The sequence below is a fragment of the Hyperoodon ampullatus genome (assembly GCF_949752795.1).
Source record: "Hyperoodon ampullatus genome assembly, chromosome: 1".
In the NCBI taxonomy this organism is placed as follows: domain Eukaryota; kingdom Metazoa; phylum Chordata; class Mammalia; order Artiodactyla; family Ziphiidae; genus Hyperoodon; species Hyperoodon ampullatus.
This window is the reverse complement of record NC_136914.1, coordinates 60698703-60770028: the sequence shown is the minus strand read 5'-3', so window position 1 is coordinate 60770028 and position 71326 is coordinate 60698703. Positions and strand designations below refer to the sequence as shown.

The 71326-nt window shown below is 52.2% G+C and overlaps 1 protein-coding gene across 1 annotated transcript; it reads right to left on the bottom strand.

Moving 5' to 3' along the window:
• Positions 1-29557: 29557 nt before the first annotated feature.
• On the bottom strand, positions 29558-70693 carry SLC29A3 (solute carrier family 29 member 3; the record flags this gene model as incomplete). The annotated part of the gene is given in 8 exon segments (XM_079702094.1): positions 29558-30209; positions 34184-34367; positions 38521-38747; positions 45828-45910; positions 67556-67854; positions 70549-70606; positions 70608-70654; positions 70657-70693. Coding segments are annotated over 8 exon segments (1587 nt in total).
• Between the last annotated feature and the right edge of the window lie 633 nt (positions 70694-71326).

The following is a 71326-nucleotide window of genomic DNA, read 5'->3' as shown; positions in this document are numbered from 1 at the left end:
TCAGACTCCACCCAACACGCAACACACACGCACACACACACACAGACACACACAGAGTTCTCCTGTGCGTCTCCAGCTTATTTCAAAATCCACATTGGGGTGGGGGTACTTGCTAAGTGGCTGAAAGGTAAGGGTCAACGCCTGCACTTGTCTGAGAGGGCAGAGTATGAAAAAGCAGGCGCTGCTTTCCGAATTACTGGGGAGAGTGAGGCGTGCTATACCCAGGAAAGGCTAATTTGCCCCCAGTAGGCCGCTGACGGCGCAACGGCCCTGGGCTGGAGTCGCAGTAGGGCGGTGGCCGGCGGCTAGGGCACAGGATCTCCGCCCGAGGCACGGAGGCAGACGCTCTGGGTGTCCGCTCCGGGAAAGCAAGGCACTGAGTGAGGGCCCGCCGGCTGGTGCCGCCACCACCTTGGAACGCACGGGCTCTGCACGCGTCCCGGGCTGACCTGCAGGGAAGACACGGGCTGCGCCCCTGAGCGCAAGTCCCTGGGGACAACCAGCACCGCCCGTGGCGGGCCTGCACAGGGATTGGGGAGGTAAAGGGCGAGCCGCACAAGACTGCCTGCTCCGCGAAGAGCGCGTCTTCCCATAGCCGGACCGGAGTGGGGAGGTTGCAGGAGTCCTCTGAGGTCTCTCGAGGGCACTGAGAGGCGACGAGGGGAGGGGAGAGCTACGTGACTTTAGGTCTCTCCAGTGCCGATGTCTAGCCCGCGGTGGGGGTGTGCCCCACCCCGTCTCCACTGTCCAAAAGGGGATCCAGGGCGCAGAAGGAGAGGGGATCGGATCCCAACGCCCTCTTTGCCCCCGAAATTCTCCCCACCCTAGACCCAGACCCTCTCTGAGGGGCGGAAAGCAAAGCGCTCGAATATTCGCGGGTCTAGGACCCGGGGTGGGGAGTGGAGTGCCTTTCCTCCCAAGGCCAACGCGGAGGAAATTCGAGTTCCCAGGAATCAAAGTTGCCGCGCGTCCGACCGCGGGCTAGGAGCGGGACGCAGAATGCTGGCTAGGGGCCCGGGATGGAAGGAGGTCCCGGGCGCCCGCCACGGGCGATGGCCGCGCCAAGAACAAGTGGTTCAGCGGCTGCGGTCGCAACCCCACGGCTCCAACTTTCCCACCGTGTGGCGGGTGAACGGCGTGGAGAAGGAGAGGGAAGCGGGGAGGGAAGGGGCGATGCGCGGCTCTTGGTACCGTGTGCGTGTGCGGAGCGACGCCGCGCCGCGCCTTGGGCTCTGCTCTCCGCTGGATCGGCCCCCGCAGGCCGCCCGCTCGGGTGCTGACCACCGCCGCGTCTCGCTGCCGGCGCGAAGGCTCATCCGCGGCGTGCTGGCCGCTCCGGGGTCCCCTTGGACCGTCTGCTCGCTGTTGGCCGCTTGCGGGCCGCAACTTCAGGCGCGCAGCGGGCTCAGGCGACGCGCGCCCCAATCGTCCCGAGGCTCGGACCCCTGCGATCCATGCCCAGGGCCGGGCCGCGCCGCCCCGCCCCGCCCCGCCCGGCTCAGCGCCCGGTAGCCGTCGGACGCGTCTTCTCACCAAGCATCGCTCCCTCAGCCCGCGTCCCTCTCTCCCGAGCCGTCTCCGCAGCTCAAGTCCGCGATCAACTTTCCCTCGCTTCCTCCGCCCTGCTCGGCCCCCGCCACTCAGACCCCGCCTCCTGACGCTCCCTCTCTCACCTCCCGCCTAGCCCAGCCCCCGCCCGCCGGCCGCGCCCCGTCGCCCACCCTCCTTCACCATGGGCGCCAGGATCCCTGAACCCGCCACCCTTGGACCCGCTCGGACCCCCGGAAGCGTTGCGAAGCCCGGCCAGGCGCTCAGGGCGTGTATATTTCAGTGCTGGCGAAGCTGCCCTCTGCCGATGTCATGGCACCGGCTGCTGTGCCAACTCGACGAATCCCCCAAACGGGCAAGGAGGAAGCAGGAGGAAGCGGCCCCAGGTGCGTGCTGGAGCCGTGCTCCGCAGGGCTTCCCTGTCCCGAAGAGGGGTAGGGGCCTGGCCCGCCTCCCGCCGGCCCCGCGTCTCCGGCGGAACGGGGAAACGCTCCAGGGAAACTAGAACGAGCGAGCGGGCGCCTGGCCTAGGTGAGCCTGCGCCATCTGTTGGCTTTAAGCGCCCCCTCTCTGCTCCCAGAGCTGCACTGAGCGGCCTGTCCCTCTAGCCCTTGGGGCCACTTACCTGCGCTTGGCTCAACTAGCTGCCTTCGCCCGCCCCACTCATGCTCTCCAATCTGCGCCCTCTCCCATCAGTCGAGCTCAAAATGTCCCCAGTTGCTTACAAATGAGGACCCCGGATTGGAAGAGACCCTTGATGTCACCTGAGCACCCTCATCCGTGCAGGAGACCCTTCTGCTGCGTACCTGCATAAGGGTCTCCCAGCTTCTTTTTGCACCTATGTAGGGATGGAGATTTCTTGACTTTTCCAGACAGCTGGAGTCAGGAAGAGTCCATATTCGCATAGCTGAAGAGGGTCATTCCCTGGCCTTAGTCTTTACTTCCCAGGGCTAAACATTCTGAATTCTTTTAACTATTTCTCATGTGATAGGATGTCTGGATCTGTCACTGTTGCCATATTGTCAGCATATTGACAATAGCTGCCTAGAGCCAGGATCTGGGCTGAGACTTCCCGCCTCAGTTCATTCTGTCCTCAACATAGCCTTTCTGGTAGGTCCTGTCATTAGCCTGGCTTTACAACAATAAAATGGGCTTTAGGGAGGTGAGTGAGTTTACCCATGTGGTGGAGTCAGGTACCAAACCTAGAATCTGCCTGATTCCAAAGCTCCTGTTCTTTACCATTCATTCATTACTGCTACTATGTGCTAGCTAATGGAAATAGGTTCTGGGGATGTGATGGAGAAAAAAAAAATAGGCTTGGTCGTTGTACCTTGCAGAGCTCCTCTAATGGGGAAAACAGACAGTCAATGAAACACATAAACAGGTAAAATTAGAGTCAGAATCAATGCTAGGAAAAGGAGTGTTTTAATGGCACCTGGTCTAGGGGATCAGGGAAGATTTTCTGGAGGAGGTAACACTGAGCTGAGATCTGAAGGATAAGCAATGGAGAGAGAGTTGATTTTAGGTGGAAGAAACAGCATGTGTAAATGCCCTGTGGTAGGAAGGAACTGGCATACATAAGGAAGTGAAGGAAGGCCAGAGAGGCTGGAGCACTGGAAGGGTGAGGAGGACGGTGAGTGCAAAGCCACAGTGGGAGAAAGGGCCAGACTGTGCAGGGCGTGTTGGCCTTAATCAGGATTTGATCTCTATCCTAAGAGTGGAGGCTTTGAAGCAGATGGTTGGGATGGAGGTGGAGGGGTGGAACTGTCATGATCTGATTTGTAGTTGGAAAAATGGGGAATTGATTGGGAGGTAATAGATGATAAGAGCATAGTTCTTCAATTAGAAATATTTACTTATCTACTGTGTGGCAGGAACTTCTCAACCAGGAACAGCAAACTGCAGCTTTCAGGCCAAATCCATCTTGCCCCCCATTTTTGTACAGAAAGTTTTAGTGGAACACAGACATGCCCACCAGGCTATGGCTCCTGTCACAGTACAACTGCAGAGTTAGGAGTTGCAGCAGAGACTCCACAGCCCGCAAAACCTAAAATATTTACTATCTGGCCCTTTACAAAAAATTTGCTAACCCCTGTGAATCTTGACACGTGGGACACATCAGTGAACAAAACACACACACAAGTGTGTGTGCACATATCCCCACCTTCTTGGAGCTCACATTTCTGTAGGCTACTCAGCTGTCCAGGTATCGGAGTCCTGGCCTGGAGTGGTAGTGCTGAAGTGGAAAGAAGGGATATTCAGGAGGTAAAAATCTACAGGACTAGGAGAGGAAGTGATTATAGGGTGAGGCAGAGGGTGGTGTCAAGGAGACCCCAGGTTTCTGGCTTGTGGAAGTAGATGGACAGGGTGCTGTTTCCTGAGATGGGGAGCAAGGGAAGAGGACCACCACGGGGAAAGGAGCAAGAGCCCCCCTGCCCCGGGATGTGTCGAGTGTGAGATGACTGAATGCAGATGTCAGGTAGGCCATTAGACACATGAGTCTGGGGCTTGAAGACAAAGGGCAGAGCCGGAGATGTGGTCTGACAGGTCTCAGGGGGTCACAGTTTAAGACAGGGTGATGGGGCCAGGAGTTGGGAGATCTGGGTTCTGAATATCAGACTGTTCTCTATCTGGTTTTGGGTAGACATGACCTCTCTTTGCCTCCTGTTCCTCATCCACAAAATGAAAGCACTAGAGGAGGTCTCTTCAAAGTTTCTCCAATCCCCAAACCTTCTTTCTTTCTGGTTTGCCACCTTCTGTCTTAAACTGTGACTCCTCAGCCTGTCTGTAGTCATTTTACACATGAACAAAACAGCACTGAATTCAGGGAGACCATCACCTCCTCCAATGTGGGCATCATACTTCTGTTCACAGAACCTCTTTGGCCGCCACTTTTATTCCACAAGCATTTGTCAAGTGCCCACTCTGTGTCAAGCACCGTGCTAGGAACCTGGGTGTCTATCCGAGTGCAGCCAGCCCACAGAACTGCTCTGAGTGTGTAACGGGATTCAAAGCAAATTTGGTTGCACAGTGATGGAAGAGCTGAGAAATCAAACAGGGGATGGTGAGGTAACCCAGAGTTCAGCAACAGCAGAAAGTTGCTAGCCCCCAAGGCTGGATGGATGAAGGGAGGAAGCAGAGTCACCAGGATCAGGGTCATGCCGTGGAAGATGGAACCACAGTGGACCTGGCTGGTGGGAGCCGTAGACACAGCTACTGCCAGAGACACTGCTTAAGGTCAAGTGTGAAGAAGAGATACCCTGACTTCTCCCTTCCCCCAGCCCTCTGGCCTCCCCCGCAATGCCTCCCTTTGGCCAACCCCAGCCAGAAGCTGCAGACTCAGGTGGGATTTGGGGTCAGCCCTGCTATGATTCGAAGCACAGCAGAGGAGAGCAGGGAATGGATCTGAGGGGAACAAGCCAGTACCGCACACTGGGGACACAACTGTGAATAACAGGCAGCCCTGTCTTTGCGGCAGTCCCAGTCCAAGAGGGAGACAGACATGTAAATCAAGTATAGACTGGCAGGCTAAGTGTTGCAAAGTGGAGAGGTAGCCCAAGGAGAGTGGGGTGATGGATTCTCAAGAAAGCTGAATCCAGAAAAGCTGTCTGGACAAGGAGACTTCAGAGCTGAGTTTTGCTGTGATGATCAGGAGTTCCACAGGCAGCAAAACCAAAGGGGCATCTCAGGTGGAGGGAAGAGCATGAGCAAAGGTCTAGGGGGGGCTTCCCTGGTAGCGCAGTGGTTGAGAGTCCTCCTGCCGATGCAGGGGATGCGGGTTCGTGCCCCGGTCCGGGAAGATCCCACATGCCGCGGAGCGGCTGGGCCCGTGAGCCATGGCCGCTGATCCTGCGCGTCCGGAGCCTGTGCTCCGCAACGGGAGAGGCCACGACAGTGAGAGGCCCGCGTACCGCACAAAAAAAAAAGGTCCGGGGGCATGCATATGGACTCTCCCCGCAGGAGCTGTGACCCTAGAAGTGAATAGCAGTCCTGCTGTTCTGCACATGAAGCAGACAAATGCAGGATGGCAGCATTTGCAAGAGACTCAGAGCTGGTAAAAAGAACTCAGCCTCTATCCTCTGAACCAGCGCCTTCTAATCTCCAGGGGATTAATCCCCGGAATTCTGGCCTTTCTTCCTGGCTGGGGTTTCCATCTCTCAAACTACGTCAGGGTTGTCCACCAACAGCTCAGAGTTCTCCCCACCTGCCTTTCCTTAGGAAACCTTGCCTCTCCCCCAAACCTTTGGGGCACCTCTTACCACTTTATGTGGCTTTGGACAAGTCTCTCAGCCTCTCTGAGCTCTGGTTTCCATTTCTGTAATTGAGGTCATGGCACCTGCCCAGGCTTCCTCCTGGGGCAGTGTGAGAGCACCTTGACAACCGTAAAGAACCATAGAGATGCTACCTGCCCAGGGCCCAGCATCATGCAAACCCCTGTCCTACTGAGGGGAACTCCCCGCTGAGGAAGGACCAGGCCCTGCTTTAACTGTAACAACTAAAAGGGAAGGTCCTCCATCATCTCACCTCCTGGCCTCAGGGCAGAGCACAAGGCCCCGGCCAGCCAATCAGAAGCTTCCCTCTCAACTTTGAAGAGAATCACAAAGTTTAGAAATAGTTTAGAATAGTTTAGAAGTTATGGGAAGTACCAAACCCTGACCGACAGCACTTGAGGCCTGACCTGGGCTTCATTCTCAGCTGTATTCTTAGCCACCTGCCTCCTTTGGTTCCTATCTGTTTTCTGGGCCTGTCCTGCAGCCTCTGTTTGATTCTGCAAGCACTCTGCCTTATCTAACTAGTAAATTCATTTTCTGAATCAATTAGCCACCGCTTATTTCTGTTGCTGGCAACCATGAGAACCCTGCCTGGTATGGACCATATGAGGATTCTCCTGTCAGTTGTAGGGGATTACGGTACAACATGGGGTCAGCATTGCCAGAGTACCTCCATCCCCCCTTTCCCAAGATTTAAGAAGGAAGGAAGAAAGGAAGGAAGGAAGGAAGGAAGGGAGGGAGGGAGGGAGGAAGGGTAAGAAAGAGAGAGGGAAGGGAAGAAGGAAAAGAAAGAATTGATATACTGGCTCCTTCCATATCGGAATGACCCTGTCCAGGTATTTCCAGAAGTGGCCACATCTCTGTAATGGGTTCAAGTTCATCTTTAGCTCAGAGACACATTTGATTTTAGGATCCTCAAAGACAGGGACCATGTCTTTGTTCATTCATCTAGCAAGGTTTCCTGGAGGGTCCATAGTGTTCTAGGCTCTGGACTGGGTGCTAAGAACACAAAGAAGCATATGACATTATTCTGGTCCTCAGAGAAACTACAGTCCAGTTGGAATGACAGATATAGGCATGAGACGATGCCATTCTTGAGGCCAGGACCAGGTTCAGCAGTGACACAGGGACCCCCAAGAAGGGTACAGTCCACCCTAACCAAGGAGACTGGGGAAGACTTCCAAGAGGAGGGACCACGTAAGCAGAGCCTTGAAAGATGAGTGCTCCTGGCCAGATAAGGCCAGCAAGGGCATCTGTGGTAGAAGGGGCTGTGTGTGTACAAAGTCACAGTTTAGAGGCTTCAGGTAGTGGGGCAGTAGGGCTGGACCAAGGTGTGCTGGGAGAGGTGAGAGAGGAGTCTCAGGAGAGGGGTAAGGGCTGGACCATGAAGGGCCTGGTATGCCACACCTGGGCCTGGGGATCACTGAGCAAATGAAGCTGGTGGTGGAGGGGGATGGGCTTGGAGGCAAAGATGTCCAGTATGATGCATGATAATACTGAAAAGCATGATGAGCTAAAGGATGGAGAGGAAGAGACTGCACTGTCCCACAACGGCCCTGGGCTGGCATCTTGGAGGAATGGGCATCTCCCCTTCACTGTCTCTGTACCCCTAAAATACCAAATAATCTGCTGACCCACTGGCACTCTCGATGAGAAAGGACAGGAGGAAAGGAGGGGGAGGGAATCCAGATCTGCTCTTTTAAATCTGTCCATCCTATTAAACCACCTGGGACTGGATTGGCTTCCCCCTCAGCCCCTCGGCACCCCGGCCCCGCTGGGGAGCTTTCCACCCCTCCTTTCTTCTCCAGGAATGGAGGCGAGGCACGGGGGTGTAATGCAAGGCTCAGGAGATAGAATGCAGTGGACCTGGGTCTTAGCCAACTTGTCTGAGCCTCAGTTTCCTCAGCAGTCAATGGGCACATAGCCCCCAGCCTCCCTGAATACCTCCCAAGGTTGCCGTTCAGGTCAAAAGAGAAAAACACACACTCAAGTGCTTTATAAACTGTGAAAACAAAACAACACTCACAAACAAGTCTCTCCTCCCCGTGAGCGTCGATTATTATTTTTAGCGCACGTAAACGCCTCTCCTCTGGGCACCCTCCGTAACAGCATCCCTTTCCCACTTCGCGTCTCCTACTCCCCCTCTATTCCCAGCCCTGAGCTGGTGCGGAGCCCTTTGTTGCTTCCTGTCTGCGTCTGCCGGCTCCCCTCTCCTGGGGCAGCGCCTGCCACCGTAAACCAAGCATGTGTGCTCCTGAGTTTAGTTTGTGGGCCCTCAGAGCTTGGCACAGCTGTGGCGGCTCGATGCAGCTTGTGAATGAGCGAGGCTGGAAGGCGAACAGGGTGGGCTGGGGCCACCCATCTGCAGAGTCGAGGGCCCCTGGGGAACCCCCGAGGGCATGGCTTCCCTAGCCCCCTCTACAGAAAGTTTCCCTCTCCCCCATGAGGCCTAAGGAGCCAGGCTCCTCCCCTCACGCTCCTGCCCCGCCCCCTGCTCCCCCTCCCATCATTTATTTATAAGGTATTCACAGCAAAATGAATGACAAAAAGTTAGGAGCTAATTAAAGCTGGCACAGATTGGCACATGGGCGCATGAATTATGCATTGGTGTGAATGGCACTCGGTGGCAAGGACCGGCACCATGTGCTCTGGGCACTGGTAGGAAGTGGGCACAGGGCCCCCTGCTCTGCCAGGGTCCCCTGCCCTGCCTCTCAGAGGGGCCCTCCACCCAGGGCCCTCTGTCTTTCTCTGGGGACAGCTGGAGCCCTGTCCGCCACTCCCCACCATGGGCGATTTCTCTCCGCACGGCCCAGCATAGCCCGTCCTGGCTGTGAGTAGCACCAACACCATAATCAGAGCCTGGACTCAGCCCACAGAAGCAGGTCCCTGGTTCTCCAGGCATGTGCTTGCTGCAGCCTCTGCACAAAATGGGTAGGGCTGGGCTTCTCAAAGAGTGGCAAAGCCTCGATATCCAGCCAGCTAACACTGACATGAGCACCCTGGAGCTAGAGGATGCCTTTCAAGACCAGACAGTTCACACCTCAAGGTGCCTTCACAGACGGAGAGCCTGAGGGGAGACGGGAAGGCTCTCTACAAAGCTACACAGATAGTAATAATAATAATAGAAATAGTAATGCCATCAGTTTAAAATGGATTTTGTTCCAGACACTGTTCCAAGTGCTTTGCATGGATTATCTCACTCAATCCTCCAATGAAGAAGACACTCTAATGATCCAATCTGACAGATGAGGAAACGGAGCCAGCACAGAAATGTAAAAGCAGGTTGCCCAAGGTCACTGGGGGCAACATCTGAATGAAACTAAACCCAAGCAGTCAGATCCCAAGCCTTGCCTACCTGTGGGCCCGGGGAAGTGGTTCTCAACCCTGGCTACACTTTAGAAGCTCCTGGGAGGAGGGTCGGGGATGTAAAAATAGGATCAGAGATTCGGATTTGATTGATCTGGGCTAACATCTACACACAGATGTTTTTGAAAGCTCCCTGGGTGATTCTAATGTGCAGAGGAAAACCACTGGTCTTGGGGGGTGGGGTATGGGTATCGACCCCCAGACCACAGATATGAGTTCTTGCTCTGCAGCTACTGACTGTGTGAATTAGAGCATATGGCTCAACATTTTGGGGCCTCCATTTCCTCATCAGTAAAATGGAGTTAGTAATAGCTTGGGCTCTGGAGTTGGGCTGTTTGGGCTTAGTCTGAATCCTGGCTCTGTGGCAGAGAAGTTCTTGAATTTCTCTTTGCCTCAGTTTGCTCATCTGTAAAATGGGGGCAATGCTAGTACAGTTGTTGTGAGAACTGAATGAGTTGATGAATATAAAATGGTACCCAGGAGCCATGGGCATTAGCTGTCCTGGAAATGGGGAACCTTGCCCCTCCTGGCCCACAGGGCTGGGGCAAGGATCAAAAGAGGACCCAGATAATGCAGAGAGGCTGTGTGCACTGAGAGACACAGTGAGAGGCTGTCAGTCAGAAAAGACTGGGTCTCCTGGCTGCCTGTCCCGGGTCCTGACTTTCCTTTGCACACAGGAGACAGGAATACATTATCCTCGCAGACGTTTCAGACCACACAGACAAGCCACCCCTCTCAATCTGGTGTGTATCCTTCCAAGTAATGGTCTATATACACATGCAAATATATAGTTTGGGTCTGGGGGCAGGGGTGGGAGAGAGAGACATCTATCATAGAACACTTCTTTTTGAATTTTGAACCATATGAATGGTTCAAATATAAAAATAAATATAAAGGGGAGGCTCCAGGCAGAAGGAAAGTGGTCCCAGATGGAAGCTTGGATATTCGGGAAGGAAAGAAGGGCAATAGAAAGGGAAATATGGATAAATACCAATGAATCTTGGTTGTATAAAACAATACAACTAGTGTTTAAAATACCAGAGAAAATTAAAATACACAACACAATAGCACATGAGTCAGGAAGGGGGTAAATGGAGTTAGAATGTTCTAAGGCCCTTGCATTGTCCGGGACATGGGTGAAAATGTCATGTGTGGTAAATGTTAATAAATCAAGGATGCCTGCTCTATCTCTAGGGTAACCCTAGAAGAATCGTAAATGGATGGATATAACCAGTCAGTAGGGGGGAAAACTGAATAATAAGGTCGCGTGTGTGTGTGTGATTTTAAGAAATATTTGTTGTTTATAAATAGAGTCACACTTCACATATTGTTCTATAACTTGATTTTTTGCTCTTAAAAATATATCCTGGAGCTCTTTCCATGTGGGTACGCAGAGGGGCTGCCTCTCTCTTGTTAATCTGCCAGCGTGCATTCCATAGAAGGGTGGTGAGAGAGCTTCAAACGGGGTTGGCCCCTTCCAAAGTGGGGCCCTGTGTGCCACCCACAGAACCCGCCCTGGCTGCAGACTGTGGGGCAGAGAGAAGGCAACACCCCTGGGCACGTCCACAGCCTGGACTGGGGGGACAATAAGCAAGAGCTGCCGTCTCTGGGGTCTGAGCCCCAACCCTGGCCCCATTAGTCACACCCCAGAAAACCCAATGTCCTGTAAAGAGGGAAGCAGCTGGCCCCGCCTCCCACCTCTGGGCCCTATTGCAGTCAAACTACCCCAGAAAAGAGCTTGTTCCCATTTTCATGTCGCCTGACATGAAAAGTTAAGGGGAAGCATCAGGGTGGCATTCAAAGCCCCCAAGCCTCTCACCCTAAGAAATCAGGCCCAGCATACCTTTGGGTGTCATCCCAACCTCTCTTCCCGACATAGCCTCTATCTCAGCTGGCAAAATACACAGAGGTGGGTACAAGGATGTTTAGTGCGGTGCCCTTTAAAATGGGGGGAAGGGGAGCATTGGGAGGAGTTACAGGTCTCCTCAACAGGACACTGGTTAAACACACCATGCCTTGATTCATCTGTTCTATGGGCCACTCGCCCTGCTCTTCAGACCTCCCCGTCCCCTGGCCTAGGCTCACCCTGTCCTCTCTCCTGCCATTGCCCACTGCCCTCCCAGCTCTCTGCTGAAGCCCATTTTCCAAGCCCCACCATCTCCCAGAAGCCTTCCCTGCCCACCTCCTGGACCACCAGGAAGTCCTGATCCTCAGGACCCTCACTCTCTGGACAACTCCCGTATGGAAGCTTCAGTGATCGTTTTGTCTTATGTCTGTCTGTCTTGTTTCCAATAAAATCATAAGCGCCCAGAGACCAGCGACCAAGGTGTATCTGGAGGAGTTCCAAACAGAGATCAGAAGACCCAGGATTCAGCCCTGACTCTGCCGTGTTCTGCCTTAATGACCCTGAAAAAGGTATTTCTCCCCCTGAGCCTCTGTCTCCTCATCTAAACTTGAGGAGTGAGTTCAAGGTCCTCCCAGGGTTCCTCCTGCTCTGAGAATCTAAAGTCATTTCGTGCTTTTCTGTACCTTCCTAAGAAGTAATAAAAACTAAAATTTTACATCTTAAGGGGGTTACACCCACAATCTCACTTAATCCTCACAATGACTCTATGAGAATGGCACTATTATTGTCTCCATTTCACTGATGAGAAAACTGAGGCAAAGGAAGGCTGTATCAGTGAAGTTAAACTGGGCCTTGGTGTAGTACAAACAAATTCTGAAATCTCAGTGGCAATAAAAATTTACTTCTTGCTCATACTGTGTAAGGCTGGTGGGATGGCTTTCCTCTGAGGGTGACTTGGGGACTCAGGGCGCTTCCATCTTAGAGCTATACTCTAACACAATATCCCTGTGGGGTATTGCAACACAAACACATACCCCTGTGGCCAAACACAGGCCACCATGACAGGGCAAACAGGGATGGAGGAGGTCCACAGGCTCTTAACCACCTTTCCTAGAGTGACACGCGCATCACTCCTGATCCCATTTCTCCAGCGGGAACTAGTTAGTCACATGGCTCCAACCTAACTACTGGGACGCTGGAATGTGTAGTGGATGAGCACCAAGAATCTGCAGCACTGAAGCTAAGGAACTTGACCGAAGCCACACAGGAAGTGCTAGAGTCAAGGATTTGAACCCAGCTAGCAAGACTTCAGAGTTTTCTGCTTAATTGCCATTCTACATCGTCTCCAAGGAGGTACCAGGTCCACAAGGGCCGGATTAAGAGGCTGATGGTGAGAGGTAAGGTGTGGTATGATGGACTGGCATTGCGAGCTGAGAAAGACGAAGAAGAAATAGCAGCCAGGCAGAAGTAACAGCAGGCAGCCACCGTCCGTGGAACAATCCTTAATAGTTCCCATCTGTTGAGCACCTGCAAGGGGCCAGGCATTTTATAAAATGTTCCATCTGATCCTCTCAATATCTTGGCAATAAAACCCACTACCACTCTACAGATGAGGAAAGTGAGGCTCAAGGAGCTTGAGCAACTGCCCAAGGTTCAGCAGAAGGGAAGCATCTGGATGATCCGCAAGTCCTTCTAAAGGTTCTCACCCAGGGCCCTGCAGAGGACTTGTAAGTGAGGACTGAGTTGAGGCATGAGCTCCCAGTCTGGGCCCTGCCAATCCTTCGCTGCCAAAGCCAGGACAGAAGTAGCCTGGAGGAGGGGTAAAGGGAGCTGTTGTCCAGGGTATAGTGAAAACTCTGGGACAGACCAGCCCCCAGGGATAGACCAGTTCCCTAGGGCCCGGCTGTCCAAGGGAATCCAGATCTGCGGTACGGGTGCCACCTAGAGGCCGAGTTTGGTGCAGCACCTCTCACTCTACGGGACCCCGCTCGCAGTCCTGAAATGGAGGGAACACAGGCTCTCTTTTTAGAGAGACCGGAGCCAAAAGTGCGGAAGCTTGGTGCCTGTCCTTCACCATCTACTCCACACACGCCCCATCCCCCAGCATTCTTGTCCCAGGTGTCCTAGGTCTCTCCCTAGACTTGTTTCTATCAAAAATATTAATTGAGGGCCTCCCTGGTGACGCAGTGGTTAGGATTCCGCCTGCCAATGCAAGGGGCACGGGTTCGAGCCCTCGTCTGGGAAGATCCCACATGCTGTGGAGCAGCTATGCCTGTACGCCACAACTACTGAGCCTGCGCTCTAGAGCCCGCGAGTCACAACTACTGAAGCCTGCGCGCCTAGAGCCCGTGCTCTGCAACAAGAGAAGCCACCGTAATGAGAAGCCCACGCAAGGCAACAAAGAGTAGCCCCCGCTCCCCGCAACTAGAGAAAGCCCACCCCACGTGCAACAATGAAGACCCAACACAGCCAAAAATAAATAAATAAATTCATTAAATATATATATATATATATATATATATATATATATATAGATGGGCCAGGCACCCTTATGGGCTCGTTTCGGGACTGAGAGTCCAGATTCTTGGGTTCAGTATCTACTCAGTCACTAGCTGGCTGTGTGACCCTGGGTAAGTCACTGTCCCTCTCTGGGCCTCAGCTACCTCCCTTGTAAAATGCAGGTTACAACCAGAGGTAACATAGTGGGGCCTGGAGTTTGAATCCCAGCTCTGCACTTCCTTGCTGTGTGACCCTTTGGGCAAGTTAATTAACTTCCATGTGTCCAGTTAAGTCATCTGTAAAATGGGTGGATGATGCCTATTCAAAGAGTTTTATTATCAAGATTAAGTTATTACTTATATATGTAATATAGTATATACAGTACTGGGTTGAATCTTTCTCCCTTTCCTAAACTACCTCAAGTTTTAAAGCTAGGGTTCGGGGTCCAGGGCTTTCCTACCCTTACCTCTAAGAAGGGTGGAGATCAGCCCCTGGACGTCCACACTCCAAACGTTGACCCTGCCTACAAGCACAGACCAGGGAGTTCCCAGAAGCCCTGGTTCCTGGAGCTGAGTTCCTGCCCAAAGTCCAGCCAGTACATGGGGAGGGTCCCCCATCTCCTTCTAGGGCCACCTCCGGCTTCACAATGGGACTTACCTCTTGGTGATTCATTGCTGTCCTGGTGAATGGCATCCATCCCCTGGAGTTGCACAGTGTGTAGCCTTCAGGGCTTCATGGCAGCCCTGAAGCTGAAACTGTCAGTAATTAAAAACAAGTGCACCTGGATGTCAATTATGTCTCAATTAAAAAAAGAAAAAGAGGGGGGCTTCCCTGGTGGCGCAGTGGTTGAGAGTCCGCCTGCCGATGCAGGGGACATGGGTTTGTGCCCCGGTCTGGGAAGATCCCACATGCCGCGGAGCGGCGGGGCCCGTGAGCCATGGCCGCTGAGCCTGCGCGTCCGGAGCCTGTGCTCCGCAACGGGAGAGGCCACAACAGTGAGAGGCCTGCGTACCACAAAAAAAAAAAAAAAAAAAAAAAGAGGGAAAAAACTTATCTAATGAAGACAACCAGAAAATTTAAAAAAAAAAACAAGTGCACTGGGACACAGGCCGTACCAGGCACAGTGGGAGGAAGAAGGCATAGCAGACAGAATCCCTGCAGCTTTAGAAAATCTTGGAAAGACCTGTAACTCCACCTAAGACAGAGGCCCAACTCTTCCTGAGGCCAATGCTTGGCACACTCTTCCTGACAGAGCCAAATTGGCGTGGAATTAGCCCCAGCTGTTAACACTTACAGACCCAGTGTTGATCTCCCTGAGCCTCAGTTTCTTCACCTGTAACATGTGGGTATAATCCTTGGCCTGCTTACCTTCTCTGGTTGTGTGATAAAGATCTTGAGTCCTCTAGAAACTATCCAGTCCTGTTCAGATGTGTTATTCACATCCCCACCTCACCAAATTCATTCACTTATTCATTACTAAGCACACAGCTAGGCAAAGGGCTGGGGATACAATGGTGAGTGCAACAGGCATCCTCCTTTGACTATACACCTTAGGGAACAGAGGAGAAAAGATGTGATCCATACCTGCCCAGGGTCACTGCAGCCTCCCTCTCCTTCCCCTGCCTCCACCTCATTCTGGGAAGATAAGTAACCACCAGCACTTATTTAGCATTTACTAGGTGCCCAGCACTCTGCCCAGTGCCTCACAGACACATATCATGTCTTTTCATCCTTTTAGCAAACTCTGAAAGGTTGGCACCATCACCCCCATTGTAAGGATGGGAAAACTGAGGCTCAGAAAATTTTCCCTTTAAGCGACAAAAGCTGGATTCAAATCCAGATCTGTTTGGCTCTCCAGTGAGAGTTATTCCTTGAATTATGCTGGGAAATGATTATCATTCCTGAGTGCTTCTGAGGTGTCAGGGAACAGGCACTTTATTTACTTCATTTTCCTTACTCCCCACACCAATGCCAGTTAGGTCCACTCACCCAATTTTACAGATGAGGAAACTGAGACTCCAAGAGAATAAAGGAAGCCCTGTGCCTCCCGTGCCATCCTGGCTGACGCCTTGGGAGTCGGGCAGATTACAGTAATCAGCTAATGCCTGAGTGGGGCTCTGAAGATGCAAAGCCCCTTATTGAAAGCATTAAGGATGATGATTAAGTCGGAAGGTGGAATTAGCTGCACAGGGGGAGTGGGCTGCAGCCATGAGGAGAGGATTAGTGACTTGCTGCCCGATTAAGCCGAAGGCAGGTTGAGAGGGAAAGAAACTGAGAGAGTTTTACGGTGTTGCTCACGTCAGAGAGAGTATGTGACTGTGGGCCTCCAAGGCAGCGATCACACCGCAGTGTTGAAGGGATGGAGCAGCATCCACAGAAAGCAAGGTGGGTCCCCAGCGTCCTTTGCCTTTCTCCCATTCATTCATCCATCCATCCATCCGACAAATACTAAGAGTCTGCTAGCTCTCAGGCACTATGGATACAGCCAAGAACAAGAGAGAAAGCTCTCATGAAGCCCCCAGCCTGGTGGAGGGACACAAACATTTAACAATAATCACATAGCAAGAAATTGTTGCTCATCTTTTTAAGTGCAATAATGGCATTGTGGTTATATTTCATAAAAGAGCCCTAATCATTCAGAGATACCTACCAAAATATTTATAGATGAAATGATATGATGCCTCAAATTAATACAGGGAGGGGGAGTGAGTGCGGGTAGAGGTAAAAAAAGACTGGCACCGAGTTGGCAATTGTTGAAGCCGGGTGATGGGTTCATGAGGGCTAGGTACTATTCCGCTTTCATTCGTAATTGTTCACAATTTTCCATTTTAAAAAAAGTCTAGGGCTTCCCTGGTGGCGCAGTGGTTAAGAATCTGCCTGCCAACACAAGGGACACGGGTTCGAACCCTGGTCCAGGAACATCCCACATGCTGCAGAGCAACTAAGCCTGTGCGCCACCACTACTGAGCCTGTGTTCTAGAGCCCACGAGCCACAGCTACTGAGCCCGTGTGCCACAACTACTGAAGCCTGTGCACCTAGAGCCTGTGCTCTGCAACAAGAGAAGCCACAACAATGAGAAGCCTGCGCACCACAACGAAGAGTATCTCTTGCTCACCGCAACTAGAGAAAGCCTGCACACAGCAACGAAGACCCAATGCCGCCAAAATAAAATTAAATAAATAAAAAAATTTTTAAAGTCTAAAAATAGGCAGATAAATAATTATAATTCATGATAACTGCCACAAAGGAAAAACAAATATGTGGTGAGAAATTATTATAGAGGGACCTGATTTCAACTGGAGAGCCCAGTGTCTGTTTTTGGCAGGGTGAGGCATTGAGACATCCTCAAGCTAGTGATTGCCCAAGTAAGACTTTCTGTCTCTTCCACCCTGAAGAGAGGGCTGGCAGTGTCCTGGGGAGACCTCTACCTTTTGGGAATCACCAGCAGCCTTCTGGCAGACCAGGGTCCTGGAGAACACAAGACCAGCCCCCAGGTCCCTCCTTGTTGTGATGGAGGGAATAGGAGGCCCCAGGTGCAGACTGCACCCATCACTGCTCATGCCTGTGTCATATGTGTACATTGCTATCTCCTGTGAGCATCATTAGAACAACCTCGAGGGAGGGGAGGTGGACTCCCCACTTTACAGATGAGAAAAACAAGGCTAAAAAAGGAAGTTAAAAAAAGACTCGCCCAAAGTCAGCAGCAGAGCCAAAGACTGTGCTCTCATCGCATCCCCCCATCTACCCCACACCCGTTAGCACAGCCATCGTTCCTGGATCACAGGTAGAGGGAGTGGAGAGAAATTGTTAACAATAAAAACCGGGCAACTGCTGCCGGTCCCCGCGCGGGGACTGGCTGCGCAGCCCGTTTCCCAGCATGCCCCACAGCTCCCGGAAGCCAAGCTTGGGCCTGTGCTTCAAGGGCTGGCGTGGAATCGGTTCCCAGCCGAGGTGACAGTGGCTGGCTGGTCACCGCTACTTGTCGCTAGGGACGGCCTCTCGGGGCTGAGGATCCGCCGCATCCCGCCTGGCAGGTCACAGCAGTGTGACTCTCCGGCCAGTCCAGGCCCCAGAAAATGGGTCTGGGTCCTGGAGGCCGCTTGGAGCACCCACCGGGCTGCTTGGGCCCCTGTCCAGTAGCCCCTGACATGCCACCCCAGCTCTGGGCCCCGAAGCCCAGAGGCTCAAACACTCCTGGACTTATCCCACCAATTTAGCCAACCTGGTTCAGCTCTGTGACCTTGGGTAGAATGACTATCAGAAGCTTTGTCTTCCTGGTGCTAGTATCAATAGTGATTAATAATGCGACATTGTTAGTGACTGCTTACTTTCTACCCTTGATAAGCGTACTATTATAGAACCATTCTGATCCTGAGAGATAGGTATATTACTATGCCTATTTTAGAGAGATGAGGAAACTGAGGCTCAGAGAGGGATTTAATTTGCCTTAAGTCACACAGCTCCAAGAGGCCAGTTTTCCAACCCAGAGTGCAGCTCCAGAGGCCAAGGTTTTAACTTAAAGGCTTCTTGTGAGGATGGATGTCACATCTTAGCCAGGTGCCAGACACCTACTAAGTGCTCAAGCAAGGTTAGTGGTCAAGTCATCACAGTCATGGTAACAAGTAATAACAGTCATATTGGCATGAAAGGGTGACTTTGGCCAGAGCTTTGTCAGAGACATATTGCTTTGTCCACTTAGGACAGGGACAGTCTGGGAGATGTAGCTGCCCCACTCCAGAGTTTCAGGTCCTTAAAAGTGCTGAAGCTGCTGTGTCTTTTACTTTCTACTTAACACTTCTCTCCACTTCTATTTTTATCTCATTCCTCTCCTCCCTACCAGTCACTGCTAGCTACAGGGATGAAGCCCTTTGTCTCCGAAAATGGCCAGGTTTGTGCCCTGAGTTTAAAAGGGACAATCAGTAACTTCAGAAGTTCTCACTTTTATTGGCTAAAATGGAAGTAGTGAAAACACAGCCATGAAAGGAGTTAATGCGAGCCTGAACTTAGAAGGGGGCCTTACCTAGCCTGTGACCTTCAAGCAGAACATAGTCTATGGTTTTCAGGGAAGATAGATGTCTGTGTCCTTCCTAAATGTTAGGGACACTTAACCATCCTGGGTTCCTGGGACTCCTGCCTGGGTCTCAGTTTCCCTGCCTTTAAAATCATAAAATTCAATGATGTTTGCCATATCCAAATACTACCTGTATCTTTTAAATTTGATATTCATTAACTCAGCTGCTTTACTAAAATTTACTTTAAAAAGAAAACTGTATATCATTACTTCACTGGAAAACCAATAATCACCTGTCATAAATAGAAGGTACGAAGCTCTAAATAGAAATACAAATAAAAACAAACCATTGTTCTCAATTCTAGGGGGCAAGACCTTGAACTGAGGCCTGATCTCATTTTGTTAAAAAGGAAGAAGAGGGCTTCCCTGGTGGCGCAGTGGTTGAGAGTCCGCCTGCCAATGCAGGGGACACGGGTTCGTGCCCCGGTCCGGGAAGATCCCACATGCCACAACGGGAGAGGCCACAACAGTGAGAGGCCCGCGTACCACAAAAAAAAAAAAAAAAAAAAAGGAAGAAGAGCAAGTTTCAGCAAGGTGTTGAAGATACTCACAAATTAAACTGAAAGTTCCTCCTATGGGTAATTAGGATTGAAAGAACTGAAAAGGGAAGAACTTGCCCATGCTGAGATTCTGTGTTGTTTAATGCTCTGCCGGATGGCACCTAAATTCACCCAGCACAGTACCAATAGTTCACTCTCAACACTTGGAAAAACAGTGGAGTCCTTGGAGTTGTCTAATAGCCAGCATTTGGGCTGATTCTCTCAGGGTCTGTGGGGCAGGTGAGGAGCAGGAGATAGCCCCTAGTGGGTCCACTGCAAGCCTTTTCTCCCCTTGTCCTTCCTCCTCTACATATAGCCATCTCAGGCACAGGTGAGATAAACAGCCGTTCAGCAGAAGTTGATGTGCACCAAAGGCTGTCTGACTACTGTCTGCATCGTCCCGGGACCACAGAAGGCAAGGGGGAAAGAGCAACTCTTCCTGTCTTACTTTCTGGGCAGGGGAGACAACTCACAGAGGCAAGCAACCCTACTTCCGCATCAGAGTCTCTGCATTGCCAAAGGGTGTCTGAATAAGAAAGGGGACATTGGGAAAGGGTTTTATATGGAGCACAATGTGGATAATGACACCAGCAACAGCAAGCCAAGGAAGAGGTAGGGGAACCTGATAGGGCCTCAACTCATGGCGTGCAGTTGTTGGCTGCTACCTCTCACCAACCAACTTTCGCCCCTTCTGTCACCTGAGGACCTGCACCCTTCCAGGATGGAGATGGGGGAGGACCAGGCAGGACCCCTCTTCCTATAGTTGCTCCTTGTACAAAATTATAGGCTTCTTGGGCCTCCCCCACCCCCCAGGATGGAGCCCATGGCTTTTTTCAGAATCGTCTAGTCTCCATGGTTTAGGGGTTACCATAGTGGCAGCTGCGTGGAGCTCTATCTTCAAACCCTGAAGTGGTACAGATACCCACTGTCTGGATACTGCTTAGGAGACAAAAAGGAGGCCAGCCATCGACGAGGGGACTCATGTTCCTGCCCACGGTCTGTCCTGTGTGTCTCTAGGGGATGAGAAACGGTTTAAGGAAGAGAAGAAAGGGAGCCCCTGGAATCTCGATGAATTTCTACTAGTCCTGGCTACATTTCTAATAAGGCACGGCTTTGAATACTTAGAAAGACAGAGAAGAGGAAATAGGATAGACTCAATGAGGAAAATAAGAGGTTGACCTGGCTCAAAGGAAGTGGAACTCAAACGTCTAGTAATAAAAAGGAACATCTGTGGGCCCGGGGCAAGACTACAAATGGAGGCCCATATACCATGTGTCTCAATACGTTAGTTATAAATCAGGTAGCAAACTTAAATACAATATATTCTCCCTCCTACCTTGACACATACACTGTTATAACAACCCAGAAGGTTTGAATCTGGAATTCTCTGCCTCTGGAATGTGATGGCTCTGTCCCCCACCTGGAGAAGTCTCCTATGCACAATGTGGCTACCCCAACCCATATGTCCCAACTCAGCACCACTTGCACACAGCCATCCCTTGAATCTAGAAGTTCCTCGAGCAGTCTGCCCTTGGGGGGATGGACCTAGGAAAGAGCCTGCCCAGGTCCTGGTTGCAGTTTGAGCCCATTTAGGCAAGGGATTCTGGGTACCCAGAGGATGGTCCAGAAGGGGAAGAGGTGTGACCTCCAGGCTGTCATGTCCCCTTAGATCTGCAGATTCCTTGCCCCATGGAATGGGGTTACAAATGGACCTACAGGTAGTTTAATAATAACAACAAGAGCTAATATCTTGTATACCCTTTGCAGTTTACAGGGCACTCTGCCCTGATCAGGATTTTGAGATATGCAAGATTAATATCCCCATTTTGCAGGTAAGCACACTAAGGCTCAGGGAGGTTAGTGACTTGCCCAAAGTCCCCTGATTGTGAGCTCTGTACACTGGCTCTCTATTTCAAGAATTGAGCTGGTTAGTCCTTACCCATCAGGGCAGAACCCAAAGGTCTGGAGCAGCAAAAAGCAAAGAAAGGGGAATTTCCTGACATCCTCACAATAGGCTATGGATCAGCCCTTAAATACCAGCTGGTGTGGCACTAACAGGCTGGCACAGTTTGGCATATTACCCTTCCCATCCCTTCTCACAGAGCTGTGTGAGCAGAAGGCGAGCCAGAGACAACGACTTCTGAAACACAACTTTGATAAAGCAAGGCCAGACTTCTGCATTCTTAGCTCACAAAATGTTATTAGAAAATGCAGTCAATTCAGTTTCTGTTTCAAAAAGGGCTGCTGTCTGGTAATGGCTCATTTCCCTTTTTGAGTCTCAGCAAAGACTCAGCAAAATGAAAAACAGTTAATACCACTTCAGCAGCAAATGGGTGCCCGAGAACAGGTAGGAGGTGTGACCGCACTCCTAGCAGGAGGCGGCCCTGCACCCCTCGACTTGCAACTCCAAGCAGTGGGCTGGGGCTGACTCAGCCCTCAGGCCCTACCCTTTCTCGCTCCCTCCTCCCTCCTGAATACTGATGGTGAAGGCAGCAGGTGGGAAAGATGCAGCTGAGGAGTAAAGCCACGGGGCGCCAACCGTGGGGGCTGGTGGAGAAGATGAGCTTGGCACTTAAACGCAGTCTCTGCCCCGGATCCGTGATCAGCTTAAGGAACGACGTGTGAGCATCCACAATGCATTCGCTTCTTTAAAGACCTTCCAGTCCTAAGCCCTGGACTGGAACGGGAGCAGACGGAGCCCTTGCTCTCTCTTTGCTCGGGCCAGGTCATCAGCTCCTGACAGCCCCTCATCTGTCTCTGGTGGTCCAGCACCTTTGGTTCTCCAAGTGGGGTTCCTAGACCAGCAGCGTCAGCACAGCCTGGGAACTTGTTAAAAAATGCGCATTCTCATGCCCCACGCCAGACCTGTGAAATCAGAATCCCTGCAGGTGGGTACAACAGTCTGCAGTCTCTCAAGTGCTCTGACGATTCTGATGCAAATTGCTGCCGTCAAAATCTTTAGGAGCTGGAGTCCTGGAGTCAGACAGACCTGGCTTTGAATCGCAGTTCTGCCACTTAGCAGCTATGTCTGAATCTTGGTTTTGGCACCGATAAATTGGGGATAATACTACTTCCTCATAGTGTGATTGAATGGATTAAGATTACATGTTAACATGCTTGGCCCATAGTGCTCGATCGGTAGCTCTTCTGTTTCTCTGGAAATCCGATTAGACAGGGTGGCCTCAAGGAGGCCATCATGGAGACGCTCACAGGCCAGGGTGTCGGGCCCATTTGGCTGTGTGGCTTCTGACTCATACCTAAAGCCCCCTCCAGCCTCCTGTGTCCTGTGACTGAAACTGTTGGCAGATCCAGTTTATTTCCCAGCTTCCCTAATGGAGCCCTCCCACCCCTGAGAGCGTCACAGGCCAACTTCCTCTCTGCAGTGATCTCACTGGCTAGCCGGCGGGACCTGCTGCATTTGCAGGCAGAGGCTCTGTTCCTGAGTTACAGTCTCCACTGTTCTTCATCAGAAGAGGGGTGAGGATCACCCTTGACTTGCCAACTTCACAGGGTGATGGGGAGAAGTAATACTTTAGCACAGATGAAGAGCTTTATGTGGATTAACTCATTTAATCTTCACAACAACCCCATAGGGCAGGTACCCTGTTTTATAGATAAGGAAACTGAGAGAGGTTACGAAACCTGCCCAAAATCACTAATAAGAGATAGAGTCATGATTCAAAGTCAGGCAGCCTGGCTCCAGAGTCCTGCCGTTCAGCACTGTGCCCAGTACAGGGACACCATCGGATGGGACAGGTCATTGTAGCCAGGCACCCAGGGGCTCTGAAGCCTTGGAACATGGTCCCTTTGACAATCTGATGGAAGCTATGGCTCCTTGGTCCACGGCAAGCACGCCAACTTCTGAATATGATCTCAGGTTCCGTGAACCTCACATTCCATCCAGAGGTCTCCAGTCGAGACCTGGGTAAGAGTCTTAGAAGGAAGTAGGAAGGACTTAGAAGTCCAGGGGCATTAGACATTCTGCCCTCATTAAACTCCAGAGAGCAGGACTGGGGCCAGAGTAGCAGGGATGGATGCTGTCGGGTGAGACTGCTGGGGAAAAGATCCCATGTTCTTCTGTCCAGAGTGAAGTGTGTGAGAGGTGTGCTGGGAACATGAGGCTGTTTCCAGAATAAGAGCAGGACTGACGATGCTCAATCTCCCTGGGGCTCCGGGACTCCATCTGGAAGAATCTGCAGGGCAGCACAGGCCTGGTGCCAGCCGGTCTAGAGCAACCCAAGTATCGCCCTGCCAAGAGGCAGGGTGTGGACTCGGTGACCACAGGGGCCCTCCCAGCTCTGGGTGTGTGTTTAAGTCAGGGATAGGAGGTGTGGTGATCCCAGGACATCACACTTTGCTCTGTGTCTGAGAAGATGGGCCCCCTGGTTCCTTGGTACCCTGGAGCGGATACACGCAAGGCGTCTGACATGTAAGGTCCACACAGTGAGGCTCCTGCCTCTATCACACCTCTGTAAACCTTGCCTTTAGCTTGGTGGGCTTGTGGTTCAAGTGCCCATGAAGACTGTAACCTTGGTTACTGAAGACCAGTGACTCCGCACCAAATCCCACAGAGGCACGGAGGGCAGGCTGGGTGCCTGTTGTCACTCACACTGGACAGGTTAATCCAGCCTCCTGGAACCCCATTCCACCCACCCAGCATGTGGCCCGGGGCTCCTCAGATCTGCAAACCATTTAAATTGGCAGTGCCCTCTCAATCTTCTAAGGCAGCTGAGAGGAGAGGAGAGAAGACAGGCTTCAGAGCCTCACAGCCCTGGTCTGAATTCCAATTCAGCCTCTCGCCGACTTAACCCCTCTGAGTCCCAGTTTCCCTCTCTGTGAAATGGGATGCCAGCCCCACCTGGCAGGGCTCTTATACATGGCACAGCCTAGCCATTGTAGGCGCTCAGTAATCAGCACCTCCTTTACTGTGATGCAGGCCGTGCCCTGCCCTGCTACAGAAGCCAGGCCTGCTCAGAGGCTCTCAGCCAGGCCAGTGCCTCAGAGTCTCCCTTAGAACTGTGGTCTGTGACATCGCCCAGCAGAGAAACACCTTATCCAATGAGTGCTCTTCCAAGGTTAAAGGCACCAAACCCCACCTGGGGATAACACAGCAGAGTGTCATCCCATGGGCCAGAAATGCCTTTCCAGCTGCCTCCACCAAAAAGGTGGACAGGTGAAACAAGTAGGTGAGGAGAAAAGGAAAAGAAAGCATCTGTACTTTCCAGACAGAACCAGTGGACACAGCTGGAATCTTTCCAGAACTCTGCACTTAAGAGACTTAAATGATACCCTCTTACTCTCATTCACAAACCTGCCTGCATCCTAGAGCAGACCCCAGACTCCCAGCCCATCCTCATCTCCTCTTTTCTCTTCCTTCCTCCTCCCTTCCCTTCCTTGCTCTTCTTTTTCCCTTTTTAAAAACATCACTGGGTGAGCAGCACCATAAAGCCACATTCCTGGGGAAGCTCCTCCAAGCAGACTATTGGCCCCAACTATGGGCAGCACTTGGTGCAGAGGAGGGGCCAGGAGCTGGGATGCGGAGGCCAGCCCAGCATCCAGTGAGGAAGAGAAACGAGGGCAGTGGGTTAGTACTGACAGTTTAGCGTCAGGTAAACAGGAAAGGTCTGAAGACACAGCCTCCTAGGAGGAGGTGATTAGCACTGATTATGCACCAGGCTCAAGTCTAAATGTTTTATACGCATTCCTAGTTACCATTCAGTGTATACAACCACCAGACGCGAGCCCGGGACTACAATCACAGCCGTAGTTGTTTGAGGGAACAGAGTCAGGTTGAACTTTCCCGTGGTCGTGCAGCTAGGAAGTGATGCGGGCTCAAATCTAGACAGTCCTGGCTCCAGGGCGCAGACTCTTGGAACCATTTTGGACACAACCAGATGGCCCTTTCTAAAGGGCATCTGGGTACCTGGCCACATGTCCATGAGGAAGGCAGGATAAGTGTTGGGGTGTCTATTTTTTCCAGCTGAGGCTTAGAAAAAAGTGAAGTGGCTTTTGCCCAGACAGCATTGGGCCAGGTGTCCGAGCAGCTGATGGAAAAGTTGCCCAGTACCCTGGGTCTGTGGCCAGGTGGCTAGTCCCTGCCTCCACCGGCTAGTGGGGCTGAAATTCCTTGTGGGATCCTGCCTGGGTCAAAGCTGGATTGGAAACTGGGCTGACCCCAGCCAACGGGTAGAGAGCAGCAGTGACTCAGACTGCAGGCATAACTGGCACTGGCAAAGCTGCCACCAAGGAAGTGATGCTGGTAAAGTAGAAACTAGATACTTTCATTTGGAAAGCACAAAGGGTTAAGATGAGCTTGGGCTTAATAGGCACATGAAAAGATGCTCATCATCGCTAACTATCAGAGAAATGCAAATCACAACTACAGTGAGGCACCACTCACACCAGTCAGAATGGCCATCATTAAAAAGTCTACAAGTCACAAATGCTGGAGAGGGTGTGGAGAAAAAGGAACCCTCCTACACTGTTGGTGGGAATGTAAGCTGGTGCAGCCACTGTGGGAAACAATATGGAGGTTCCTCAGAAAACTGAAAATAGAACTACCATATGATCCAGCAATCCCACTCCTGGGCATATATCCAGACAAAACTATAATCCAAAAAGATATGTGTACCACTATGTTCAGAGCAGCACTATTCACAATAGCTAAGACATGGAAACAACCTAAATGTCCATCGACAGATGAATGGATAAAGAAGATGTGGTACTGGACTTCCCTGGTGGCGCAGTGGTTCAGAATCCGCCTGCCAGTGCAGGGGACACGGGTTCGAGCCCTGGTCCAGGAAGCTCCCACATGCCGCGGAGCAACTAAGCTGGTGCACCACAACTACTGAGCCTGCGCTCTAGAGCCCGTGCGCCACAACTACTGAAGCTCACAAGCCTAGAGCCCGTGCTGCACAACAAGAGAGGCCACTGCAATGAGAAGCCCACGCACCACAACGAAGAGTAGCCCCCGCTCGCCGCAACTAGAGAAAGACTGCATGCAGCAACGAAGACCCAACGCAGCCAAAAATAAATAAATAAATAATTTATAAAAAAGAAAAAAAGAGGATGTTGTACATATATACAATGGAATACTACTCAGCCATAAAAAAGCACAAAATAATGCCATTTGTAGCAACATGGGTACAACTAGAGATTATCATACTAAGTGAAGTAAGTCAGAAAGAGAAAGACAGATACCATATGATATCACTTATATGTGGAATCTAAAGTATGACACAAATGAACCTATCTATGAAACAGAAACAGAACCATGGACCTTGAGAATAGACTGGTGGTTGCCAAGGGGAAGCAGTTGGGGGAGGGATGGAGTGGGAGGTTGGGGTGAGCAGATGTAAGCTTTTATATCTAGAATGGATAAACAACAAGGTCCTACTGTCTAGCACAGAGAACTATATTCAATATTCTATGATAAACCATAATAAAGAATATAAAAAATGAATATATATATGTATAACTGAATCACTTTGCTATACAGCAGTAATTAACACATTGTAAATCAACTATAATTAAAAAAAAAAAGATGAGCATGGGCTTAAATTTAACCTCCAGTAGAATGAAATCTTTCAACTGACTTTGGCTTTCTCTCTTCTATCTGAAGTTCTGTAGTAAAGCATGCCATGGTCTCAGAAGCCAGGACCCTGCAGTAAACCCCCTCTCACATCACGTCCAAGCTGATTAGAGGGTCCCGAATGTTCTCAGGAGCACTGGGCTGAAGACAGCAGAATGAATGGGCTTCGCTAATAATACCCACACCTGGGTCAAGCCTCCTCATGTCCCCATGCATGTAGGAACCCACTAGATAAAGAGTCAGTTGGCTGCCTCTAGCTTTCTTTGTTGAATGGAAGGAGGAAAATGAAGATGTGTATGGGATGGAAATACACAAGGGCATGCACTAAAAACTGTCACTTGGGATTAAATCAGAGCACTACCAGACAAAGGCAACTTCTCAGGGATTCTCCTCCACCTCTTTCACTGAAAAGTCCCCTCCTCTTTAGCAAGTTTTGGTCACGCCCCAAAACATGTGAGCTAGTTCCACAAGCCTCCTGGGGTCACCTGAGACTTGAGACCCAGAGCAGACAAGCCCCATGAGCTGCTATTACAATAAATGGGGGACAAGGGTGACTGAACTCCACTGTCTGCCCCTCTACTTAGAGATGTATTTTTATTTACCTTCCTCCCTGAGAAGGAATGATCCTTTGCAAAATGCCCACTAAAGTGAGCAACAAAGAAAAGTGAGCAAAAGCCTGGATAACCCTCCCACCAGCCAAGCAGGCGGCCCCTCTTCCGGCAGCGGCCGCGGCAGCACAGCTGGCACTGCGAGCCCGTCATCTCCTCAGCTCCCAACAACACTGTATCATCACGCCAGCCACCCTCTTCCCCATTCACTCCACGCTAATTCCAAATCAACTCACTAACGGGAAAGCTACCCCCTTCAACAGAGCATGCGAGGCCCCCACCCCTCCCCCTCTGTTAGCTCCAGGGCGGTCCCACCCCTGAGCTCAGACTGCTGTTTTACCTTAAAACAGACATGCTCCCCATTTATAAGATACCTGAGGTTGAGATGAGTCACCTCACCTCCCAGACAGATGCCCCAAATGATCAACAGCATTGAAGTCAGTGAAGAAAAACCAAGGGGAGATTTCAACTTCCTGCAAGGGAAGGGGAGAATTTATTTTTAAAAGAAAAAAAAAGATTTTTTCCAAGTATCAAGTTTCAGAAAACCTTTCAAGGGTGTCCTTTTCAATTCTCTGGCCAAAGACAGGGAGTGTGTACCAGCCGAGTCGGTGGGGACCATAAGCTGCTGCCACTGGGTGGATTCCTGACTGCTTCCCGGTTTAATCAGCTGTCCACAGGACATCTCGGATTCGGTGCGCTTCAGAGCAGGAGCCGGTGGATTCACAGCTCTCAGGGTTTTGCCACTTCTCGGGGCAAGCTCTGTGCTTCCTGCACAGCTCTTGAGAAAACTCCTGGTCTGATCTAGTTCCTTCCTCTCTCGGATTCCCATGTCAGCCTGCTCCCCCAAGGAACAGCCTTGCGGGAGCCTTCAAGGAACCTGAAAAAATATAAATTACTACTCATGTCAGGCAATCACAAGTGTGTGCAGGCCTCAGAACCTGAGGGTTGCCTTTTGAAACAACAGCTTTAAAATATACGACTACCCAGAAAAAATCAGGACAAAGCAACACCTAATTCTGTTGATCAAAGCTTCAGAGCTCAGCTGATGCTCATAATAAACCAACCTAGGAAGGTGAAGGGGCTACTGGCCCCCTCTGGACACCCTCTGCCCCTCCAGTCCAGTCTCCATCTTCCGCCTGCTCCTTGGCTGTGACTCAGTCCACAGGGGCGCAGAGGAGATGGACGGGAGGAGGGAACATGCCTCCTGTGGGTCACAGCAGGCTGGACGTATCCCTCCCTTCAGGCCTGGGGTAGAAAAGCCTTACTATTGGGTTGGCCAACATCTTACGGAGAAACCCGAAAGCACTTTTTGGCCAGCCCGATACTTCTGGGATATAATGCATAACCCCTTAGGGTTCCTATGCCCACTCTTCAAATATCCTTAAATTACTCAGTTTGAGTATGCTGTTTCCTGCCAAGATCCTAAAACAGCCACCAATAAGGCTTTCATTAAATACCCAGGTATTTATTAGGCCCTTGAACCAATGGCCTTGACATATTGTAAACATGGACACTAAACCCTGCCCTGACCCAGGCCATAGACCACTTTAAGCATCCCTGTTTGAAATCCAGGCCTGACATGCTTGGTCCTGGGTACAGCAGGGAGGCCCTCTGGAGCCCATGTCCAGGGAAGGAAGGGCTCCTGGAAGGCCTGTCTTCCCGGGGTTCCCAGTCTGGTTGGTGGAAAGTGGGGGTCTGCACAGGCTTGGGTAGACCCTTGGCCTGAGGACTGGCCATCCCAGGGGGACCTCCTCCGGGTAGGGAGGGCTAAGGAGTCTGGCATCTTGCCATCAGCTGGAAGGAGCAAGGCTGGGAGAAGGCAAAGGGCCTGTCGACGGTCTTGGCACTCACCCTGTAACAACTCAAGAGCCGAACACCGGCAACACTTTCCCCAAGAGGGAATAACAACAGGCAGAATGTACCCATCGGCAAGGAGCTTCCTGTGCAACTTGTAACTGTGTCTTATTCAGGTGTCTTTGGTCCTCAAAACATCTCAGGACATCTGTCAAAGTATCTGGAATGTCTGCCTGGTCCCGGGGACAGCACTGGTCCCAGCTCCCTGGCAGCAACGAGGCCCGGGTGTGCTCTATGCTCTGCACTCTGCAGAGCCCAACTCCAGCCCTTCCTGTTCGCCACCCGGGCCCTCCTGGCCCTTCCTGCCCATCTTGCTGAGGCTCCCAGGCATCGCACAGCACTGAGGTCTAGCCACCGCCCCTCCTAGATGAGGTGCACGAGCAGGGCAGAGCACACTGAGCCGAGCACCAGGCCCAAGCAAATGTAAAAGGACATCACCACCCCAGTGGCCTCGGCCAGCTCCCTGGGCACGATCTTGGGCCCATAGATGAGAGCCAGGGTGCTGAGGTAGCCGTTGCTGAGCCCCAGTAGAGAGGTGAAGAGCACCGGGTACACGTCAGACTGGAAGACCACCGTCTGCAGGTGCACGCGGGGCTGGTAGTTGCAGAACACAAACAGGGGGACGAGACAGGTCCGGAGGAGCACAAGCCCGGGGAGCACCTTGCTTCTGGGCCCTGGTACCTGGACCCAGGCTGTGATCTGCCGGCCGCACAGGTCGGCAAAGTTGTACAGGAGGAAGGTGGTGAGGGGGACAAAGAACTTGGTGCTCCACGGCGAGCCCGAGCCCTTGCTGAGGGACTCGATGTTGCTGGAGATGGCGGGGAAGATGAGGCTGGTGATGAAGAAGAGGTAGATGATGCAGAAGCCCAGGCCAGCAGTCTTCTTCAAGATGGGGCTCAGGGGTGGTGTCTGGGAGTCGCTGGATCCAGGGGCCACCAAAGGGGGATTGGGGGAGTCCTGGGGCAGCTGCTCTTCACCAGAAAACACAGCCGGCCAGACAGGCCTCATATAGTACCTGCAGGAGAGAGGCTAGTGGTAAGAGGGGCTGGAAAGCAGGGTCACTCGGGATTTTCAGAGACAAGGCCGGGGGGGTCTTTAGGTCCAGCATGTAAAGTCTAAGCCCCAGGATGCCCTCAGATGACACGTGTGCTGTGGGGTGGCCAGAGGGAGGCCTGCACAGTCCCCAGCCTTCCTGTCCTGGAGCTGCCTGTAAGGCTGGACTCCAGTCCATTGTTCTGTGGTGCTGGCCGTGCCATGAGCAGGGAGAGAGGAAACCAGCACTGACCACTGCATGGTGAGCCTGGGATCCAGTCTTCCCTCACTTATTTTTGTTTGGTTTTGGGGGTGGGGAGAGGTGGAGCTAAAGTAGCATTTATTCTTCAAATATAAAAGTAATTTAAAATCTTAAATTATAAAAGTAACACATGCTTGATGCAATAAACCCAAATAATACATAAGAGGAATGATACAGTAGAACAAGAACTCTCACCTCCCACCTCTGTTCTCACTCCTTACAGGTACAGATCATTAATAGTCTGGTGTATATTGTTCCATGCACGTGCAAACACCACACACACAGAGTTATGTTTCTTAAGCAAAAGTGGGATCAAACTATACATATTGTAAAACTTTTTGCAACAGTATAACTAACATAATATAAGTACATTATATAACTGCCTACATGCATAACTATTATACCTAAATGTATACACACAATTGCCTAAAGAAGAGCATCTTGTGGCCATCCTTTCACACAGGGACAGACGGCTCTGTCTCTGTTGCTGCAGAGTATTTCACTGTATGGATAGACAATTTAACTGCTCCCCTAATGCTGGACATTTAGGTTAGCTCTAGTTTTTCTCTACTACAAATAATGGTGCAATGAATGTCCCTATACATAAATCCTTGCACATATACACTAGTATTTCAGTAGAGCAGATTTCTAGAAGAAGAACTGCTGGATCACAAGGTTTGTACCTTTAAAATTTTGATAGATATTGATAAACTGCTCTCCAGATAGGTAGAACCAATTTATCTCTGCTTTGTATCACCTACCTACCCTAACTAAAGTAACCTAACCCTTGAATCTCCATGAGAACACCTGTTTCTCTAAACAGAACTGACCACAATTTATAATCATTGTGTTGGTTTACTGGTTTATCTTCTGTCTCCTTCATTAGAAGACAGCTCTCTGGGGCAAAGACACATTTGGCTGTTCCCAGCTAAATCTCTGGGCACACAATAACCCTTCAAAACATAATTGTTGAAAGAACTGATAAGCCTATAAAAGTATCTTTTCCCGCATATACTCAACACTGAATATGATCAATTTTTTCAATTTCTGCTACTCTGACCAGAGTAGAAAAGGCTTGGGTCTCTTTGCATTGCTGTGTGATCTTTCCTGAGTCACTCAACCTCTCTGGGCTTGGGGTGCCTAAAAATCAGGAGACATGGGCTGATTGTATTAATATATCTCAAACAGAAGAACTGGTGTGGGGCCGGGGAGAACAGTAGGTTGGTGATAGCTGGGTTCTGGTTTCAGCACCACTTCTGCCTCCCCTCTGTGACCTTAGGCCAGGTACTCCCCTCTCGGGGCCTCAGTTTCCTCCTCTGTAAAATGGAGGGGTTCTGTAGCTGTAGCTTCTGAGATCCCTGCCAGCCTTCCCATCCTAAGAGCCTACATACTGTCCATAAGCGAGTCAGTGTGAGGACTCCTCCCCAGAATCACTTTTCCATGTAATGCTGAGCTGAGCGCTTCAGCCTTGAACCTCGTCTTGTTTCCCAATCACTGTTTAGAGAAAGGACTATTCTTACTTCTGCTTCTACTCAGCATCAAGTTCTTGCCTTAGTCTGCTCTGAGGAAGCTGCCTACCAAGTTCTTCTGGTCAAAGCTCTTCATAAGTTCTTCCAAATCTAACTGCCCCATCTCACCCTACCACAGTCAGCAGTTTCCACCGCTGTGTGAGGCTCAGTTCCTTCTGAGTGGGATGGGGCAGCCTAGCCCAGCCCTCCTGGGTGCAGCACCTGTGGGCTCCCTTTTAAGTAAGATTTAGTTTGAGCAGCCCTGGGAGCACAGCTCTAAAGCTCCATCCTCAGATAGGTTTCTGTAAACCCAGAAGCCTTGACCAAAGTGTTAATATGCAAAGAAATAGAAACTTCCATGGGCTGGCATAGCCCTGGGTTGTTCTCTTGTCTCACGTGCTCAGCTGGAAAGGATTTTGGCTTGCTTAAGTGAGACTGAAAACTAGGGTGACCACCTGTCCTGGTTTGCCCAAGACTATCCTGGTTTTAGCACTGAAAGCTCCCGGTCCTGGGAACCCCTGGGACTTCAGTCCCAGGCAAACAAGGAAGGTTGGCCACCCCAGTGTAAAGAGCCCACGCGAGGCTCCCTGAAACAGGACACAGGGAAACAGCAGGAGTAGTGGGAACCTCCTACCTTCTGTTCATTGCCTCAAAATAATTTAATCAGCAGCAACAAGGTGTCAGGCAGTATATGAGGGGCTGGGAGGACAGCGAGCCAGTCAGACCCCAGGAATCACAGGGACATCATCGTGGAGCACAACTGGATAATTTGTGATGACAGCCCTGAAGGGGCAGGAAGGGGATGGGCAGACTCAGGTCTGTAGCCACCTGGGGTACATGGTGTCATCACTCAGTCCCCTTTTATCCTCCTGAGGCCACGGAGGCCAGCTGAAGTTACAACAATCCTCTAACTGGGGAGAGCAACCTGCCCCGGCAGATTCAGGATTCTGGTGAAGGCAGGGGACTCTGGGGATTAAAGAGGAGACTCTCACAGGGACAGGAGGAGTCAGTGGTGAGGAAGGACCTCGCAGTCACAAGCCAGGGATGCAGCAGGATGCAGTGGAAATGGTGCAGCCGGGAAACGGCTCCAGGTTCTAATCCCCGCCTACAACTCACCAGGTAAGAAATCTGGGCATGTCTGTTAACTCTCCAAAGCCTCAGTTTCCTCATCGGTAAAATGGGAAAATGCAGTAAAAACTGCACAAGGTTGTCATACATCCTAAGTGAAAAAATGGACTGCTTAGCTCAGTGCCCCCCACACCGTGGATCCAGCAGAGCCAGGACCCCCGCTCTCGCCCAGCTCTGTGGCTCACACACTGTGGGGCCACAGGCCAAGCACCTGGCCTTCTCTGTCTCCGTCTAGTCACCTGTATAATGCGGAATATAATTCCTGCCATTCCTATATCAAATACGACAATGGTTATGAAAATGCATTGAAAAGAATAAAAAGCAAGAAAAAGTCACGGGTTGTTTTTTAAAGAGCAGCAGGAAGCAAAAAAGAAAAAGGAGGAAGGAGAGAGAGAAAGCGAGAGAGACTAAGGCAAGGAAAGACGTCCTGCAGGGTCAAGAGAGGCCCCAAGAGACAGGGGTTAGAAACAGAGGTTTGGAGTTGGGCTCGAACGCTGGTTTTGCTGCCAACGGGCTGTTGGACTCAGGCAAGTAATTCAGCCTCTCTGAGCCTGGTTTTCTCATGTGTGAACGGGCACAATTACGATAAGTCACAGTGCTGCACCCCATGAGAAGAGGGTGTGTGAGCTTTAAGAAGCCCCATGAGGCCTGGCTGAGCACAGAGCAGGGAAGGTGCGCAGCCCAAGGAGCTACTTTTCATCATTATCCTTCCTCAGGTCCCACTTCCGCCACCTGCCCTCTCTGATGGAAAACACGCAGACTCCAGCTGCTCAGCTGCTTGGGGTTGCTACGCAAAGCCAACTTCTCATGTCCAACGGCCCAGCCAATTTACTGCGCAATGACTGTGAGCCAGACACAGCTCAAGGCATGGGATACAGCAAAGAACAAAACCCACTCTACTTCTGCCCTCAGGGGAGGTCACACTCCAGCAGGGAGACAGGCAGTAAGCCAGGAAACGAATACGGGCTCTAGCTAGAGGATAGAAGAACTCAAGCAGACAGTATAAAGGTATAAGCACACATAAGAGAAGGATGCCGCAGAGCGCTAGCGCGGCCTCACCTGGCGTAGTCCAACCGCGGCAGCAGCAGGTAGAGCCCAATGCAGAGCACCAGGAAGACGTCCGCCGTCAGGAAGAAGGCCAGGGTGCTGTCCGTCACGTCACCGGCCCCCGCCAGGTCCACCAGCAAGGCCACGGCACTGAGGGTGCCCCCCATGGCTCCTCCTGCAGAGAGCGTGGGACCCCCCGCAGATGGTCAGGGCAGGCCCACCCTCCCTGCCCCTCGGGCCCGCCCACTCTGCTCCATCCTCACGTTGTCCCTGCTGAGAACGCTGCTATTCTCACGGTACGGCGAGGCCTTGGCAGACCCGGAGGGTCCTGCAGCCGTGAGCTTTCTGACTCTAGGAGGGTATCCCCAGCCCAGCTCTTCTCCAAGGGGCATGGAAGAGGCTCCGGCCTGTCCAAGCACAGGCTCCCCGCTGCCTCGAGCGAGGCCAGCCGACCTGGGGAGTCCTTACCGGTTAGAAAGCCACCCAGGAGCTCATGGAGCTTACCTTGTACCCCACGGCAGCTGTGCACCATATACGTGTGAACACGCATGCACGCTCACTAACCCATACACAATCACACACACATAGGCTACCACAAGCTCTCACACACACACCGACACACAGTCACAAACCACACTGTCACACACACACACACACACTCAGCCACACACTCCTATATACTCACACACCATGCTACCCCAAGCTCATACACACACTCGCATGCACGCAACTGCCCCACCACATGGAATGTGCTCTCCTGCCGAGGGCTTCGGCACGTGGCCCAGGTGATCACGTGGCACCACATCTTTCTCTGCTACCTAACAGAAGAGGCAGCACAACCTAGCCGAGGGGACTCATGGGTCCAGGAGCCAAACAGATGTACATCTGATCCTTGACTCTGCCACTTGCTCGCTGTGACCTGGGGGCAACATGACTTCTTGGGACCAGAGTTTGCTCATCTGTAAAATGGGGACAATGACACCTGCCTTGCAGAGCAAGGACTGAATGAGATGATATTTAGAAAGAGCCCAGCACACAGCAGGCTTTCTACGAATGTCAGTCCCCTTCTTCACCACAATCACACCGTCGCTTCTGGGAGGCAGGGCATGTGTCTTGCTTCTCTGTTGAACCCTCACAACCGTGGGTGGTCAACTGGTGCTGGCCATGAGTCAGAGCTTATACATGGTCACATGTGAGCAGATCATTACTCCTCTCAGCCTGTTTATTTGCCTGGAAGATGGGACTCACACTTGTCCTGTCCCTCCCATGAGACTACAGTGGGATGGAAATGCAAACAGTGAATGGAAAAAACAATGAATACATGGACACGTCCAACAGGATCAACACAGTAAGTGCCTGTGAATACAGGATTGCCTGGCTGCACGGATGGATTTGCCTGCGTTAGAGGATCAGGATACTGAGTCTCAAGGAGGCAAGAAGGCCACTGACTGCAAACAGCTTTGTCATTACTTGGCAGGTCTGACCAGGCACCACTTCACTGCCCATTGTTGCAGAGAGCAGAGGTGGGAGAGGGACAGTTGGGCCCTCGTCCACCACGATGCCCATCCTCACCGCCTCACCCACACTCTGACTGACACCTCTGTGGCTCTGCCGGAAACAGTCCACGGCCCTTTTTCTCTCCAACCTTCTCAATATGAGTTCTATTAGCCTGGGTGGGGCCAGAGGTTGGGATCTGAGAGGAGGGCAAAGAAATGAAAGTTAGCATAGTGATGTTTTAATTCTAGCACAGACTCTAGAATCAAAACATCTGAGTCCAATCCTCACTCTACCACTTCTACGTGTGTGACCTTCAGCAAGTCACTTAACCTCTCTGTGCCTCCGTTTCCTTATCTGTAAAATGGGGATGTTAAAACCCACCTCTTAGGGCTGTTACAAAGATTAAGAGGATCATTACAGGTAAAGCAGGACAGTGTCTGGTACTGAGAAGTGCCACATAAATCCTCTCAGATTCCCAATTAGGTGTTTGGTTATTTCTGTCCTTCCTATATCAAAACAGCAACAACAGGGTAAACTCTTTGCCAAGAGGGTGCCAACTTCTGAGAAGCTGTAATCCCCACCCGGGTGATTTGTAAGAACTAGAGTTAAACTCCGTAAGACATTCCCTAGCTGCCCTGAGGTAGAGATCTTAACATCACTTCCTCTCTCTCTTCCCAACTTGTAGAGAATTTATAATATTATCATCAACAACAAACCAGGCCTCCAGGAGCTCATCCTTCATGACTCCCTACTTTTATCTCATCAGTTATGGAAATACATGCAAACGAGGGACTTAAAAAAACACCAGTACAAAACAAATGAATTGTTTCTCAGATGCCAACACACACAGAATTCACAGATGGGTTCCTCTGGATGAAAAACAATGGGGGCTGGTGAGTGGCACTGAGGCCTCTGGAAGATCGGGACACCTCGAATCTTCCAGGGTGATGGGTGCCCACTGGGAGCTGCACACGGTGGTGACAACGGCTTAGGGCCCAGGGTAATTAATGCTGAAGTGTGAGTACTAGATTTCTCCACTTTTTCAAAAATGGACTTTCTTAAAAATGCACGGGAGAGTCTCCTTCTCTGGAAGGTTCGCAGGTGGCCAGATGAACCTGAAGGGCGCCTTGCCAACATATCGGTGTGTTTGGTCACTGGCTCCTGGAGAGATAGCCAGCAAGGTCGTTATATTGAAAAATCCTCTAGCAGGATGGAGGGAGATAAGGGGACAAGAGACCAGGATGACAGAAGGAATTAAATCCAGTGTTCAGTGGCCACTTCCCTCAGCCTAGGCATGCCCTTCTTGAAGCACTGCTAGGGACATATTGATTGTACTCAGGAAACTTAGTGATGGGTCCACTTTTATTTTACTTTACGCCCAAGGGTTTCTCTGAGGATACAGCCAGAAGCCTAATCTTATACAAAAAATGGCAAACAGATTTGAGCTCACATCTGAACTCTGCTCTGTTGACAGTAAGTGTCTCCAGTGCTATGCTGAGAAGGATTTAGACGCTTAGGAGGAAAGATACAGATCGATTAGTGATGTCTGGCACTGGTGTGGGAACAGAAAGGAGATATACACCTGTCCAGGTATTTGTCATCCCTGTCACATACTATTTGGCATTATCAATTAATGGGCACAGAGCAGATTCTTCGCAAAATGCTTCTGAAGTGGGCAAATGCTTACTGCACCCCTTCACACAACATGGACATGCAGAGACACTGAACAGAGCAGCTGAGCCCCCAGTCTTGCTTTAAGGGATGGTGGTCTCCTGGGAAAGCACAGATTCTTCCTGACCCAGCTCCTTTTCATCTTGTTGAGACATTTGGGTGAGAGAACAGAATTGGTAAGGTCTAGGCAACAGGCTTCGGTTAGGGTCAAAATTTTAGCTCCCAAGTCATGTCAGCAGCCACGTAAAATGCCAAAGTTCAGGGTAACAGAGGAGTCTATTACTAGGCTATCAGCTCCTGGGAGGCTGAGTCTTGTTCATCTTTGAATCCCTGGCACATAGTAAGTCTTCTAAAAATTACAGAGGAAGGAAATACAGATAGAGGGGAGAAAAGATGGAGAAAAGAAGGGGGAAAAGGTAAGAGAAAGGAAAAATAACGAGAAGGAAAGGGGACAGGAGAAGGGAAAGGAGGAGAGGAGGGAGGGAAAGAAAGGAACGCTGGTTCAGGAAACGCACTTGGTAGGCAGACTGTATTTTCCAAAAGGAGCTGCAACTATGTCTCCCCTCCCATTACAGTATGATTTTCATACTCACCCACTGAGATATGTGGGTCTGTGTTTTCTCCCCGTGAATCCAGGAAGGCTTATGGCTATAGTGGAAGTGCCCCTAAATGTCTTTCAAGGCTAAGTCATAAAAGGAAATAATGCTTCTGCCTGGGCCTCTTGGGATGCTTGTTCTTGCAACCCAGAGGCCATGCTGTGGGGAAGCCCAAGCAGCCGTGGTGAGGTCCACATGGAGAGAAACCCTGGCCCCAGCCCCAGTCCCAGCTGAACTTCCAGCTAACAGCCGGCACCACCACGCCAGCTGGGTGAGCACACCATCTTGAAAGTGGATCCTCCAGCTCCAGGAGAGCTATCCTGGCTGATGCCACGTGGAGCCGAGGAGGAAAGCTGTCCCTGCGAACTTCTACCCAAACTGCAGATACATGGGCCAAAGAAATGAATCTTATTGTTCTAAGGCACTAAGAAGTTTTTGGGTGCTTTGTTACACAATAATAGATCATGGAAACACAAATAACACTCATTTCTTTTTCTGGAAGGGCTACCACATGCTCACCTCTGGCTCCTTCAAATAACCCCCAAGTAGACTGACCTGCTCAGCTGTCTGGACCCCAGCTCTCACCTGATATCAGCGCCTGGGAATTCCTCATAGGGAAGGAACCAGTCATGCCGAAGACGCTGCTATTGAAGATGGTGGAGGTGCCGCTGAGGATCGCCATGCAGACGATGGTGACGGCGAAGAAGCTGTGAGTCCAGGAGGAGGTGTCCACCTTCACCAGCACGGTCATCACCACGAAGATGGCCAGCATGACAGTCAGCGAGGCCAGCACGCGGACATGAATCGGAACCCTAAGGCGAGGATACCAGAAGCGGTTAGAGACCCCCTCGGGCCTCCCATGCCAGGCTGGGGTCGGTGAACATTCTTAAGGGAAGCAGGTGTGCTCAGTGGCTGGGACCGTGCACTCTGCAGTCAGGAGGCCTGGGTCTGAATCCTGCCTTCCTGGCTCACAGTCCTGTGGGGACTTGGATTAGTGACTCTATCATTCCGGTTTCAGCTTCTGCATCCGTACAAAAGAAAGGAGAATCAATCTACCTGAAGGTGTGGTTGTGAGGATCTCTGGCGGGGAGTGTATAGAGCCAGGCAGCAGTACCCGGCTCAGGGCAATGTTCTCAGATGCTGCTTCTTTTCATCTTGCTGTGAGGTTCAAGGACAGGCGATGAGGGCTCTTGAGGCAAGACCCCCGTTCCTCCTGCCATGGGGATGAGCTCCTGCTGGCTTTGTCTAGTGCTTAAACAGAACAACCACCCACTGGGATTCCTTCCCCCCAAACTTAGCAGTGGCAGGGAGAGAAGGGAGAAGAGAAGAAAATCATCATCATCACTGTCGTCATCAAAGCAAACACTGAGATAGTACTTCATTTGTGCTAGGTACTCTTCTAAGTGGTTTCTAAATGCTAACTTGTTGAATTCTCACACCAGCCCCACAAAATAGGTATTCTTACCTACCCCACGTATACAGATAAGGAAACCGAGGTCACAGAGGCTGAGCAACTTGCCCAAGGTCAGTCAGCTGCTCCCACCTGTGCTCTCAGAATGACACTCTACCGCCTCCCTGGGAATGAAGGGAATATGAGTGGCCCAGAACAGGTGGCCAGGGCAGAAGGAGGCTCCTGTGATGGTCTCAGTTGTCATGGGCAGCAGCTGACGCCAAGCTAGAGCCAGCTACCCCCATCCAACCCCACTCCTGCATGTAAGCCTTACACCTCTCCCAGACTCCAACCTGCCCAGACATCGTCCTGCAGGGAGAAACAGGGAAGCCTAGCTCTCTGTGAAAGTGCATTTTTATTTCAGGGAGAGAGAACATCATCTAAAGAGGCTGTTTAAATCATCAGCTTAGACTAAGCTTTAAACCAGACTGGACGTTTAGTTAATTTTCCTGCTAACCAGTGGGTGGCGGCTGGGAGAAAATCCAGATTAGTTATACACAAATTTCTTTTGGATAAAAAAAGAAAGACATGAAAGGCAGAAAAAATATATACATACATAAAGAAGTGTGAAATGATGAGCATGAAAAGCAAGAAAGGATTTCTTCAAGGTGCTCTTGTGGCCCCAGGCTTATTTGAGTTTCCTTCCTATCCTTGGCTGAAGGGAGAGCAGGTGCTGCCTGGGCTGTGTCAGGGGCAGAAGGAAGCCCGAGGAAGTGAAGGGATAGTTCAAGGTCGTGGTGTGAGGAGCTGGGATGAGGACCCAGGTCTGCTGAGCCCCAACCCATGGCTGTCTTGCTAAGGCACGTCCTCTCTGGTGTGTTCATTCCACAAATAACACTTGCCAAATACTGTGTGTCCAGCACTGGGCTGGATGCCCGGGACACAGGACAGATGAGGGACAGGCATTTTGTTCCAGTGTGCAAAGTACTCCATCAGCAGGGCCATAGGGCATCCTGGGCACATCTGAGGGGCACAAAACCCACTCTGAGCATCTCATAGGTTTTTTGGAGGCGATACCTAAGCTGGAGTGTAAGGTATGTCTGGATGTGAGTGCACATATCTTGTGAGAGAGAGCGTAGCACACTCAGGGAATTAAAATGGACTCTGGCTGCAGGTGACACTGAGAGCAGAGGACACCAGGACTCTGGCTGCAGGTGACACTGACAGCAGAGGACACCAGGACTCTGGCTGCAGGTGACACTGACAGCAGAGGACACCAAACAGACAGACATGGAGCCCCACCCTGGAGGGCCTAGTCCAACTGATAAGTGCCAAGACTTGATCCTCAGATTGGGGCGTGAGTGGGCATGCAGGCTTTGTCTGCCAGCATCCCTCCCACCAAGAGCACTCCTTCCATGCCAAGGTGTCCTGCGGAGGTGAACGGTCATACTGTCCACACCAACCCACCCACAAATGAGGGCACACGACCTGGTATGGGGTGATCAGGGTGTCCCACCCATACCTCTGGCCACTGGATTGGGTTAGGGGTTAGCATGTGACCTAGGCAGGGCCAGTCAGTCATCGCTGGGACTCAAAGGTAGAGAGAAGCTGGGTGTCTGCCAGGACCGTGTCAGGGGCTGCTGGTCCCTATCTGGCCAGCTGCATGGGGAGAGGCCACATTTGAGATGAAGCCAAGTAGGCACACACAGAGCCCAGGGCCGGCGGATGAGAAGGACGTTTGTACTCCCCTAGATCCAGCAACGGAGGCAGCCCTGACTTTAATTTTCTTAGGAAAGAATGAGAAAATCTTTTTTGTGTCTTTCCTTTGTTACCAAGAGCACCAACCAACACGTAGAGGCACATCAGGGTTTCCAGTTGGGGAGCAACATAGAGACTCCGCCTCTGAGCAATGGGTGTCCTGCCCTCCTGCCCTCCCCTCTTACCAGGAAGCAGGTTGCAAGTGACAGGTGATTGATTAACACCTCCCAAGAACAGCCTTCAGCCAATGATGGGGAAGTGGGTGGATAAATACCCCAGCTCCCACCCCCTAAGGTGTGTGTTCCACACTGGCTGCCAGAGTTCTGAGCAGCTGAAGCTTGGTCACCTTCTATGGGAGCTGGCTTGATAAGGCTTCTTTTATTGGCTGCCATCCCTTCCCAGTCTCCCCCCTTCTCCTACTGTGGCCACCCAAATAAACTACCTGCACTTGAATCCTTGTTCCAGGGTCTGTTTCTGAGAAACTCCACATCAAGACACATCTTCCCAGGGTCTGCAGGGGACTTGGCCTGGGCAGGAGCTGGTGGGCAGTCAGGTGAGCACCTGGACCCCAGGGGCCCCTGAGTATCTATTTTAAATGCACACCAGGTGCCCTGAAGGCTGGTGGTCAGGCCTTACTCTGATGCTCAGTGTGACGCTACACACTCAACCCTGTCACACAGTCCCCCCGCCCCGCAACTCTCTCCCAGAAGCTGGAGCTTCCCCACCCACTCCAAAGATAAGAGCCACAGGGGCACAGAGCCTGAGTCCAGAGACAGAAACCCTGCCAACTCTGCCACCAATTCACTGTGTGACCCCAGGCAAATATTCAACCTTTCTGGGTCTCAGTTTCCTTGAAAAAGAAGAGGTGGGACAAGAAAAAGTTCAGGTTTCTTCCAGTTTATGCTTCTAAATCTGAAAAAAATCAAGTGGAGAGAAAGGCTGGGGACTAATGCCCCAAAGTTTTAGCAGTTCCTTGGGGCAAGAAGAAGGCAAAGGACAGAGTAGGAGACATGAGAAGCAGCACAGGGACAGGGCCCCATCTCGTTCTCACCCCCAGGGCTGGCATAGGACCTGGCAGGCACCTGGTAAACACCTGCTGGATGCACAAATTGATAACTAAGGGGTCCCAGCAGTGCACGCTGGGCCTCAAGCTCCCCTTCACGCTCTGCTTTTTGAACCCCTCAGCATGGCAGGGAGACAGCTGGAAACAGCAGCAGCGATCCCAGCCAGCCTTGGGAATGGCCTCTGTCTCCAACCACCTCCTCCCAGATGCAACGCAGGAAAGGTCCACCCCAGGAACGCTGCTGGCATCCCAGAAGCTCTCCGTGCCTGTCAAAACAAGGTAAGTAGTTGCCTGAACAGGAAAGTTGCTTTGGAGAGAGCTGGGGGACTTCTTACCCAGGCACCCCCAGGGCAGGGAGAGGAGGGCAGAGGGAGAGAGGAGGAGGTCAACACCAAATGCATTACAAAAGCAACGCAGCTCCCAGCTCTGCCTCTGCCCCCCACCCCCCACCCCACCCCCCCACATCCCTCACCTGCACAGGTCTCCTCCTCGCCAGCTAGTTGCCAGCTGCAGAACCCATTCTCAGCTGGAGCTCCCCTGCAGGGGCTCCAAGCCCTCAGGGATCTTGACTGGGGCTATTGTCAATGCTTGTAAAGCTTTATAAAATGTGCCCCGTGCAAGTCCACCCCACATCCACTAACGGGGGCACACTGCCTTACTCTCTGCTTCTTCCACCTGGACAGCGGCCCACGGGGTGGTAACACTGTTGGGATTTTAGGGAAAGTCTAGACAAGTGCTGCCCTAGGCTTGGTGGCTCTGCTGTGGCACAGGGGATGTCTGAAGTGACAGCTCCAGCCCTGGGACCCTGGGGCAGGTCATACTGATATGCGATTCTTGGAGAGGGCTGCCAGATGTACCCAGGCTGCCAGCTTCCCTCCCTTGCTCACGAGGGCTCAGGACCCCAGGGGACTGATTTCTTCATAAGTCTCCAAAATGTAAATCCTCCTCATAAGTATTTATGATGCTACAGATTTAACATAATAAAACACTTGGCGATTATGGATGAGCCAGTTAGAGAAAGCCAGGGTTCTCCAGGAGGGGAGAAAAGGGGACATTTCAATCTCGCACATTAAATAAAAAACAACTTAGCTCCAAACCATCTTCCCACAGTCCAGAAACAGACAGAGGCTGGGAGCATTTTCCACATGGCCCTCACGACTCTCCTGGAGCCGGGAAAGGGCACAGGCAGGCCCTGGGGTGGGCAGGACCCTTCTGGAGGATGCCCTGTAACACTGAGCCCTCAGAGCCAGCTCCCAGCCATCCTCGGGAGGGCAGCGCCCACTGCAGACAGACCCAGACCTTCTTCACCACCTCCTTCCCTCCAGTAGCCTGAAGTCAGGGCAGAAATGGGCTCTCGCTGATAAGGTCTGAGATGCGGCTCTGGCTGCAGGGAGGGGTCCTGAGAAGCTGGAGAACTAGGAGGCAGGGGGCCCAGAGGTTCCAAGCACAGATGTGGGGGAGAAGGGTCCCACTTCCAATCCTGGCTCCAACCTCTTAATGGCCACATGACCTTGGGCAGGTCACCTCTGTCAGCCTGTTTTCCCATCTGTAAAACAGGGGAATAAACTTGCTGCTCTTGGCCACTGCAGATTAAAGGAGAGAATGCCTCCGAGGGCTATGAGTGCTCGGAATGCTAATTAAGATGATCAGAGATTATTCACCCAGGGTCCTGAGGCTGGGCCTTCCCTGCCGCTGCTGTTCCCCGGTCCCGGCTGGCTTCCAGCCTGCTGGACCTCACAACCACAGAGGGGGCAGTGCCAGGTAAGACGCCAGCTCAGGCCAGCCCTTCCTGGCACTGTGGTCCTGCGCACATCTCCTGACCTCCACTTTGGACAGAGGATCATGAGAGGGGCCTGGAAAGGAGACAGGGCGGTGAGAGGCCGAGGGACTGCCCACCGCCATGGCTCTGTCACCTCTTCCTTGTCGTCCTCTTCTTGCATGCCCTTCCTTTCCTCATGCCTTCTCTTCTGAGTCACTGCCAGGGACCCAGCTCTACCCTGCTCACAACTCCATTCCCTGCCTCCTTCTGGGCGGGATCTCTGGAGGCTGCATTCCTCCTGCCAGGACACTGACCTGACCGTAGCCCCGTGTGCCAGGGACAGGCATGAGCAGGCAGGTTAGGGGCCAGCTGGCTTTCGGCCCCCAGGCCGTCTCAGACCATTCTCCCTCTTGCTCGTCCAGCCTTCACTTTGGTTTTAAGAGGCGTGCAAAATTCTTTGACATTCCTTCCATTGAAAGGTGGGGTCCCTGGTCCCTTAAAACTGAGTGGGCAGAAGGGACGGTATGGGACTGCAGAGACTAGGTTACCAAAACCATGCAGCTCTGCCTTGCTCTCTTGGAGCGCCTGCTCCTCAGCCACAACATGAAAAGTCCTGCTACCTGAGGCCAACCTGCGAGAGACTGAGGGGAGGGACAGAGATAGACAGAGAGAGAGGTGCCCCGCGGAGGCCCCAGCTGTCTACAGCCGCATGAGAGAGGGCCGACCAGAGCTGCCGGCTGAGCCTGCTGACTCCCAGAACCATGAGAGATAGTGGTAGTGTTTTCAGCCACCATGCTCTGGGATCATTTTTCTGCAACAACAGATCATTGGAATAACCCCACAAAATAAAATGTTTGGAAAGACTGGCCTATTCAGGCTTAGCACACCTGAGGCACATGCGCTGCCCTCTCTCCTCCTGGACTCAGAACAGACATCAATAATCAATCACAGCACACTCCCTGAGGTCAGACCTGCCGAAGAATCCTGTTCAAGCAGAGATCCAGGTAGTCACTACAAACTGAGCAGAGTTGGGTAAAACAGGTTTGCCACCAGTGACCTAAGGTTTCAGTAGGCCGTGCCCAAGAGATGCCCAAGTTTCTGAATCACAACGCAGCTACCTTTATCAGCTAATGATAGCTTAGGGGAAATGCAGGCAAAGTAGCTCAGGCTGTTACCCCTGTAAACCTAAATGGAGAACGGATGGCACCAGTCACCCAGTGGGGTGAAAGGGCCACGGGCTATCTCCTAAATCATTCCTTCTTCCACAGTGCATCCCACCCTTCACAAATGCTGTGTCAGAAGTCACCCACTGACCACCCCCATAGGTGGTCGACTCATGAGCTGCTGTTACCAGCTTGGCACTGAGCATTGGGTGACCCATTCCTATATAGTGAGAACCAGGCTGGTGGGGTGCCAGCCTCTTAACTTCCGGCTCTGATTTTTTTTTTTTTCTTTTTTTGGCCGCTCCACGTGGCATGTGGGATCTTAGTTCCCTGACAGACCAGGGATCAAATCCATGCCCCCTGCGTTGGAAGCACAGAGTCCTAACCATTGGACCACCAGGGAAGACCCCAGGCTCTTAACTTTCTACGGCTCTCAGAAAGGCTTGGAAGACCAGCCTCCACAAACCTTGCTCCCCGGGCCCCACCCACCACCCGTGGTGTCCCTGCGGCCCAGGCAGCTGTTGACAGTCAGCTCTGACCCCATGTGGCAGCGTGCGGCTCCCTGACCAGGCATTCCATAGGCAGGGCCCCAGGTAAGCGATCTGACTCTCAGTCTTCATGGAGGAGTCTGAACTGCCTGCTTCCTACTTTAGTGGGCACATGTAAGCCAGCAGAAGAGAAGCAACTGTGGACCAAAGGGGAGCGGATGAGGCTGGAGGTGAAGGTCAGGGGCCTGGGAGAGGGAGGAAGGTGGCCTACCTGTTGACAAGCAGGAAATTCACCAGGAGGCACAGCACGGAGGGTACAGTGGAGGCAATGGCCAGGTAGCTCTCAAAGTAGTTCTGCAATCACAGAAGTGAGGAGTCTGCTGAGGTCACTCAGGATGGAGGGGAGGGGCCCCACCTGAGAGCATGGACAGGGCCCCTCTTGGTGGGTCTTCTCCCCACTGTCTTTAGACACCTACGAGTGATGGGTAAGTCCACCCCGAGATGGCATGGTCTTGCCCCATCTCTAACCTAAGACCGCTCACTCGGTCACACAACAGATACCAGCAATGAGCTGTGCTAAGTGCTGGGGACATAAGGAAGGGTAGGACTTTGTCCCTGCGCTAACACTCTGCAGCCCATGCTCCCACCCATCCTACCTGTTCCACCCATGTCTGAGGCAATGGAGACAGGACTTGATGTATGTTTACAAAGAAAAATTTTATCCTATCTGTCGTCTTAGCCCATTGTCAAATTTCAGAGACACCCAGATGGGTTTTGTTATGACTCATCCCCATTCTCACATTCTCGCAACCAAGTGAGGCCTCTTAGAAATACATGGGGCCCTGATCCTTGCAGAGAAACTCTGTTCCGACTCTGGATTTGCTCCTTCAATAGAGCTGCTACCCAAGGTCAAAGCCACTTTGGGAAGGCTGTTAGTCTGGCCAAGATGAGGAAAAAGGGCGTTTTCCTGGAAGTAGCTCGACAGTATTACAGACAAAGAGTGCATGAGACCACAGAAAAGACGAAGATTCCTGATTATAATGTGCTGCAACTTTCAGCTGAAGAAGCTGAGTGGCAACTGTATGCATTTTTCAAAGCTCAGGGAATTGTCCACTCACTAGGGTAGATTCTACTGAGTGTACCTCATCCCTCAATATACGTGTCGAACAAAAAGCCAAAACACTGGAAAGGCTGACACATCTTGGCTTTGGTCCTTTTATGTCAAACCGTGAACCCCAGGTCAGTATTGACAATGGGTTCTAAGCCGTGAAAACAGCTTCCATGTATTAAGCATACCGTGTGCAAGTACAAGGGCTTTATACGAATGATATTCTTTACCCTAAAAAATAAAAAAGCTGTGAGTACTCTGGAAAGTTTACAAAATTGAACTTAACTGGGGAACTATTTTGAGTACAAATGTGCCAAGTACCAAGAACAATGTGTGCAAAAATCTTGCCAATGTGCAAAGAGCTCGGGCAATTGTAGGATCTCTGCAGAGTTTAAGGCATGCTTCTTCCCTGTTAAGAACGGGGTGTCCCATTGAGAGTGTACGATAGAGTGTGAGGTTTTTTAATGTCTCAAAACACCGTAGGAAGAGCTGTCAGAATTCTGTGGGGGGTTGTTGTCAAATCAGTGGTAGAAGCAGTGAGTTCTAAGGGAGTTCTGGGTAGGGAAGTAGAACGAGGGGGCTGAGTCCTGGAGAGAATGGGAATGAATATGGTTTGGGGAAAAGATCCCAGAGGAGGTGGGATTTGCGCCAGACCTTAAAAGGGAGGGTAAGATCTTTCCTTTCTGGGAGAGTCTGACTGCAATGTGGAGGCCAAGAAAGAAAGATGTCATAATGGGCCACTTCTAGTCTGAAGCACAGACCGTTTCCACAGTCTGTTTTTAAGGCTGCAGAGTGCTTTGTGGTCTCTGAAATCCACACCCTGAATATAAGATTGTGATGGCCTTGCAATTAAAATGATAATCACAGCTACTGTGGTCCATCAACCATGAGCCTCAGAAATAGCCTTCCTCCTTTGAGGGGCCACCTCACGTCCTAGCCTGATGGGTTCAGTGGAGCCTGGACTGGTCCGAGGCACTCAGTCAATTACGCCTTGACATAGTGGCTGGGCGTAGGTGAGGCCAGGCAGGTGCTGGGTGGTTGGAAGCAATGGAAAGGGGCCCCAAGGAAGAGACAGCTGCAGGTGGGGGCCAGGACTGCCCTAAATCTGAGTTCCTCATGACAGCCTTCCTTCAGTGGCTGTTCATTTTGGGGCAAATCTATAAACGGCCATCACGTGGGACGCAGAAGCTCTGTCTTTGTTTTTTCAAGCAGGCTCGGGTTGCTTGAACATTTTAGGAATGGGGATTTTCTAGGTAATTGAATGTTCTGGTTTGTTGATATTTAAGCAGAAGAAGTTCCTTTTAATGTTGGAAAAGCTTTTTAAATATTGACAACTGGGTAAGGCTAGGACTTCCTTTCTGTTGACTGAGCCCATTTCTCTGCTTTACAAAGGGCACAGGGTGGGGCGCAGAGGCAGGGGAAGAATGGACTTGACCCTGGGTCATCTTTCTACTGGTTCAGATCTGGGAGCTGTGGTTAGTGGCACAGGTGGACTCAGCACATCCCACAGAGCTTTTTTTTTTTTTTTTAAACTTAATTCCTGATATAAACATGTGGTGGTTTTTACTTATTTGCTGCTTTTGCTTTTAAGCACAGCTCTAGCAAAATGAGGTGTGGTGGGCAGGCTCTTAGGGTGGCCCCCATGATCCCAGCCTCCTGTGTTCATGCCCTTGTATCATCCCCTCTGCTGAGTGTGGCTGGGACCTGCCTGGACTTGCTTCTAACTGACAGAACACGGCAAAGGTGACGGGTATACACAATTATGTGGACAGGATTACGTTACATGAGGTGGTGGTATCCATCTCGCTGGACTCTTTTTTTCCTCCCTTGATGGCTTGGAGAAGGCAGGGGGCCAGGCTAAGGAAACCCACGTGGCAAGGACTGCAGGTGACCCCTAGTCGCTGAGAGTGGTTTCTGGCCAATACCCAGCAAGAAACTGAAGCTCTCAGTCGTACAACCGCAAGGAACTGAGTTCTGCCAACAACCCAAGTAAACCTGGAAGTGATCCTTCTCCAGTTGAGCCTCCAGTGAGACTGCAGCCTTGGCTAACCCCTTACTGCAGCCATGTGAGACCCTGAGCAGAAGACTGGGTTAGGCTGTACCCAGACTCCTGGCCTACAGATACTGTGAGATAATAAACGTGTGTTGTTGTAAGCTGCTAAGTTGGTAGTATTCTGTTCTGCAGCAGTAGATTCCTATTTAGTGAGGGTTTGGGATAGCTGAGTTCCTAGTAACAGGAGTTTTTCTGAATATCGCAGCCTTCCTGTTGCAATTTAAATTCAGTTCCTTGATGAAGGCAGAGAGAGCTGACCATGATTTTATTCAACGTCTTGCCAGACATGAGGACCAACGTGCCTGCCCACGAGGGGAACGAAGGTTATGCTTGACGACCACATCAGTCCTCCTAGCCTTTCCTCTCCAAATCCTTCGCTAAAATTAGGATCATTTTTGCAAGCAGCATCCACTGATTTCAAGAAACTGGACTTAGTTTATGTGCCACTCCAGATCTGCTCACCTCACCTGCCCCTTAGGCCATTTGCCTTGCTACTTGGTCCCACGTGGTCCTAAAGCCACTGCCGCCACCAGCAGGGGGGGCCAGCTGCCAAGAAGAGACTCCTGAGCCTGCGTACTGCTTGGGCTGTGCTCGCTGAGGCTCTTGCTCCCTGGGTGGCTCTGGGAGGGGCCGGGTGACCCTCTCTGAAGGGTGGGGGAGACAAAGCCCCACCCACAAGGTAGGCTTCAACCAATGAGAGGAGATGGGAAGGAGACTAGAGACACATTGCTTGTCTTTCCTTCCTCACCCCCCTCCACCACATCTGTTCTAAAATGTGGTGGCTCCACGTGGCTCCTCGGGAGACATCCCATGTGCCTGAGCAAGCAGCTGTGTTTAGTTGCAAAGCTGTGGCCAGTGCAGTGACACCACAGCCTGTATCTGCTCTCTTCCATCCCTGCCTCACTCCCCTTTCCCTCACTCTTACTTCCCTAGGACTGCACTCCCCACGGAGTATCACAGGTAAGGTGCTGCCTCAGGCTCCTTTCTAAAAACAGCAAAGGCCCTATGTTCAATGCTCCATCCCACACATTGCAGACTTGCAGCTGGTACTCACTTCCTGGGTTCGTCTCATTTGCTTCCAAGGCCTGTTGAGGTTACCTTCTCCCATTTTACTCAAGGAAATGTGAAGACATCTGAATACTGGTTCAAACGCATTGCAGTCAGAATGGTAACAGTGCTGCCCCCTCCGAAGAAATCTGAAATCGCCATCCCACAGGGTGATTTTACGTAATGCAATGTTTGGGGATAATTCACACCATGGTTCACCTCCACTTGGGACCGATTCCTGAGAGTTCCCTCAAAAGGCTCTGTTGTTATTTATCCCACCAGGCGCCTTGCAACAAGTCTGCAGCCTCTACCTCCAGAGGTAAACCCGACGACACCAAGGACTCCGGTCTTGGAGGAGTGAGGAGGGCAATGGCACTGGGCCCCCTCCTATGACAGTGGAGGCTGCTCTGTGCACAACCCCAGGGGGCACCAGCCACGTGGACGGCGACATGAATGGAGCTCCGCAGAGCTGTGCAGCATGGCAGCCCTGTTTACACAGCTCATGGGGGTCAGTTTGGGCCTGACATAATTGCAGGTGGGAGACCGTATCTGATTCAGGAAGAAGGCAGGGCTGGAAGGTGGGTGGATGTAGCAGGGCAGGACTTTATGAGATGATGAAAGGTCCCCAAGCAGGTTTGTCTGCCCCAGGAGGCGGGAGACCCAGAGGCTGGTAATCCCACAGCCCTCAGCCTGGCTGAGTGGCCACTGTCCATGCACATCAGCATCCCTTCCTGTTCTACCCACTCCTTTGTTCACTGTGTGCCCAACATGGTGCTGGTGGTTTGGCGTATAAAATAGACAAGAGGGCTTCCCTGGTGGCGCAGTGGTTGAGAGTCCGCCTGCCAGTGCAGGGGACATGGGTTCGTGCCCCAGTCTGGGAAGATCCCACATGCCGCGGAGCGGCTGGGCCCGTGGGCCTGCGCGTCTGGAGCCTGTGCTCCACAACGGGAGAGGCCACAGCAGTGAGAGGCCCGTGTACCGCAAAAAAAAAAAAAAAAAAAAAATAGACAAGAAAGGGTGCCTGATGCCCTTAGGCAGCACGTAGTCTGGTGCAACCCTACAGCTGTAGAACAATGGATACAAGGGATGGGAGGGGAGGGAAGGAGGGAGTTTGGGGGGGGCTTCCCATAGGAGGCCATCCATCTTGGACTGTAGCCTGAAAGATGGGGGGAAGTTTGCCAGACAGATATGGGGAGGTGCTGCTGGTGGAGAGAGAAATGGCATTCCAAGAGGTGGGAAGAGCACATGCAAAGGCAGGGATGGATGCTTCTTTGCCACTTAGGACTCTAACCCCAGCTCATTTGTCGGAACAGACCACCCTGAGGCTTTCCTCAGCATCCACAGGAATCTACTGCACTGAGACAGAAAGGCACCCTGTGATCCATTCAATCCAAACACAGGGCAGAGAGGCAGGAATGCAGCCACAGCACCTGCCCCTCCCCCTCAGGGTGCTGAGGAGAGAGAGCGGCCCCACCATTCTAAATTCTCCAACTCAGTGTGAGGCGAGCCCAGCTCTGAGGAACAAAGAGGAAAACTTCTGCTCCTTGAATGTCTAGTCTGATCCCCCTGCCCTCCAGTATCTCCCCTGCACTGTGCAATTACCTAGGGCTCGGCGTCTGGCAAAGGTAACATCAAAGGTCCTCTTTGGCACTTGCCAGGTAATCCAATGGACACGGAAGCCCTGCACAGTACCAGGTTATTGACATTTGAACAAAACTGCTTACATGTGGCCTGCACAGACCCCAGTCCCTTTGCTCTTAACTCAGCCTGTAAGAGCAAGTCAGAATTAGGATTGCTCCCATTTTACAGATAAGAAGCTTGAGGCTAACAGAGGTGGATGAATTGCACAGAGGTGCACACTTGGAGAGTGCTGGTGGCAGGCTTTTCTGATGCGGGGCAGGGGTGGGATGGGGAGATCGTTATCATCGCTCCACAACGTAAGAGCCGCTGTAGCTGAGGCCGCCTGCCTCACAGTCACACAAACCCAAACACCGTCACTGGGATTACAGCATGTCACTGGCTGCCCCAGAGGCCGGGACTGGCAGCCCACATGCCTTCCCAGCAGTGAGCTGGGACCAGCCCGCGGGATCAAAGGTTCCATCAGGGTGGCGTCTTCCCTCTGCCCCAGCCAGCAAATGACGGGGCTTGAGTTCTCCCCTCTGCCTGTTAACTCTCTCTTTTCCTTAAACCCCACCGTCCATTCCCTTGTGCATTTTCCTCAGGCCTGTAGATCGGAGTAGCAGTAAAAAGCACACACAAAAAAATAAAGATTGAGAGAGAAGCCCTCACTACTGTCAGCCACCGAAATGGATGGACACGGTCTGCTGCTAAGCACAGGCCATGTGAAGGAGGACATTGTAGTTGGAAAGCACTGGGCAGGCTTCCAGCTTCTCTCCTGACCATGCAAACCCCAGCAGAACGCCCCAGGACGAGTCGGGGCGGGGATCAAAACTCAGAGTGTGGACAGAGCCCGCCCAGGGGCGCTAGGTGCCAGCGGCCCCCAGGCGGCAGGTCGGTGTGGAGCAGCCCTGTGGCTGGGGCACAGGGCATTGATCCACTTGCACTGGAGAGGAAGAAACCATTTCCGTCCATGACCCTCTAGCCCAGCTTGTGAACACCAGGAAGGGGGAGAGATGCTCCTCAAACACAATCTAAAAACCCAGCAGAGCCAGCTGGCCAGATGTGAGGCGCATTTTACGTTGGGCAGCATTTCCTCTCCTCCACGCTGAGAGGCTCCGTGCTAAGCATCTCTTCTGGAAGAATTTAATTCTGAGCTCAGAGTCCAGGGAAAGAGGTTTCTTCAGGCAGGGAGGCCCCAAAATGAGCCCGTTTATCTCTGGCAGGCCCTGGGTAAGCTTCCTCTCCCCCGAATGCCATTTGCGCACTTTGAAATAAGTGCAGCAAATTAGTCACGAGCCGCGGCCAGCTAGCTTGGGGCCGGCCGCCCAGCGGCTTCTGAGAGGCAGCTTTGCGTGGCCCCCACCTCAAGAGCACGGTGGAGGCAGCTGGGCTCCTGCGGGGCGAGAAAAAGCGATTCAAGCCTGGGGGGTGGCAGCTCGAGGCATCAAAGCGTTACCTGGATCACAGGAGCATGAAATTAGCAGCAGCGAGCAGGCTGGAGCCAATAATAGCTTGCCATTGCAAACTTGCTGCCTTCGGACAGCCCAGAGCTGAGTTCTATGTCTGGGATGCTGCAGGGGAAGCGTCTCCACCTTGGCACTGGTCACAGCCACTCCTGGGCAGACCAAGAAGTGAGCAGAGGGCTGCTGTCCCCGTGAGGGGTGCAGGTGCCGTCCTGTCTGTGGGTTCTAAGGCCCCCTGTTTGGGGCACCGGCCTCAGAAAACTAAGGGGTTTGTGGCTGGGGGCCTGGATGAGCAGGGAGGGCTGGCAAGGCAGGGAGGGAGGGGCAATGCCTGTTCCAGGGCTCAGAGAGGTGAGGGAAACAGGAGCCCAGATCCACCAAGGTGTGATGGGGTAGCCAGGGGCCCAACGGCACAACAAAGCTGGGGTCAGAGCCAGACAGGTAAGGCCCAGAAAGATGACCCAGCCACTCCAAGGAAAGAAGGCCCCATGAGACCTTTGCATGCTGTTCTAACATCAGCCCTGAGGCTTGGCCTGAGCATGGACTCTCAGGCCTTCTCCAGGCCCAGACACTCCCTGGGGCCACTATAAATCTGGCTCTTCAATAGCTTGGAAGCCCTCCTCAGCCTGTGATCTCCTCCTTTGGAACTCCTGCCAGAGGATAAGCAAAGTTCCTGAGGTTTTCTGGAATAAGCCTCCCTGCCCTCCCTCCCCTCTGTGTAAAGCTTTCCAGGGCAAGAAGGTGCTCTTCCTCCACCATGAACTCTCACCTTCCTCACCTGCATTTCCTCTCTCTCTCCCTCACTGCTGTCCCCTCCTACTCTTCTGCCTAAGAGGCTCACTCAGGTCTCCCTTGGGCTAAGAAAAAAAACCTCTTTGACTTCACTGTCTTTGGCCACCAGGCCCCTCCTTCCTTTCACTCCAAACTCCCTCAAAATGCAGCGTCTGCCCTCACTGTGAATGCCTTACCCGCTCCTGGGTGGCTCCAGGGAAAGACTCCTTCAAGGGGTCCTCTTTGCAGCCCACCCATAACCACGGCCTGGTCTGAGCCCTCAGGCTCCTGTCACCACATGCCACCCACTATAATGGGCTGAACTGTGTCCCCCCCAAATTCACGTCAACACAGAATCTCAAATGCGACCTGATTTGGAAAGAGGGTCTTTGCAGGTATAATTAGTTAAGACGAGGTCACACTGGATCAGAGTAAGCCCTAAATCCAAGGACCAGTGTCCTTACAAGAAGGAGAGGGCACAGAGACAGACACACAGGGAGGGCGCCCAGTGAACGCAGAGGCCGAGACCGGAGTTGTGCTGCCACAGGCCAAGGGAAGCCAAGGCTCGCTGGGAGCCCCTGGAACCTGGAAGAGGCAAGATTCTTCCCAGAGTCTTTGTGGGGGGTAGAGGGGGAGCACGGTCCTGCTGGAGCCTTGCTTTTGGACTTCCAGCCTCCAGAACTGTGAGAATAAAATTCCTGCTGCTCTACACCACGTGGGTTGTGGTAGCTTGTTAATGGAACAGCCACGAGAAACCACTGCACCTCCCCTCCAGCGCCCCCTCCTGGACTCACAGGCCACCTCCAGGCCCCCTCCTCGGCGGCTCAGTCCCCTGCACTCTCTGCCATCCGAGGGGCCTCATTAGCTCCCTCCTTCCTGTGCTACAGCCCTGCCCTGGGAGTTCATCCCCCAGCTCTGACGGCGCCCCACGCCTGCCTGCGTCACTCCCTGACTCCAGAACACTTTCCGCTGCCAGCTGGCCATCCCGCCTGGGTGGCCTGCTGAGCCCAAGCTCCAAGCTCCCAAATCAGAGGCCTTCAAGAGAACCCACAAGACCCGAGGCCGCATGGTTCCTCCCTCCTTTTCTCAGTGTCCTCCCTTCAAAGTTTCCTCGGTTTCCCTTTCACCCTCACCCCAGCTCCATGATTTGCCGCACCACCACCCCCCACTGCGTCCCCATCACCTGACTGCAGCTCACATCCACTCCCCCAGGTCCCAGCTCTCCCCTCGCCTTTGCTCAGCTCCCTCCTCCGCCCACAGCCCCTCACCCACAAGCCAAGCCCATTTGTCCCGTGCTTGTCTGCCTCAAAGGGCCCAGCAGCGACACCCCCTCCGCCAATAGCCTGGCCTCCTGGCCCCCCCTTGGAGCTCCTCATGCACTGTCCCCTCTCTTTTGGACCTTTCTCAGGCTCCAGTTTGGTTAAATGATGGGGCACGTGGGGGTGAGGGAGGCTAACAGGTGCTCCCATGTAGCAGGCTGAAGAGGGGTGTTTATTCCAGACGGTACTAGGGAGCTATGGAAGGCCTCTGAGCAGCAAAACCACATGACCAGTGCCAGGTCTAGCGGGTCGCCTGGCAGGAGCGGGTGGCAGGGGCTATGCATTTATCCACTCATTCATTCATTCAAGAAATGTTAAAGGTAGTCGATCCCCAAAGCTCACTCACTTACTCAACAAGTAATGGCCGAGCCCCTGCTATTTGCCCAACGTGTGCTGGAGCTGGGGTGCTCTAGTGAGGGAGGCAAAAAATGAGGAAGCAACAAGTTTTAAAAAAAGACTGCAAGTTATAACAAATGGGATAAAAAGGAAGACCAAATAAGGGGGTAAAATAGAGCCTAGTGGGGGTAGAGATGTTAGAGAGGGTAGTGAGATGCTAATGTGTGAACAGAGACCCAAGGATAAGCTGTGTGACGGGTGAGAAGAAAAGCTTTCTGGACAGAGGGAACAGCAGACAGCTGGCTCTGCAGCATGAATGAGCTTGGTGTGTTCAAGCAACTGAAAAACCAGGGTGATTCTGGAATCCAGGGAGCAAGGGAGAGAGGAGGGGACCAGGCTGGGGGCATGGGCAGGGCCTGGGCGTCCAGGCTGGGGTTGGAGTTTGGATGTGGGATTCTAAACAGCTGAGAAACGTGCTACAGGCACCCATTCACCAAGCCCCCACCACACGGTGCTGTTCCGAGTGTCCATCACGTCTTTGCTCCCTCTATGTTGCAGAGGAGGACACTGAGGCTCAGAGAGGTCGGGTACTTGCCCAAAGTCACATAGCTCAGACCCAGTCCCCTGTCCCCTTACCTGGCGCAGTGGACAGCTTCTCTGTTTTGTCTTAAAGAGACCACTTCTGCAGCCTCCATGGAGAATGGACTGAAGGGGGCGCCCTGGGGGCCAGCGAGGCTGAGACCGTGGAGGGGAGAACTGGAGGGACTGAGATGTTTCAGAGGTAGAATTGACAAGACTTGCTGATGGGCTGAAGGTGGGGGTGGAAAGACAGAGGGAAATAAAGGTAATACCTCAGTTTCAGGCTTGAGCAACTCGACTGGGCAGGGGCAGGGAAGGAAGTCTGCTCCGGTGTAGTCTGAGCGTGCGGGTAAAATAATGACCGCACAGTGAGATTCCAACCCCCTGAATACGGGACCAGGGCGTCTAATCCTGGGACGACGGTCTTCCTCCCGTGCCCTCTCCCCGCCAGCAGTCCAGCACTGACACGTGACTGGCCCTCTACAAATGCTTATTAACTCATCACTCTGCTCGTATATATTGAGCCCTATAGCTATTCACAGGGGATTCAGTCCAAGTTCCTGCTTTTGTGGAACTGATGTTCTGGTCAAGCAGACAGCTGGCAAATGCATAAACAAATAGACAATATGTCACGCAGTGATAAGTGTTACGAAGAGAAATTAAGCCAGGTAGGCACCTCTATAACGGATCTCACAACGCTCGTAGGGGGAGAACCACAAGGGAGCGGCTAGTCCTGGCAAAAGACTGGCCTGGGGACAAATCTGCCCACCCTCTTTCTTTGTAAATACTGGAAAAGAGTTGCACCCCTTTGTTTACGAATTATCCCCAGTGGCTTTCACTCTACAAGGGCAGAGCTGAGTACCTGTTAAACAGGGATCCTGTGGCCCGCAAAACCTAAAACATTTACCCTCTGGCCCTTTAGAAAATGTTTGCCAGCCTCGATCTAGTTTCTTAAATAAGGTAATGGGGCCCTAAGTTACCCCGCAAATTTGACAAAGAGTCAGAAACAATCCAGCTCTCCTGAGCCCCAGGTTTTTCCACCACGCAGGGTGAGCACGGAAAATGGCAACATCACTTCTGTCAACCTTCCACCCCACTTTCGCCAGGTCCCTGACCAGGGGCAAGCAGGCCTTGGATCTTCATCTTTATGTGCCCCCTATGCACCCTCAGGCTGGAATCTTAGTAGGCAGGGAGATGGCTCAGAAACAGGTAGAGGGAAAGGTCAGAGAAACAGGGAGCCTGTAAATCCACACACAACCTCTGTGGGGTGAGAGCTGATTCAGGGCTCGTCCCTGCTGACGCTCGGCCAGCCTGTCCTTCCTCTTCTGCAGCCTGACCATGTGGCCAGGGCAAGGAGGAAGAGGCCTTCCAAGGAAATTCCCCACCTACCCTCAGCTTCTGCAGCCCCCAGAGGGCTGACACACATCAGCAACCCAGGGCTGATGGCTGGGGACAGGGACCAGGCCCTGTGGCATGTGCCTAAAGAGGAAGTGGTAGACAAAAAACCAAAACACAAACAAAAAAAAAAATGAGGTGGCCTGGCGGTGCTCCAGCTGCTCTCTGTAGAAGGAAACCCAGGAGAACAACCAGGAAGAGGCAGTCCTGAGCAGAGCCAGCTGCACTTCCTCACCCAACATGCCCTCTCCTCTACAGGGAGGCTGTTTTTCTTTGGGGGTTCACGTGGGCAGAAACCACAGGCTGCTACAGGCCTCAGATGCATATGTGCATGTGTGTGTGTGCACACACAAGACTTCCAAGAGGGCCTCCCAGGTCGCTGCTGCCACCACGGATCCCTCCCAGATCATGGCCCTGTAATGAAGGCGCCCGGCAAAGACTACAGTTTGGTTCTGCTCTCCGGGTACTCGAGATGATCAATCACATCGAGAAGACACTGGAGCACGTAAGGCCCAGGCCGTGTTCTAATTTGTCGAGGAAATCACCTCTACACTCTAAGGATGTGTGCAGGAAGAAATAAAACCGAAGGCAGAGGGGGAGCGATCGATAGCCTGGGAGGGCCAGGGAGTGGGGCGCAGCCGTGGACAGGGGCCCTGAGCACACAGGGAGAAAATAAAAAGAGAAGTCGAGGCCACTGAAGGCATGACTGACAGCGTTTCAGGTCGGGCTTTTTCTCTCCCTCTGCAGGACACAGCAAGAGCTAAAAACAGAAGAAAAAGCCATCACAGGTATATTTACTGGGAATAGCATGCTGGCTGGGTCTGCAGTTAGAATCAGAGGGTGGACAAGGGAATTAAAAAAAAATGACTCACTTTGGTTCTAATTTTTAAAAATGGTTTAGAGCAGCCATTCATGCTAGCCCAGGCCACTGGGCAGCTGGGAAGAGGGACCTGCCCTCTCTGCCTGGTGGCCACTCACCCATGTCCTGCTCAGGAAGCCTAGAGCCCCATCCTAACCTGCCTGACCCCCAGACCACCCCCAACTCCTCCTTTCCTGGGATGACAGGGCTCTGGCAAAATCCCGCTTTAATATGCTTTCATGGTGTAAGGAAGGGTGTTTCCCTCACTTAGCACTATTCTTCAGAATTCTGCTCTTAAAAAGTAGATTGCCAGGGCTTCCCTGGTGGCACAGTGGTTGAGAGTCCGCCTGCCGATGCAGGGGACATGGGTTCGTGCCCCAGTCTGGGAAGATCCCACATGCCGCGGAGCGGCTGGGCCCGTGAGCCATGGCCACTGAGCCTGTGTGTCCGGAGCCTGTGCTCTGCAACGGGAGAGGCCACAACAGTGAGAGGCCCGCGTACAGAAAAAAAAAAAAAAAAAGAGATTGTCAAATGGAATCTAGGCACCTTTTCCATTCGGAGAGATCTGAGTTGCACTAGGAGTGGACTGCAGGAGCGTCATGATCCATCTACACCCAGAACGGTGCTTCTCAAGGAACAGCATGTGGACAGAGGAGACCTGGATACCTGCTACCCTGCCAGCTGGCCATGTCAGGAGCACCTGGCAACAGTGCCCAGGCCCACCCCAGGGAGGAGGAGCCAGCACAGTGGAGCCTGGGAATCTGGGTGTCTGCCAAATGTCCCAGGAAACCTGATGCAGACTCAGATACCCCTGGGTTACGGCCCCCACTCTTGTCTTCATAGCCCTGTGGCATCAGCAAGTCACTTACTGCTTCACTTTCCTCCTCCGTGGGCAAAATGCATCCTTATGGCTGGATGTGAGGTGACAGGCAAATGGGTGGAGCAGGGCTTTCAAATGACAGGTTGCAACCCTGTTCATACAGGATATGAAATCCACTTAATGGGTCACAACCAGAATTTTATTTCATTTTCTCTTTTGCTGCCTTCTTTCCTGTTCCTCAGGCTGAATCATCTGCGTGCTTTTCCAGGACCCCCTCCACTGTGCCCCGAGCCCAGGCCCTGTCTGCTCGCAGACTGCACTCAGCTATGTTTCTTGCTCTTCCTCAGCACTCACGGTCCCCTCTCCACTGGACCATTCACATGAGCACACAAACTACCTGCTATTTCTCCTGTGTTAAAAATACAACAAACCCGGAAAATCCGTACCCTCTTGACCACACATCCCCTGTAACTCCCGCTCCAATCCTCCAGAAGGAAAGAGTTGCAGAGCAAAACTCCTAGAGGTAGTTCCCAGGTTGGCGGCCTCCCCAGTCCCTCCCCCATCCTCTCCCTCACGGCCTCGGGTCCAGCTTCTGCCCCTACCCCCATGTCGCTGCTCCCCAAGGCCACCAAGGGCCCACACGAGGTTAAATCCAGAGGCAAACTCTCCATGCTCCTCAGCCTGGGTGGCTTATAAGCCATTTATAAGATCAGCACGGATGATCACTTTCTCCTCCTTGAAAACTACAATCAGAGATTTTTTTAAGTGTAGGTACTGCTTCATGAAACTGCTCTTTCCATTACAGACATGTACGTTCTGCCAGATGAAATGTGTAGTGTGAAAACACCTGGAAAGGCTGATATGGAGCCCAGGGTTAAGGGCATGGACAATGTGGGTTCAGATGGCCCGGCCTGAGTCACTGACTTTGTGCCTGGGAACAAATAACCTGTAGTTTTTGAGCTTTGGTTCCCTTCTCTGTAAAATGGGTATAATAATACCTATCCCTGAGGGCTGTAGTAAGGAGCAAAAGAGATAAGGAAAAGAAAGCTTCTGGCACACAGCAGGTTGCTTAATACATATCGTGGAATTAATAAACAAGTCAGAGCCCTTAGTACAGTGGCTGGCACAGGGCGAGGGTTTGATAAAGGCGGTGAATGTTAGGAGGATTCGGCCCAGTCCTCACACCACAGCTACCATGTAGGAGATGCGCAGTAAATACCAGACTTCCCTCCCGGGGACATCTGGAGCGTTCTGTACATGCTGCGGACGCTCCATGGTGGGTCTGTGTTCAGAGCACCCAGGGGCCACGTAGCCTGGCCCCAAGCCACACAGCGGGGGAGGGCACCGCTAGGACTGGGGGTGAAGGAAGTCCTGTCACCCTCTGGGCTGTTCCCAGCTACCCTGCAGTCCCACAAGACAGACAGACCCAGCTTCCTCCCAGGTACAGAGCTTTTACAAAATCAACTACCCAGGGCTCTTAAAACTCCAGGAGCAGGTCACAGTCCACTCCCTGATCCAGCACAGAGAGGGTACTGGCTGGTCCTGGCAGTGACAGCAGCCCAGGAGAGCAGAGGCCGGGACTGTCTCCATTTCCCTGTCCTCCGTTCTCATGGCTTCACTTGCTCTGGCCTGTGTTACCCTAGGTGCTAGGACATCCACTTCGGGGCCCAGTCGGCCCTAGTGCTCCTTTTTCAGGAGGCTGGCAAACAAGGAGGGAGAGGAAGGTGGCTATGGAACCCCTCAGCTCACACTGAGCGTGTGCCCAGAGGAAGGGCTGAAGTCTCTTTCCAGGCTGTCAGGCATCAGGGGACAGCAGAGTCACGTTGAGGAATTAAGCCCAAAGCATTTAGGTCAGGCGAGCACCAGACCCTCCATCCAGTGAAACAGAGCAGGACCTTATGGGGCTCCTGGGCACAGAAGCCCTTCTGTACCCCCTTTCTTGTAGGGAACAGACTCCAGCCTCCATGACCTGAGTTCCAAGGGGCAGCTTCAAACAGCTGCTAATCAGGGAAGAGAGGGGATGCAGAGACAAGGGAGGGGCAGCCAAGAAACAATAGTGCAGCCTTGGGGCAGGGCCCTGGACTCAAGGGATATACACAACAGTGTCTTTAAGCTCTTTATAGAATTAAAACCCAACAAATGGAAGATGTCAGCATTCTTCATACCAGAGAAACTCATCAAGAAGATTACCTCAGGGCTTCCCTGGTGACTCAGTGGTTGAGAGTCCGCCTGCCGATGCAGGGGACACAGGTTCATGCCCCGGTCCGGGAAGATCCCACATGCCGCGGAGCGGCTGGGCCCGTGAGCCATGGCTGCTGAGCCTGCGCATCCGGAGCCTGTGCTCCGCAACGGGAGAGGCCACAACAGTGAGAGGCCCATGTACTGCGCAAAAAAAACAGGCCCTGCACACACCCTGATCTTATCAGCAACCCCACCCTTGAACCGTTGCTATAAAACTCCTCACCAAATCCTCCAGGTTGGGACACATAGTTTTTCAGGGCAGGAGCCCGCTGTGTCCCCCTTTGCCTGGCAAAGCAATAAACCTATTCTTTTCTACATTACCCAAAACTCTGTCTCTGAGATTTGATTTGGCACCGGTGCAAAAAAGGCTGAGCTTTTGGCATCACCACCTCCATTTGTAAGGGTCCCAGAGAGGACCCCACACTCTCTGAAGACCAGGTTAAGGAAAACCATTCCTCGGACTTCCAGTAGGGAGCCTGCTCTCATCCTCCCCTCCACTGCCAGCTTTGACCACTTGTACTGCAGGAAGTCCTTCTAGAGGGCTCACCTAAGTCTCTCATAATGTAACCTAAGCCCATTCAATGGATGCTCTGGTAGAGGCAGAAGACAGCTATTCATTACCCCCACCTGCTAACCTTTCTCTTGGATCATGTGGCTGCATGTTAGCCTCACCTAGAGAGCTTAAAAATGCTTCTGCCCAGGCCCCTCCTTCAATGTCACCAGAATCAGGTGGGTGGGGCAGGCGGGTAGGTTTCCACAACTCTCTGGGTGACTCTACTGTACAGCCAGAGCGGAGGACGCTAGGGGAGATGGAGAGGCCAGAGTACGCCGGTTACCAGCACAGGCTCCACTGACCTCCAGACTGGTCCACAGCCCAGTTCTGTCACTTGCTAGTCAGTGACCTTGGGTCAGTGGCTCCAAATCTGTGAGGCTCAGTTTCTCCATCTGAAAACTAGGGCTACAGCACCTAACTCACCAGGTCATCCTACAGATGAAGTAAGATGGTGGGTCCAATGGCGACAGGTACAGGCTGTGTGGCGGGGACTTTGTAAAATCAACAGGTCATTACCAAGACCTCTGATAATCTGTCCTTCTCTAAACTAGTTCATCCTGGTTGCTTTTAACCCTTCTCCTTGAATTGGGATGTCTGCCCTTAGTGGTAAGAATAGTTCCCAAGTCATGCTATCCTGCTTCTTTGTGGGGCTGAGGGGTTGGGCCAGGACAAAGGTGCCATAAATGAGAAGATGCTCAGAGACCTGCTGAACCAGATCAACCTGGATCCCTTCCCTATGCAGGAATCCCACGTCATGTCTCTGCTAACCCACCTGAAACGTCAAAACTCCTTTGGTGGTGGCCACTGTGACCCCCAGATCTTCTTCTTTGTAAAACCATGCCACCCCTATCGTGGATTGGGGTGATGGGGCTTTCTTCCCCAGCCATATAATAACTAAAGCAACAAATATTTATCATGTGCAACTCTGTGCTGGGGGCACAGGGATGTAGAGTAAGAGAACTGTACTCACTATTCCCAAAGAGCAAACGGTTTGGAGGGGGAGGCATTCTCATCTTTGAAAAGGGTACTGTCACCACGGATAATAGCAGTTCCTACCTCACAGGGTGCTGGGGGTTAAATTAGTTAATGCAGGCAAAGTGCTGAGAGTGTTGCTACCCCACAATAAGTCCTCGGTACCATGAGTTGTGGGGCGAGGACCTGATGGGGAAGTACGTCAGGCTCTGGGGACCCAGATGAGGAGCCCGTAGTTCAGAAGGGTGGAGGCAGGGGAGGTTCCCAGGAGTAACAGACACACCCACCTCCTGCCCCACTCCCTGGTCTGGGCCCCTGGGGCGCCTCTGGTCAGGGGATGGACGGGATGGCAATAGATGGCCAGGCCCGGGTCCTGGCCCCGCTGACACCAAGTCGGACTGTGGGTCCCCCCCACGACCTGGCCATGTCCCGCAGCCCCCTGAGAGAGGAGCCCTGGGCAGGCCAAGGCGAATGGGAAGAATGCGTGGGCAGGGGCCGTGGAGGCCTCGTGGCAGGGGATGACCGGGAGAAGGTGTCATCACCACCTTCTCTGGGGCAGAAAGGGGGTGTGTGTCCGCCTTATAGTCCCTAGCCCAGCGGCAGCGCTACAGGCTTGCAGGAGAGGCCAAGGAGGCCTCCCACAGGATCAGGGATGATTTACGAACCCCAGAGCCAGGGGAGGACTGGGGTGGGGGGCAGGGGGAAGTGGTAGAGGAGGTGTGGGGAAGGGATCAGGGATGCTGACAGCTTGGAAGCTGGGTCCAGAATCCAGGGGTACAGCTAAGGCACCTGGGCTTCCAGGGTGGAAAAGGAGGCCAGACCAGGGTCAGGCTCTCCACAGGAAGAAAGATAATAGGGTTTGGCCAAATCAGGGTGTGGGGCTGCCTCTGTCTACAGGACAGTCCCCTCTGCACTACCCTCTGAGCAGGACAAATTCTGCAGTCATCTATCCACCTAAATTCTCCGTAAAATTGTTTACAGCCCTTCCTAGCTATGTGATTAGGGGCCAGCTACTGAACCTCTCTGAGCCTCTGGCTTTTTGCCTGAAAAAAAAAAACAAAAATAGGGTTAATGAGAGACGGTGTGTTTAACACCCTTGCCAGCATGGTGGCCCAGAGTCAGGCTCAGAAGACGGCTCCCCAAAGCACCATCTTTTCCTATCAATTCTTCCTCATTTATGCTCTTAATTTTTTTGGCTCTGGGCCCACAGTCCTGTGGTGAGTTTATTCAAAGTTCTTATTCCAGAGAACGGAGACAAGGGGGCAGGCGAGCCTGAGAATGCTCTCTAAACCACCCCAAGGGTGTTCCAGGCAGAAGAAAATGATCCTGAGAAGGGGGGTGACCTTGAAAGTGACATAACTGGGGAGGGGGTCTGTGCAAACACCCCTTACGGAGTCAAATTCCCCACCCAATGGTATCCATCCCTGGGAAATATAAAAAGGAAGTACGGAGAACATCCAACATCCAGACCCACAGCTAATTGAGTTGCAGGTGGTGGCTGGAGACAGACCCATTTGACTCTCCCCCGCTCGCTCCGCACAGAGTAGCCCTCAGGTGACAGCACAGACCAGCCGCCTCTCGCAGGGAAATCAGGAAGAGAGGGGGAAAGAACTGGGGAGGCGGGTGGCAGGAATGAGGAATTAGGCAAAGAAAAATGGCCCACAAAATGCAGAAACACCCCAGCATGCTTGCTTCCCAAACCTGGCCCATGAATCGAGGGGTGACAGGTCTCTCATCTCCGATGCCAAGAGCCAGGAGCTCCGGGCAGCCGCAGGTACTACGTCTGCACCTGCCAGCACTTGGAAAGAGGCCATAAAGCATAGCAGCAGGGCCTGGAATGCTAAGTGCCTGCAGCTGGGAAGGGACTGCCTCGCAGCAAGAGCCGCTCACGGCACACCTCCACTGGACGAGGGACACTCCCAGAGACTGGACCGCACATCCTCGCCTGCCCTGGGCAGCCCCGAGGAGGCAGGACAGGTGCACATGGAATGTAGCCCTGGGGGCCACCCAAGGCTGGGTGCTGGCCCAGACAGAGAGGGATCTTCTGGATGAAGCCCAAGTGCGCTGGCTGATTTACGGAGGCTGGCAGAAAGCTGGGACGCTTGAGTCACTGGTAAATAAAAGTGGATCATAAAGCACCCTGGCTAAGCCAGCCAGACGTCTGGAAATACACCAGGGCCACATGCAGCTCAGAAGTGTGGCCCCATCCCTCGAAGGATAATAACAATAATAATGTTTATACAGAACTCACAGCAGTGGTGCCAGACCCTGTTCTAAGTGCTTTGTATGCCTATTAATTTACTTAATCCTCACAACAACCCTAAGAAGTTGGTGGGTGTATTATCCTCCTGTTATATACCTGCAAGATGAGGCAGCACCGAGAGGCCAGGGAGCTAAGAACAGAGGCAGGGTTTGAACCCATGCAGTCTGTTTCCAAAAGCCCTGCCCTAGCCAGTGCTTCCCAAACTCTACCACGCCTGCCAGTCACCAGGGTGGCGTGTTGGCAGCTCCTGACTCAGTCAGTCTGGGGGCCTGAGACTCTGCATCACTAACATACTCCCGGTGATGCCTGGTCCCAAGACCACGCCTTGAGTAGGACGCTCTAAATTACTATACTAGGTTCTGTGACAGCCCTTCACTGCAGAAATGAGTTTATACGCACTGCTCTGGCCTCTGTGAATTCCTCAGGTAACAGGGAGAGGCCCTCACAGGGTGTCAGAATCAAGGGGCTGGGGCTGGAGAAGGGAGTGTGAAGTCTCAAAATGCCCATGTCCACACCTCACCTCGGCCTTATTCAATCAGAATCTCTGGGGTAGGGCCCAGATTGGAATTTTTAAAAAGCTTCCTGGGTGATTCCACTGTGTAGCCATGGTAGAGCCCTTCCAGACAGACAACAGGGATGCCTCAGTCAATGCGTCAGACTCATTGAAAGTTCCGTGGGGTTAGGTCAGGGATTTCAAAGGTGCTCTCAGAAAAGGGGTGGCGAGCCAACTCCTAGGCCAGTTGATGGGTATGGCTAGGGTCTGCTAGGGTGTCCTCTTCTTGTCCCCTGGGGCACCCCTGGAGGAGAGGAGCAGCTGGCAGCCCCCGGCCTGGCATGCCTTTAGAACACCCTGCTGCCCCCATCCATGAGCTTTCAAGAGAGAGCAGACCCTGCCCTAGATCAGCTGCGGAAGCTGAGGCTCCTGACAGGAACCACACTGAGCCTTCTTCTCCACTAAACGTGGACCTTAGCCCCCGTCCTATCTCCAGCTGCCAGCTCAGTCTTACCAAGAATCCTGCTAAGTCAGTTTATGGAGGATCCCCCCACCCTTGATATCTTATCACCCTTGAGATCTGATCAAGTTCTTCATCCCCCACCCTTGGTGTCTATATGTCATTGGCCTGCCTTTAGCAAGAATCCCCCTACCCTTCATTGTAAATTAACTATACTTCAACATTAAAAAAAGAAATAATTCTCAAATGCTATGGCTACTTTCCAAGTAAGGTTAGTGACAATTTTTATACTAAACCAAATTATAATGAAACCTTAATTTATGAGAAAAAAAAATCCCTCTATCCTGATGATTCCTCTTAGCAATGTTCCAACCACTGACCCCCTCACTTTGCTCCTTAGCTATAAATCCCCACTCGTCCTTGCAGTATTTGGAGCTGAGCCCAATCTCTCTCCCTTACTGCGACAGTCTTGAGTAAAGGTTTCCTTACCACTTTAACAAGTGGCAGAATAATTTTTTCTTTAACACTCTCCCGGCCCGTGGGAAATGTCACCCCACAAAATGAGCAGCCCCAGGTGGAGAGAGAGGGCTTGATGCCACTGCCAACCAAACTGAGACTCCTCACCTTGACATTCAAGGCCCAAGCAAAGCCTTCAAGGCCCAGAAAATTATCTCAAGCCTTATTTCTCTCTTATGTGCACCCCACATATAGCAAAACCAGATGCTTCACTGTTCCTCATAGACATCTGCACTTTCCTCCCAACCTGCCATAGCTCAGAGTTTTCCTTCCACCTGCAATGTCTCCTCCCCATTCTTCTAAGTTGCAGAGATCTCTCCCCTAATGACAAGACTACTTACGCCCAGTCTTCAATTCCCCATCTTCCATAACTACACAAACTCCTATCTGAGTTGGGTACATGGTTCTCTGGGATAAAGACAACACTTAAGGACTACACTTCCCAGCCTCCTTTGCAGTGCTTGTGGTCACATGACTGACCAATTCGATATGAGCAAAAGCAATGTGTTTTACTTCCCAGAGTGTTTATGTTCTTATACCTGTCCTTTTCCTCTTCCTATCTGATGTAATGGCTAGAACTCCAACAGCCATCTTGGACTATGAAGTGATCTTGAATACGGAAGCTACACATGGTGGAGTAACTAGGTTCCTGCCAACATGGAACATCACACTAGCATTGGGCTGGCCCCCTCCAGACTTGCACATGAGAGAAAAATGACCTTCCATCTTGTGGTAGCCACTGCTCTTATGGAATTTTCTGCAACTCACAGGTGAACTTAGCACTATTATATCCACCCTTTCAAACTCCTGGAGGCATGGACTCTGGATTCTTGGTTACCATACCACACTGCACAGAATCAACATTTGCATCTCCTCCCCAAGTTAAATACTAAGCAATGTGAAGGCTGGGACTGTGTCTTATCCATTTCCATCTTCCCCTGCCACGTGAAGCATGAGGCCTCATATACAACACAGAGCATGTTTTAGGACTGAAGTGAATTCCATCTACGTACTATACTCCACACAGCTTCCCAATTTGCATCCATACTCTTAGGACGCTACAAGCCTCCCTGGATGGGTGCACCCAAATGAAGTCACCCTTCACCGCCTCCCAGGAGGAACACGCCTTACCAGGATGTCCGAGCTCTTAGGCTCCTCCACTGTAGCTGGGTTGGAACAGTTGCTGAGTTTGAATATCCAGTACTCCTGGGCCGTGACAAAGAAGTTCCATGGCAGCAGGCCACCGATGCCCAAGCTGAAGAAGATGATGTAGGTACCACTGAAGCGGTCCTTGGGCCTCTGCAGGCTGGGCAGTGGGCGGTCCAGCAGCTTCTCAAGCAGTGCTTCTTGGTCAGCTCGGAGAGAGCTGCTTGCAGTTCTGTAGGTGGAGTTGGAGCTTTGATGAAAGTCATCCTCTGAGACGATGGCCACTGTTGGAGCAGAGAGGGAAGCAGAGATGGGGCACGTGATCAGAAGCTGAAGCTGGGACTCACCCGTCCTACAGAGCTGACTGTGTCCCCACTCTGAGGTCTACAGGGTCACCAAGGCGTGGCTCGAGAGCTTCAGGTTTAAAGATTAGGGAGAAGGACAAGATGTCACACTGTAAGTGACCTCAGGTTCCCCCCAGTCCATACAAGGGCAACAGAGTAGCAAATAATTGTGGGGCAGCTGGGAGTAAGGCAATGCGGCATGGTGGGGCCTGTGGCAATCAATCTGCAAGGGGCAATCTGGTCTCAAGGCATCGAACTTTCTAAGCAGCCATAACAAAAGGAATTAGGACCCCTGATGAGCACACAGTGCTCTCTAAACTCTTCAACTTTATGTGAGAAAAGTAAGGAACAGGAAAAGTGTGCAGAATATGGTACTATTTGTGCAAAAAAAGCAGGGATGGGGTAGATGGGAAGGAGAAAATACACACATATGTATGTATATCCTCTGGAAGGACGCACAAAAAATTTCAAACAGTGGTTGCCTCTGAGGTGGGAGGCTAGGGATGGGGAGGGTGGGGACTTCACTGCATACTCTTCTGCGCCTCTCGAATTCTGAACTTTGTGAATTATCTGTTCAAAAATAAAATTATAAATAAAAATAAAGGCATTCAAATTAAATAATATTAAAAAAAAACAACTCATGGTGTCTAGAGCTGCCCCCAGAAGCTGGTTTGAAACATCTAATAGTCCACTCTCTCATTTCATTTGTGGGGAAACCAAGGTCCAAAGAACGGGTCACAAACCAGGTCAATGGCCAAGCCTGAGCTTGCAGTTCCGGCCTGGGTCCCCACCTCTGTTCATCACATCCCACCATGAGACAGCAACTCCCCATTTGCGGTAGCAGCTGAGACAAATTGAAGATTCCAGGTTGCCAGTAACAATTGTGTACATGGCCTTGGGCAAGTCACCATGCTCTGAGCCTCACCTTCCCCATCCCCATCCACAAACCCAGGGAAGCCTTTTTACAATGGTTTTTGTAAACTGCAACTGGCTGGCTATGCTAACAAACGTCAGCATCTTCCCTGCCATCCTGGGCTTGTCACCTGGCTGGCTGGCTGCAGAGTTTGGCTGCAAGGTAGCATGCCTACTTCTATGCTCTATATAGCACATAGGCCATGGCAGCAGCTTGATAAATGGGAAATATTTCCATAAAGCTGAGGATGGGATACTCTGTAGTCCCTTCTGCAATAAACAAATCAATGCATCTCGGCTCACATAGGAGTCTGAGCCTTAACTCAGAGCATCAAGCCAGGCCAGGTGAGATGGGAACACTCTGTCACAGAGGTACAGAGCCTTATCAGGCTCTGCTACTATTTCGGGAGAGCCTCACAACGTTTCCCGGAATTAGGCAGGACAGGAATTATTGTCTCCTTTTTATCAGAAGCAAAGAATGAGGACTTAAAGTCACTTGATTTGTCCCACATTCAAACAGTAAGAATTCCTGATAGTTAAAATTAAATGCAGTACTCATGCATGTCAAGGTCCGTACCTAGCACTTGAGGCTGACAACAGCGCAGTACAGTAGGTAGTACTCTAAGACCCATTTCACAGGTGAAGAGTGAGCCTCAAAGAGGTTGAGTAATTTGCCCAGAGTCACACAATAAGAGTAAGGTTACATAGCCAAGCAGTCTGAGCCCATCTGGACTCCTTGGTGTCCCTGGGAGGCAGGTGGCTGGCAACATGCACCCTTGTCTGCTGGCTCGAAGTACAGACTTTCTGGAAGGTCTCCTGGCCAGTGAGTTGTGCGCAGCGGTGAATGCAGCCCTGCAGGGCACCCTCATCAGTGTTTGCTGAATGAATGGACTCTGTGCAGCCAGGATGTTTTCCCCTGCTGGGGCAGCATATACCCTGCAGCAGGCAGGCAGGAGGATGCCGGATACCCAGAGCATCCAAGTCAGCAGGTCTATTTTAAACTCCCCTGGTTGAGCAGAGTCCTTTCCCAGCTTTGCTCACAGGGAGCTCAGCACTAACCAGAGAGTGTGGCCACACATGCACATGCGTGCACACACACACACATACACACACCATTTCTAAATTAGTGTTTAAAATGTAAAAATTATGACCCACGTAGGACAACAGATAAAGACCAAGTGGTTCCTTCCAGATGCTCCAGCTCCAAGGGTCGGTGCAGGGGCCAACAGCTCGGTCACCCAGGCCACACTCCGCCAGAGTCCATTCTCAGCTCCAGGCATCTATTTGTCCAGGACCATTCAGCCTTGACAAAGCTTCTGAAGGAGTCTGGAATTTCCTCTCACCCAGGTCACAGGCCAAAGCACTGGAGTGAGCAAAGTCTTATTACACTTTATGAAAACTAGCTGCTGGCTTTTGGATTAAAAAGAAAGGTAAGGAAGAGCCTCGGCTGGTGGGCTGGCTGTGGCCTGGAGTGTGTTCCTCAGGCACCTGCAGGAGCTGGTTGGGCTCAGCCCTGCTCCCGTCCTGGGTGACCTGGGGCAAGGGGCAGCCCCTGCACAAAGCAGCAGAAACTCGCGGGGCCTGGAGTCATTGCAGGCCATCCTCCGGGTCTGGGTGCTGGTTTCTAGGAAGATTCTGACTGACTCTGGCTAAGTCAGTCTCGCCTCTGTGTCCCTATTTCCTCACCTATGAAATGGGGGCAGGGGGGCTGGTGAAGCTAACCTACTGGAAAGCACTGCTGGGAAACACACGGTGCCACCCAGAGGCCATGGCAGAATCTGCCTTGGGGTTGTGGACACCCCCAGCCTCAGGCTTCCCAGTTTGGACAGTCAGCCACCTTCTGGATACTCTGGGCTGACCTGTCCATACCCAGTCCCCCCATATCCAGGAGGTGAGGTCCAGTCTCAGGAAATCCATGGGGAGGAGGGCAGAGAATCTGGGGGAGAAAGAAGATAGAGACCCAGAAAGAGGGAAAGTGAGAGGAAAGTAGGGGGAGGAGGAGAGAGCAGAGAGGAAGGGGAGGGACGCTGGGGAGGGGGTCACGGGGAGAGGCGCCAAGACAGAGGCCGGGGTCCTGAGGCTCCCGTGGAGCCCCCCAGGAGGGCCGCGGCGAGAGGCCGCCGGCTGCGCGAGCCCAGTGGGCGACCCAGAGCCTGAAGAGCTGGGCGGGAGCCAGACCCGCGCCCGACCGCCGGCCCGCACTTACTGTCGCCGCCGCGTCGCCGCCGCCGCCTCTCCGCTTACCGCGGCCACTACGACGACTCGGGGCTCTGCGGGGCCGCAGGCCGGGCTCCGCCTCCAGGCGCCGCCCCGCCCACCACCGCCGGCGCTTCCCGGTTTGCAAACCTTTCTCCTTCCGGCGCTCCCTGCGCTGCTACCCCATTTCACAGGTGGAGAGAGTGAGGCGCCAGGCCGCCAGGTGCACTGCGCAGGCGGGCGTGCGAGTGCTCCGTGAGCCGGCTCTCGGTGCTGCCGCAGCTGCTTCTCCACCGTGGAGCCC